This window comes from Odontesthes bonariensis, chromosome 16 (genome assembly GCF_027942865.1).
Source record: "Odontesthes bonariensis isolate fOdoBon6 chromosome 16, fOdoBon6.hap1, whole genome shotgun sequence".
NCBI classification, from domain to species: Eukaryota; Metazoa; Chordata; class Actinopteri; order Atheriniformes; family Atherinopsidae; genus Odontesthes; species Odontesthes bonariensis.
This window is the reverse complement of record NC_134521.1, coordinates 5,436,489-5,508,577: the sequence shown is the minus strand read 5'-3', so window position 1 is coordinate 5,508,577 and position 72,089 is coordinate 5,436,489. Positions and strand designations below refer to the sequence as shown.

Below are 72,089 nucleotides of genomic sequence, written 5' to 3'. Positions count from 1 at the left end.
TAAGGACAAGTAGACGCGTAAGCGCCTTTCCTGGTACAAATTGGTTATATTTTCCCTCTCAATATTCTCTATTGAGTTATCTGTCAGCACTAACGCGTGGAGGCTATACATGTCTAATCTCTCTAATGGTATAGACTTCAGCCCGTTTCCCGCCAATTCGAGTCTGTGGAGGTTGCGCAAATTTTCTGCGCTCAGCGCACCTGAGAGATGCGCGATGGCAGGGGGCAAAATAGAGTAATTTAAGTAAAGGGAGCGAAGCTCTGGTAATCCGTGGAAAGCCCTAGCTGAGATAAACTCCAACTGATTGTGGCTCAGATCCAGTAGGTGTAAACGGGGAAGTCCCAGGAAAGCATACGGTTCAATAACCTGTATGCCGTTATAGGACAGCGATAATGTCATCATTACCAACTTCGTGCCATTGATCGTGAGCGCACCGCGAGGTAAAGTTGAGATATTTCTCCCTTTAAGTATCAGAGTGGACGTCCACTCTGGCATGTCTCCTGGTAGCTCGGTTTCCTCCCCATCAGGTAGGCAGGTCACCGTCCCCGCGTCTCTGGCACAGATGCAAGACGACGGACAAGCGTCGTCCGAGCGCACGGGCGAAAGTAACAAACACACCCCTGCTGCGTAATACAGACACCACTGATGCCAAACGAGAAAAATGCCTTTCGAATGGTAGATATTGTAAAGAATCCGCATCTTTTCCCGACTTTTTTTGTTTCAAGGCAGGAGTATATTTATTGGCGTTTCGGAGGAAAAACGAGACGGACTTACAATCCTCTCAGGTAAAGTTAAATCAGTCCGGCACCGCTTAGGAGCAGAACAAAAAAGACGCTCTCTCCATTGTCACCTCGATCTCGGTTTGCCTTTCCTGGAGAAATGAAGTTTTGTCTCTGAGTTTTTTTTCTGCATCAGAACATTGGACATCAGCCCTGTGTGGCTGCATGGAAAGCTGCTGATCGGGTGCTCCCTTGGTGGTATTTTTGACGCCTGTCACCGAGAGAGAGGGAGAGGGAGTGAGAGAGAGAGCGAGAGCCAAAGAGAGAAATACACAAGTCTCCGCAAGGACCACCAAGTATTTCTGATTTTTGAATAATAATTTTTCAAAAACAATATTTGCAGAAAAAAGTAATTCAGAGTAATTCAGAGTAAAGTATTGTATTGTAATAAACTTTACCATTGACCAAATACCAATATACAAAGTTGAGTAATCAGTAAGCCCTATATGTAATTGTTGGGTGGTTGCTTTGTCATTTAAGTCAAAAGCTGATCTTTGTTATACTTCAACACCATCTATTATTAAAGCCTTAATATGTGGCCTGTTTTGTTATTTGCAAATTAGTTGGATTTATGAGTGGAACAGTGGAGTTTTAATGAGACCGTGGGCATTTACTTTCCATCAGTTTTCCAAAAGTAGGGATAAAATTCTCACTTGTGTAGAGTTGGTCATGCTCTACACGTCCACGATGGCAAATCAATTAATAAACTTAATTAAGTAAGCTGCATCCAAAACAGAGTTTTGCATTGATTTGTTGTTCTGGACCTCCCATGGGACTTATCTGTCACTTACTCTTATTACTCGGCCTAAAATAAGGAGATGAAATAACTTAGTTTAATATTTAAGCCTAGAATTAATCATGATGAAGTGATTTATGCTCTAATAAAGCAATTAGGTGGCTTGAAACTTTAGTATGAGGGTGCCGTGGTACAAAATTGTTGAAGTTCAACACATCCATGTCAAGTGGGAAAAGGAACATTTTGACTGTTCCTTTACCAGAGAATACAGTTTGTGCCAGACAAAATGGTTTGTAAATGATTTCTTTATAAATTAAAAGTATGAACCTAAAAGAAAAAGAAGAAAGTATTTCGGGAGCGAGCAAGAAGGAATGATTGAAAGAGCATCAATCTGTTTAATGAGAGTGGTTCAGCACCACTGACAGCTCCACATTTAGCAGCAGTGCTTAATTTTATGGAACCAGCCTTGTTCTCTGTTAAAAAATAAGAATAAAAATTAGATTTAAAAGATCTAAAGATCAAAAAAGGAAAGTAAGAAAATACCAAGGTATTTTAAATGATAAGAAATAAAGCATAAAGATCAAAAGACACAGTCATGGGAGTCAAAGATGACCCATGGCTCAGCACCACGGATAGCTCAGGATGGCAGAGAAGGTCTAATTGGGTAGCAGGTGGCTCCAATTAGAGAATGTACACATATAAAATATAAACATGTGGTTTGGTATCTGAAGTGAAATCTGTGTTTAAAGTAATACTATGTGACATTTCTACCTTAAAATAACAGCTTGAAAAAAATTGTGCAGCTAGAATGAGTTTTAATATTACGATTGGCCTGTCTCCTATGCCCTTCGGGGGTCTGAGTTGGAAAAACTGCGCTATGTAACTTTGAGGAGTTTACTTGGCATACAATATATAAACTAAGTTAAGTTGAAAGAAATAGATTTTTGGCCCAATAGATATGTGTTTTTTGTCTAATCAGGTTTCAAGTATCACTCTCTAGCTCCACCTTATTTACCAAATGTGGTAGCCACTGGTTCCCCAAGAAGAGATATCCTGTAGTTGCTTTTGCTCTACTCTTAATTTCTGCTTTCTCTTTAAATGTAGTATTTATTTATTAATTCGTTTTTATTTGAGGGCAAAAAGCATTAGATCACAGAGGGTTTCTGGCACATTTTGTCCCTCTGATGCAAAACATGTGTCTGCAATTTTGTAGTTATTAGGCCTTAACTCTTTTTAACCCTCTTCACAAAATTTTTGAACGTTAGCTGCATGGATTTTCAACACTTTAAAAACAGGAGCACAGGTGAGGGTGGGAACTGATCTAGGCAACTGAATCAGTTGTTCTCAGTAGAGTATTTTTGTATTTTCATTTTCGATAGATTGATTCTTTTTCAACAGACAGTACCCTCACAACTGACTGAATGTTACAGTAAAATTATAAGAGCAGGTGTGATGGCAGGATTTATTCTTTTCATCGAACTCATGGCATGTATATTTTTCAAAATCAAAATGCTCATAAAATACATTGCTGTTATTCTCAAAAGGAAATCAGGAAAAAAATGGAAATAAATGGTCATGGTTGGGATGTCAATATAGACACTGGATGAGGTGGAAAATGAGAAACCAAGACATAGAGACACAAGACTGAAAAAGACTGCAAATGATGGAAAGTGGCCTCCCGGCTGGTGCTCCAGATAAGCCCAAAGGACCAAATTAACATCACTATTTATTCCTGCAGACAAACAAGGACATCTGCTCAGTCATCCTCTTTCCCTCTTAGGACCCCTCTGTCTGCTCCATGGATGCCGGCTCTATCTTCCTACACAGAGAGCTGATTTAGTGGAGGCTGCTTTTCACAGGCTGCTGCTGATATTGTTATGGTGCCCTCCTCGGGGCCTTCAATTTGACAGTGAACCTCGTAATTGATTTACTCAAGGTTGCCCATCCCTATCTTCTGACTGCAGCGATAGTTAGTGTGTGTGTGTGTGTGTGTGTGTGTGTGTGTGTGAGAGAGAGAGAGTGTGTGTGTTGACTTAAATGTAGAGTCCAGTCATTTCCAGAAATGTTCAGATGACTCTGAAGTTGTGGGTTGTATCAATGATGGTGGCTGAGTAATGTACTGGCAACTAGTTCACAGCTTAGTTGTGGGATGAAGGAACAATCCCCTCATCTTAAAACTTTGTCTTATAGAAGGACCAGCATTGAGCCAAGCACTGGTTCTGTTCTGGCAGATGAGGTGGGGGACTACAGATGCCTGGGTGTTCACTGAACAGATTGGACTGGAGATTCCCAATGAGGCTGAAATGGGAAAGCAAACTCTACTTCTAAACAAAGCTTAAGTCATTCAGTGTTTGCAGTAATCTGTTGAATATCTTCTGTAAGTCTGAGGTAGAGAGTACAATCTGTTTTAGCAGCAGCATCAGAGTCAGTGACTCATACTTTAACTTGTGTTTAACGTTTAGGGTTTTTCAAACTAAGTTCACCAACTAAAACAAGCCTTTTAAAGCTTTTCCCACTGCGTTCCGAAAGCAGTTTTATTATCAGTGTTTTTAGGGCCAAGACTTACAACTCCAGAATACCTCTAACTCCCAGTAAACAAGCATGCCATGACAACAACATAAGGGATGGCATTGCACTGCATCCCTCAGGCTGTGCTGCTGATAATCACAACCCTGAAATAATGTGACTAGTCACTACTTTTGACTGGACAGCAGACGTAAGCACCACACAGGGACACAGAGAATAAGCTTTCAGCTATCTTAATGACTGATTTAAGAAATAGGAAAAAAGATTGATGTCATCTCTTCATTACGGCTCCTCTTAATTTCCTTTTTTCCTCAAATTTTCAGAATAAAGTCAACTCGTCAAGAAAAAAAGTTTTAAATTGAAACGTCAAGAAAAAACTTGACATTTAAAGATAAAAAATATTTTTGATTAAATTAAACCAACATATGTCATGGTCTCAGTTTTGGCTTTTTGGTTTTGACTTTATTTTTTGCTTTTCCTATGTTTCCACTGTTTTGTTACCTTGCATACTGATTTAATTTGAGGAGATGTCTCTCATGTGTACTCTAGTGCGTTTACTTCCTGTATTAATCCTGGTTGTGATTGCTTCATCTGTCACTTGTTTGATATCACCTCCCCAAGTATATATTCTCCAGGTTTCCCTTTTTTTCAGGGCGAGATCACCCTCAAAGCTTCCCCCTGTAAGTTAGCCTTGAATCTTGTTATTTTTCAGTTTAGAACCTTGCTATTTCTGATTTTGGAGTGTTTTTTAGTTTTGTTTTTTTCTACTTGCATGTGTTTAGCCTCCTGTAACTCATGTGTTTGGGTCCCCCTTTTTTGAATCATGAGAGCAAAGGTCATACTACCATAAGTCTACAAAATGCCCTGTGTAAATGAGCTGTTGATACTTAAGAATAGGTTGATAACAAGGAAATTATTTATTATTATTATTTATGTGTTTCCATCCATCCATCCATTTTCTATACCGGTGAATCCGTCGGTCAGGTCGCAGGGGGGCTGGAGCCTATCCCAGCGGTCATTGGGCGAGAGGCGGGGTACACACTGGACAGGCCGCCAGTCCATCACAGGGCCACACAGAGACAAACAGCCACACATGCACACGCACACGCTCACACTCACTCCTAAGGACAATTTTAGAGACACCAATTAACCTAACATGCATGTTTTTGGACAGTGGGAGGAAGCCGGAGTACCCGGGGAGAACCCACGCATATACGGGTAGAACATATAAACTCCACACAGAAAGGCCCCAGCTGGGAGTTGAACCTGCAACCCTCTCTATTTATTTGTTTATTACTATTATTTCTCTAGAAGACTTACAACTGCTAAACTGCAGCAAACTGCAGCGGTATTCACATTTCGGTTTTCCTTTACATCCCTGCAGCGTCACTTGCCAACCTTGTTTTACCAGCCAGCCCCATGTTTCTTTCATCCTCCTTCCAGCTCTTACACGACTGACAAAAGCTTGACTTACTCATTGTAGATCAACGGAACCCAGTATGTCCCAAGTTAAGGACAAAGGTACATATACACATACGACTGTCGAAGCAGTCCTGAAGGTTCAAAATGATAGATTGGTCCTTTCAGGTAAAGCACAGCAAGGGGGTTCCTGGTTTGAATCCTTCCTGGTGGCTTCCTCCCACTACCCAAAAATATGCATGTTACGTTAATTGGTGACTCTAAATCGACCCCCAGGAGTGAGTATGAGCGAGGCTGCTTGTCTCGTTTGTCTCTGTGTGGCGATATGCCAGTTCAGGGTGTACCCTGCCTCTCGCCCAATGACAGCTGGGATAAGCTCCAGCCTTGTGACCCTGAATTGGATTAAGCTGGTATAGAAAACGGATGGATGAGTGAATGACTTAAAGTTCAGAGCTAAAAAAGATCTTTAATTATTTGTACATGCTTGTCGATCTGTTAAATTAGATTAGATTAGATTATACTTTATTTATCCCACAACGGGGAAATTCACTTGTCACAGCAGCAACAATAGACATGAAACAAGAAATTAAAAAAGAGAAAAAACATTTTTCATTGTTTTTTTTTAAGAAAAAAAAGTACTAAGAAGTAAAAAAAAAAAAAAAATGAAGTATTAAAAGTAAAGTGATCTAGTATAAATAATATTGCACATTGGGAAGTTGAAATTAATAAAATATAAATAATACGGCTGAAGAAAAATCTCTGTATGGTTATCATGGGAAAGCAAAAACATGATCAGTGGGTGCATGTGTTGTAAAGTCTGACAGCAGCCGGGATGAAGGACCAGCGGAACCTCTCCTTCTTGCACCGTGGGTGTAACAGTCTGATGCTGAAGGAGCTGTACAGGAACCCCACAGTGTCATGGAGGGGGTGAGAGGAGTTGTCCATGATGGATGTCAGCTTAGCTAACATCCTCCTCTCACCCACATCCTCAATGGAGTCCAGGGGACAGTCCAGGACAGAGCTCGCTCTCCTGATCAGTTTGTTCAGTCTCCCTCTGTCTCTGTCCGTACTGCCCCCTCTCCAGCAGACCACAGCATAGAAAATTGCTGAAGCTACCACAGAAAGTCCTGGGGAGAGTCATGCACACACCGAAGGACCTCAGTCTCCTCAGCAGGTGGAGGCGACTCTGGCCCTTCTTGTAGAGGGCTTGTGTGTGGTCAGTCCAGTCCAGTTTATTGTTGAGGTGAACACCCAGGAATTTGTAGTTCTCCACCATCTCAATGTCCAATCCCTGGATGTTAATCTGTCAGCTTTGAAATGGACTCAATGGGCTCTGAACTCTTCTTGCTTGAAGTACACACTATTCCACTGCTGTGGTGCATAATGAGGTACACCAGGATGCTTATGAGCTATGGTAGTTTAATCTAAAATCTTCCTTGATCTTTGTCCTTGCACTGCCATGGATGTTTGATTGTGTCTGTCACTGAGATAAAAAGCTGTGGTACGAAGTTCAAGGACTCTGTCACAGCTGTGAATAAATGGCTTTAGCCATAATATGATCTTACCCAGCATAAAAGTCTGCTGAAAGTTGTCCGAGGTGTCTAAGCAGGTGGATATCAGGGTTTATCTATCTCCCCTCCAGGATAGGTAGTCACTCATCCCCCACCTTCCTGTCTGTCAATGTGTCCATCTTTTCCATCTGTCTATGCACAGACCGGCTCCTTAAACAGTACTCCACAGCCAGATGAATAAGAGATGAGTGGAGGGGGGGTGGGGATGATGGTAGCAGTGAAGAAGCGCAGTAGAGTGGATGGGGGTGTAAATGGATCTTGAGGAGCTGGTGTCACCTGTCTCTGGACCATTAATTAGTCATTTAGACTTGTAATGGAGTGAGCCGGAGCCAGACAGACACAACCGGCCAAACAACGGCAAATCACTCAGTCAGACGAGTTAGCTGTGGCTGCTGATCACTCTCTATGTCCCCAAAGTGGAAAGTTATGCTGATTTTTGTAAGATGAAATAGAATAGTACAATTCACATATTGACACACATAGATAAACATTATTATTGAAAAAAGATGGAGATATTTAGCATAGGATCTGTAAAACAGGAGAAAGGCATCAGAAGTCAGAAAAGAGGGCAAAGAATCATAAGAAAAAATAAAGGGATATAATGTGAAAGAGCTGCTATGTAGTGTATATAATTTAAGTTTTCCATCAAATGTATCATCATTTGACGTATAAAAATGACTAAATTATAATTGTAATAAACCATAAGAATGTCAAAATAACTGTTTTATCAAGCCTCTAAATACATTGTATGTTGTGAAATGCTGATAGTTCCCTTCGATGTTGTAGATAAAGAATGCTTTCAAAATCTCATTTGGATATATTTAATGTCATGCCCTTTTGTGTCCTTGAACTCTTTAAGATTTGGAGTCTGAATGCAACACAATCTGGATACTGATAGCACTGAAAACCCGACCATTTAGCTACCAATTAACAATCAATTAACTAAGATACTTGACCGCCCAGGAAGATATTAAGGTTGAATTACAAAGAGACACCCAAGAAACCCTCAGGGATAATATTTTCACATTCGGTCTAATGCTGCTTTAGCTAAACATTTTGTTTAGTCTTCTTGTTTATCTATTTAAAAACGTCTTAGGATCTGTGGGTCTGCATAAGAATGAGGAATTAAGTGCCCTTCCATATGCATTATCTTTAACCTCTGAAGACCCTTTAAACAGTTTTGCACAACAATGACTCCTCCCACAGCTCTTAGTATTAGTTTACCTCTCTGCGTTGCCAGTGATGAACATCTAACGATCACGTAACAAGCAAATGATATGGATCCTTGGACCGTTATGTCTTTGTTTATATTGAATTACAAAACGCTTGATATCTGATGTTCAGGTGACCGCTATGTGTCCTTCTGGCTGTCGGTAACCGACGATACCGAAGCCCCCATGGTAGTTAAGACACTCCTGTTAAAGGATGAAATGTATCAGTGACACCTTGGAAAGTGAATCAGCGGCCTGAGACGGGGCAAGGCAGTGGTCTGCCGCCAGTCTCAGGCGAAGAGGTTAATCAGTCAAAGTGTTTGCCGATTTCAGAACAAGATTTAAAAGTTTCTTGTGTTTTCTTGCCTTCTTTGTCGTAGCTTTGGTCACATTCTGTTTAGATAACCATTGTTGGTTCTCCACTTACACAACTTTACACCACATGGCCTCAGAAAAAAAGAAAAAAAAAGGTGCACTCTGGGGTAAGACTTAGACAGGTATTCAATGTCTAGTTTGACTTCATGAGTGTGGTCAGAAGTAACATGGGATCAGGGTTTGGATTTGGTTAAAGTCGAGAGTTTGAGTTTCCAGAGTTCGCAGAGGTCATCAGAAAAGCAAGAGACGATGTGTTGAGTTTATTTCTTTACTTGTCAACACTGGGTTGTTAGATAAAAGATAGTAAATAAGACGAATATGGTAAAAGTATTTAAAACTAGTTAGCTTGGAATCCCTCCCCTTCCTCAACGTGTCCTAGTACACCAGTTCCTTTCAGCCGGCTGTCCTTGAGGGGCAAAGGAAGAGAAGTTATTTATGCATGGCAGGGCTGGCCAGTCAGTCTCATAGTGCCCTCCATCCATCAGCAGCCAGAATGATCATCACTTCCACCCACAGTCAAGATGAACTTTCCAGGGCAGGTTTCTGCTCTGCACTAGAGGCAGCAGGACACTGCAGGATGGACAGGTAGAGACCAGAGTCCAGCACTCTCTCATTTATTCAATAATGAATGTTTGTGCAGCTGCTGAGGCATGTGATTTCAGATCTCTGTGTGGTCAAATAAGGTAGTTAGCAAAAGTTAGCGACAAAACAGTAGTGGATGTTAACAAAGTTCATATACTACACAGAAATAATCCACTGGTATTGCACTCACATATGTATTAATTTGGCAGCCAATTGATTCTACATCTGCAGAGAAACAAAAACAAAAATTAAATCTTGAATGTAACAGAAAGGCAAAAGTGCCAGGCTGAATGTAATTTATCGTTATGAGGCCTAGATTGTTTTTAATTTCTTCCAGGTGTATCATCCTCCCGGGTCATTATTCTGTCATATTTGTGGCCATTGCTGGCGAAACAAACAATGGAGCAATGTTGTTTCATACAAATTGAGGCCTTATTGAATGCTGCAGAGTTCTTCTCCTATCACTGCTTGGCCTAAATCTTTAGAAACTGAAGGATATCTTTTAATCAATTTTCAGTTCATCTTCAAGCCAAAAGGCCCCAAAAGCTCATCCTAGATGACAGCAGCTCACATCGTTTCCTTCCTCCATCATGCTGGTGCCTGACTGGAAAATGCTTCGTGTTCATTAGCAATCTGTCAGGAGCCCATCTATCAGAAGCCATTCTCATCTCATCTGCCAACAAAACCTTTGAAAAATCTGTCTCTGGGTAATTTTTGGTACAATCTTGATGCTGCAACTTATGAATTCTATTCAGTGGTGGTCATGTTTCAGACCTCTTTGCCCATGTGACTGAGTACTTGACAGCCTGCACAAGTTGAAGCTGTGGAATATGGCACGGAAAATAATTAGTTTCTCGTCACTTAATAAATCATTTTTCAAAAGTCTTCCACTTAACATTTTTTAGAGTGTTACATTCATTATTAAGGCATATTAGTAGATTTTTTTAGTAGAACAAAAATATATTTTTTGAAACTTCATCTGGATTTGTAATGATTGTAAGTATTTTAAATATAAAATATAATCTAATAATTTCTGCTACCTGATATTTAAAAAAAAAAAAAAACGTAAAACATTTCTCTAAGCATTATTGCTGCAGTGAAGAAAAATGCAATTGAATGAGACTAGTGCGTTTATGGTCGTAGTAAACTGTTCTGACTACTATACCTCCCAAAGTTAAGTGTCCTTGAACAAATCACCAAGTCCCTCTACAGCTGATGTTGCTCTCTCATTCTGAAAGGAGAGAGTGAAAAAGAAAATTTCTCTATGAGGAGCAATAAAGGCTCACATTACATTACAGGGCCGGGAAACTGATGAACAAAAAGCATGAGCAGTCAGTGGAGTAAATGGCTTCATCATCCATCCATGTTGCTCCACAGTGCTGAAAATACTCATGCCATTACAGCAGAGAACTGAATGGGACATTTGCACAGAAAAGGAGGCAAATAGACACAGAGGAGGAGATGATGTGAGTGGGGAAAATTAAAAAGGAGAGATCATTACTTATATCTGGAGAGAAGAGAGAAAGAAGAACCTATTATTAGCTTTTGCACTTTCGATAACATAGATCTGCAGTTTGACACTGCGAATAACAATTGTTTTTTCGGTCTTACAAAGGAAGGTAAACAATGTTTCCTTCATTTATCACTCTTGGTAAATCACATAGATGCTCTTATGAGGCAGTTGTATAAGAAAAGTGGAAAAATTTTTTAGGTCTCTTTATTTCTCAGTTTAAATATATTCACTGGTACCAGAGAATGTAATGACAGTATATCCTCTTTCCCCATGGGCCACCTCTTCCTCAATATTGATAATTTACTTTGGGGGTTTGAAGTAAGTCCCAAAGTAGGTTTATTGCTCCCAAAGTTGGGATGAATGTCAGCAATATCCAGCTTTCATATGTGGGGGGATTATAACAAGTGAGCAAATCATGGGATGAAGGAAAGCTTTGCTACTTAAATGGGCAATATCATCCATTACCCCTATAGATGTGGCCAGGAGGTTCCCTCACTTGGAAGTTTGGTCTAAGCAGGCATCATTTATTGTGATCCTTGATAAACAAAAAGCAGCCATGTATGTAAAATGCACACTATTGAAATCCAAAGCACATTTCTTAAACCATACCAAGTTGTGTTACATAAACCTTTGAACAAAGAGTGCAGAACTTCAACAACTACAATAAAAACTGAAAAAACTCCACAACAGTAAGGTGAGACTTAAAATCAAGAGATGTTTGCTTGCTTCTGTCTATCTTTTGCTAAAGAATAACTCGGGTAGGGGTTGGTCTTGGTGGAGGGGTACCTCTGGATAAAATAACGTAATGAAAGTTGTTTTTTTTAATTAAAGCTACGCCTATATAAAGCTGGGCTAAAATGGACTGTGTGTAAAAAAAACAGCTGTGCGATCAAATTTGACTTCTCACACACAAAAACACAGAAACGAGACTAAATATTTCTGTGATCACGGGCAGCTCTGTGAAGCTGTGCATCTACAGACAACTGACAAATTAAAGGCAAAGACAACATAAAGTATTTGAAACAGCACTGCTAAAACTATTCACTGTTCTTTTTTAAACATAGCCTACCTCCTCGATTGGAGTTTTGATGCCGTCTAATAAGTTGGCCCAATAGCATCTCCAATAGCATTTTAACAACTTGAAAAATCTCATAGATCAGGAAAAAAATGAGGAAAATTGTGACATAAAGGTGATCCCTCAATAACCTTGTCCCGATATCCAGTGATGCTTCTCACACAGACCAGTTTCCTTCAATGTTGGAGGGAAGTTTTCAGATTTTAATTCAATTCGTCATCCGTCTGTATGACCATATCATTCTCATTATAGCAGTAAGTGGATTACAGACGGACCACCACTGCTGCGGACTGAAATGCTGATCAAACAGTGACCTTGTGCATTTGGAGCTGCTTACTCATATGTGTGTGTCTGTGCTCCAACACACAAGGTGAACAGGCTGTTCAGCAGAGTGACTGCCAAGAGGTCCGCTGCCCAGTTTCCTCACCTTATCCGGTAGTGCGCACGCCGCACAACTTAGACCCCTCTCTACATCCGTCAAACACAGAGACTGGCATTCTCATTTGACCCTCGAGCCCTCTCTCTATTTATAATAATGATTTGTATGCTGTAACTGTGGCCCTTAAATGCAAGCAACAACTAATGTTTCTATTTTTTGCTCCGACAGAAATTGAGAGCTGTTCTAAAGGCACCATCATCATTGTACTGCACTTAACACTCCATCTCTATTCAGACCATGATTTACTGCCAGACATTTTGATAATACTTGGTAATAACTTTGTCTGTGTGAAAGAATAATGGAGATTTTATTTTTACATGAGCCCCAGGCACATTATCATCATCTGCATCACGTATTCGATTTCCGCTGCCGTTGAGAGAGCTGAAAGGAAGAGCATCGAGGGAAGAATTCACTTAAAGACAGATGGAAGCAGTGAAGAGCTTGAGGGGGTTGGGGCTCTTAGAGCGATGAGGGAGGGGTTCATCTAATTATCAGGGTGGGATCAAAGCAACAACAGGGGATATTTTTTCCCAATTTGCAGGAAATGAGACCTTTCGACAGGTTCAGTGTGTGAGAATTAAAACTACAGGCTGATTGATTAGGGTGTAAAGGGTTTATTGTAAAGCAAGTACCAACCAAGGTGAATTTTAACTTCTGTGTCTGTGTGACAGTCATTTTCAGGGTTCAGCGTAACTGACACATATAATTGAAAAACTATTGTAATCCGCTCAAATAGCTATGCAACATTTGTTTAGCGTCTGCAAAAGATTTGTGAAATCTGAAATAATCCCAGTGAGACAAGTGTGTTGGTGGACTTGAACCTGATGGGATTGCCATTGTTGGTGCAGTGGTTTTGACATAAAAAGCACAAACAAAATTAAACCCTTAACGTTTTTGTTGGTCCATTTTTAAAACATAAACACAAAATAAGATCTATAGGTGCTAAACAGTCCAAATATTTAGCTCTTTGTAATTTCGCAATTAATCACAAGACGGAAGATGAAATGGGTATGTTGGTCCACAGCACAGGAACACTTTTACATTAAAGCAAAATTGTACAATGATTGGCTCTTCCTTTACCATTTCCCTACTGAGACTCATCTTTTGTGTTGATATATGCAGAAGCTGGCACACTGACACTCTGAGGAGACGGCGGAATACATTTTCAAGTGATACATCGCAAATTCTAAGACTTGATATTCTTTACTTTCTAAATATTTAAAAAATAAACACAGTTAATGTTACAAAATTATAAACAGTTGCATCTTTGGGACATGTGAACAAGTTTTCTGATGATACTCATTTTTGCTGGAGCTTATGTTTTTGCTATGAAACTGGTTCAAAAGGCAATGTCACAAGACATTAGACAAAGAGCTCCATTAGGAGACATTGAAGAGATTACCTGATAGCAGTACATTCAATTGTTTTACCTTGAACATAAAATCTTATAAATCATGTTTGAGGGAAAAGTCTTCCTAGAAGTATATTATGTATTCAATTCACAAACCGTGCACCCCAAAGGTCCATTTTAACAGGAAGACTATGGTAACACCTACAAAATCAGCAAAGAGTACTCCTGCTGTAAAACATACAGGTAATATGTCATTTTGTTATAAAAGCAGGAGGTGATATTATGTTTGTTAATTAATTGATGACTGCAAACCTGCCAGGCGATGTCACTGAAGTCCTCCTGTGGGTCCTTTCCTCTCATAATCAGACACACCCCCTGACTGGAGGTCAGAGTTCATTGTTATGGTTACAGCTGAGTTTATAATTCATGTAGGAGGGTGTTTGAAATGACGTTAACCTGCTTTTTACAGTACATCAGATAAATTGCATAATTTAAATACATAATATAAAGGAAGACATCTGATAAGTCAGCGGAAATGGCCTTGAATGGCGCTGGACTGTCAAATAAGGGATCTGTGATCTGATACTGGTGCAGCAAAGCCATGTCTGCAGACTTATCCCTGCTGGTTGTGTTACTCTTTCTTATGCTCCTGTTCCCTCCTTATTAATGTTTGGTTCTTTTGAGCCTGAGCTCATATTTCTCCCGCAGCTTACGAGCTTACAAACTCAAGGGGGGGTATAATTCCTAAAAAACCTAGGAGGGAGAGCTGTAAAGAATTATCCAAAGGCTATAATGTACTGTATGTAAACACAAAGACAACAGTGACCAATGATCATGAATAGTCTTCACATCTTTCATTAGAATGAAACAGAGTAATGATGTTTACTTTACATTTATAAATGTTATGACTCGCTCAACAAAGAGAATGTCAAGCTGGATATCTCTCATTGTGTGTTGCATTAGTTTCTCTCTGTTAAAGCTACGTTGTCTCTGGCTCTACAGTTCTTTATGCTGCTATCAGTGAGGCTCCTGAGAAAACCATCTGATGCATCGAAGGATATTGTAGCAACAGATTGTCCATCAACACGACCCCCCCCACACACTTGAAAATCTAGCATTATCTTGTGTGTTTCATATAATTTCAACAGATATGTTTGACAAAACAATCACACAATTAATGACCATGGGATTTATATTCAAACAGGTTTAGGAATTATTCAGATTTTGATGTTTGCTGTATTTTTTACTGATACAATATTATGAATAACACAAAACAGATCATCTGCAGTCATAGAAAACTGACAGTTCTATGACCACGGTGCAGTTCTGATTTTCAGTGGGATGATAAGAGAAACATTGCGTTTTTTCTTGGTTAATGGCTGGTTTGTTGTGTGAAATCATTTGCTGTCGTCAGTAAAAACTGCAATGATCAGTCGGTTGATAAGTAATCTATATTGAATATATTGTACTATAGTTTGTGAGTTCTCAGTTTGATCAATGAATAGCAAAACATCTGATGTTCTAGAGAAACTAATGGGTTTGTCTTGCCCCTAGATCAATCAAAATATACTCTTTCACCAAAGCTGTGTGAAATATAAAATAAACACAGGATGTACAATTACAATTAATCAAATGTTAAAATGAACAGCTTTTGGGAAAATACTTTTGAATGAGATGCTAGCAGCACATTTCAATAAGTAGAGACTGGAGAATGAATGTAAGGCAAAGACGACTAATAACTTAAAATAATAACAATCATGAATAAATATGTAAGGTGAACCCCTCGTGAAACTATAAGGAATAGTTAAACAATAAAACAACCTCATTTATGTGAAAAATAAACATTTCATGGAGAGCTGTGGTGCAGTTGTGAACACTGTTGCCTCACAGCTACAGGGTTTCTTGTTCAAATCCTGGCAGGGGGATTCAAGTTTGCTGGAAGTTTGCATGTTCTGCAAGTTGGGTTCTCTCCATGTACTCCGGCTTCCTCCCGCTGTCCAAAAAACGGCACTGTGACAGAGTTTACATTGTTTACACAGCATCGCTTTCTCAGAATGCAGAGTCAAAGATCTATTCCGATTTGTTGACTCAGAGATGATCTTAATTAAGCTCCAGCTATTCGTGAATGGCTTCACCTTGTTTTGCTCCTTGTGACGACCGTGTTACCACTATAATCAGTTGGCATCTGCCCCATGGAGCCTTCTGAGTACAGGGTGAACTGCTCCTAAGCTTATCTCATGTACCGCCTCTCAATATTTTTCTTGACCTTGATTTCCACACGCGTCCACATCTGCCAGACTGGCTGCCCCCCAGATACCGATTATGTGAATGCCTCAGGATCAAGCTTTTCTTTAAATTTTCTCATCACGAGTACCCCACCCCCCCTCTATTTTAAAACCAACAAAACCTTACAGCAGAGCTTATGCTGATCTGACCCCTTTATCATTCATGCACAATGCTTTAATAGGACTGAATTATAAGGACTTTTAAGTTGAAGGTCCTGGGGGACATGGACCGTGTGTTCAACAGTCAGTGCTACATCTTGCTTTCCAGGCATTCAAGCATGAAATTGAATTACTTAGTGGATAACTGCTGCCATCTAAAGGTCAGAGGTCCACCTATATGAGTAGGTTTTTGCAGATTTTATGAATGAATTCACATGCTTCTCTGTTTATAGGCTTCTAAACAAAAACAACAATGCAAGACACATGTTTACTTTGTTTAATTTGCAGAGCTACGTGTAACCTGGAGGCAGCTGGTGGATGAGTTGTCTAGCAGTGCAAGACTAGCATTGAAGCATGAAATTGAAATTATTGATGGACACACACACGCACACGCACACACACACACACACACGCACACAGGTGCAAAGTGCAAACAAACAGGAAAATAATAATTTTTATACTGAAAGGCACACAGTCTGTAAATTTCATAGATTTTAATCAGCATCACTTAATACAAAACTAGATACATATTTCAAATGTGGTCAATATTTCCAGTAAGACTCCCCTTGTAGACATTCCTCCATGGCCTTCAGCTCCTGTAATTCAGGGCAGTGGGGACCACAGTGAAGGCAGAGTAGTCTCCTGACCTTGGGAATGACAGACAGGGCCGGACCTCTGGCACCGCTGGAGGAAGGAGGGGGAAAACACACAGACAGTTGGTATTTGTAATAATCATGCATGTCAAATCAATTAAATAGTAGAACTTGTGCGTTCAGTAACTGTTGCAGTTTTGGCAGGACTACATAATATACATCAGATGCTGAAAAACAACTATAAAACTTGCTCACCCATTGAAGTGCAACTGAGCTAATTTGAAGAGCTGTTGCCCCAGCTCAACGCTGTCGTCTCCATACTGGAAGCCAGTTGCTACAGCACTTCGCTCCAGATGGAAGGCTGCATTTTTCCAGTCACCTTCAGAAACAGTGGAAAAGAAACAAAGCCGTAAGAGTATGGCCATCTACTCTGATCATGACTTTGCAGAGCAGGGACACCCTGCTGAGCTTCCACCAATGTACACAACCACAATGAATCTGAAAGATTGTAACCAAGATGCCACTGAAGTGTAGACCTTCAGCTGTAATTCATAGGATCAAAACGCTTTTTTTTTTTTTAACACACCACCACCATTTTTCATATAGTCATACAGCTGTTGGTATTAACTGTTCCCTGTGTTTTTGGTTTCTTGGCGACATAGTTTTCAAATCACCACAACTTGTAGTCAATCATGATGTTAGATATTAGTACAGCCCACCTATCAAATTTAGTTTCTTCAACTGGTTTATTTCTTGTCTAAAAATACTGGTCCTTGATATTTTGCAAGAAAAAAAACTATGTTTACATTTTCTAAAGTCTGTACAAAGAATTATTAAGGTAATACGGGACATATTTTGGACATCATTCAGAATGAATTAAAATAGTTTAATGAAAATTAGTTGTGGATGAATTCAACTAAACTGAGCCAGTATGTTAAGCCATGATAATACTGAGCACTCAAGGTTTTGAAGATGAGATATTGAACGAGTTTACAAGGTCAAAAACGTATTCATTATACCATTAACTGTTTTATTTGTTCAGGTTTTCAAAAACATAGAAGGCTTATTAGGTATTCAAGATACTTTATTTTTGCTCTTGTCCTTAAAGAGAATGATTTAAAAACTGCTTTAATTTTACATGGAATCGATATGTTTGGCAGAAATGCTTTTATGTCGTCTTCCAATCTTTATGAAAGTAAAGCTTCCTGAAGATATGATGTAAATGTTCCTGAGTGGGTGATTTCACCACATGAAACGGCATTACCCACGCTGCATGCCATAACGCTCACCCATGGAAGCACAAGCTCTGGCTGTGGCGTCAGCCAACTCCCCCCGTAATGGGTGTGTCTCTGCAAGGATTATTCCAGACTGACTCTCAGTCCTTTTCAGCAGCTGCAGAGCCTCACCTGGGCGCGGCAGAGAAGAACAGTAGCATGACAGAGATTCGCGACTATATTTGCTGACTGTATGAACATTTGGGACATAGTTTGTCACAAGCACCTGGCATTTCGGTCTCCATGAGATCCACAGCCTTCTCCAGGGCAGCCTTAACCTCCTTGAGCTTGTGACTCACTTCCGCTGAAGACATACGATGACCACAGGTGGGCAGCGAACACGTAAATCCACTTCCTTTGTTTTCATAGCTTTTCTGAAAAATGATATAAAATGTCTCAAATTATTTGCACTGGTAGACCAAGAGCTAAATATTCAGACCTAATTCTAAATGATTCTTCAATAAATCCATAACATACAAATGATTGCATACTTCGAGAACTTCTTTGCACTTAAAACACAAGAATCCGGACTCATGTGGACCACCTCTGGCGCCTGGCTGCTGCCCTCTGCCTTCCTTCACCTCCTCCTGCAGGCTGCAGGCCTCACACTGACAAAGGAAATAGTACTGTTCGTGCAGGAGACGCTGGCGCTCTCGTCTCTTCATCCTACTGCTGTGCGGACCTGGAAAAAACCCCCAAAAAACATACAGATAATCGGCGATAGAGTCATAAGTTATAGGAAGATAGTGACAGGCATCAGGAATATCCACACTGCTAATCAAGCAATGAAATTAGTTCAGGAGACAGTGCTGAAATTCTGCATAATCCCTTGAGATCAATGAAATGATACTATTATTATGACAACAACTATTCATTTTTTAGAGTCAAACAGACAAAACATAATACAAACAGTTTGTTTGACTTGATAAGAACTTAAATAAGTGGTATCCTTTTTATTGTAAGACAAGATAATTCATTTAAAGTTACTTAACTATACACACAGTCTAATCTTACGTTACTGCGTAAATCTATATCAAAATGTAACTTTTAAAGGGTAAAGGAAATCATGATACCCCATCTCCCACCGACCAAAAACATATATGCGGTGATTCTAAATTGACCGTAGGAGCATCGTAGAGCGTGCATGTTTGTCTCATTTGTCCCAGTGTGGCTCTGTGATGGATTGGTGACCCATCAGGGGTGCACCCTGCCTTTTGCCCAGTGGCAGCTAGGATAAGCCCCAGCCCCATACCCCCGTGATCCTGAATTAGATAAAGTGGTTAAAAATTGAGATGAATGGAAATCATGATTGAGTGGCTAAAACTTTAAAATATGAAGATTCCGCATCTTGCTTTTTTTTGTTTGTCATTGTTCCAAAACCAGAGTGATTGTATTTATCATCTATCTATCAGTCGTTCACATACCTATCTGTCATGTCTCACCATAGCAGTGCAGGATTTCCTGTCCAGGAGTGATAACTTTGGCTGCTCTGACCGTCATGGTGACTCCACGAGCCTTGTGCTCATCCTCAGATAGACTTTCTCTGATTTCTTCGGGTTCATCTGAACCACAGGTATCGACAGCTGTTCCAGTGCTGAACACCAGGCTGGTATTGGGACAGCAGGAGTGATTGAGAAGACTAAGGGTTGGGAATATTGCCGTGGCAACACGAATTTCCTGCCTGGACTGCACTGGTGAGTTTTCTGGTCCTGTGAGATGCAAAAAAAACAAAACAACCAAAAACAGAAACTAAAGGGAATTAGTTACTGGTCTTTAGGAAGACTTTCCGACAGTATAACCAAAGTTAGAGTTGCATTTAGGCTGATTTAAGTGTAATTATTTTTAAGCAAAACTTTCCTCGTCATAAATTAGAGGCTGCCTTGTTTAGTCCCACATGGAGCAAAAGGAAAAAAAATACTTTCAACCTGTGGAATCATATTTACAATATTTCAAATTCACATACGTTTCCTTCTCCTGTTCCAGTGAGAGCACATTTACCTGTATCTTGCAGTGCGGTGATTGCCTGAGCGTTACATCTCAGTTGCAGCATGTGCCTCAGAGCTGCACTTCCCAGCAGCCATAGCTCTGAGCTCCCCTCTGCTTCCTCTCCCTCCTTGACAGGTCCGTCTGGTGATTGGCTGGTTGCTGAAGATGGCTTGCTAAAATTCCAAGAGACAGGAAGAGGTCCTGCTTTGCTGAGCTTCACATACAGCGTCGCTATGGTAACTGCACAGAGGAAACGCAGTCGAATGCTCTGGAAATTAATGTGGTGCAGTAAGTGAAAAACGCTCAGGTAAGAGTCACCGTGGTATGAAGAGCAAGGATTGGCTTGATCTGAATGACACAGAGAGGAATCACTGGAGGCACTGTTGGGACTGCTTGGTGTCGTCTTCTCGTGTCTTGCCATTTGGATGTTTTTTAAACCTGCCTTTAGGGTGACCCGCAGAGCGAGCTGTGATATCACACCCATCACCATCAGCTCTGCTCCCAGTGGACACTCCCAGCGGTGATGCTCTTCCCACGCTTCCTGCTGACAGCCGGTCGAACAGTATCTGCTGTAACTGCAGCTCTCACAAGGCACAGGACACAGAGTTTCATTCAAACATTGGTGACAGCGCCTGTGCTCAGTTCCAAATAACACTTCTCTTTGCTCTCCTCTTTCATTCCCCTTCACCTCGCCCATTCCTGGTATGAGGACACAACTGTATGGTTTGTCGATAAGGATCACATCCCCAGCTGCTATTCTCTCTGTAGCCACCAGGTGTCGACCTTTTTCTGCACTGTAGCCAACAAAAACTTGAGGACAAATCCCAGATGTGAGAGCCCCCACTGACGGTGACCTGACTTTTCCTTTACCTTCACCATTTTTTAGGTAAGGGCTTTCGTGGTCTTTTCTCGCTTTTTCTTGCACAAAGAGGTGCTTCAGGCACAGTGTGCGACGGTCCTGTAGCTTGTGTGAAAGGTGAGAAGGATAACCATTCTTCAAGGCTCTGTCGATATCGTCAAGGCACTCCTGAAGTAAACAGAAAAACTTGAGAGTGAGCCTCAGCAAATGACAAAATCACAGGAGATTACAAACTTTTAAGTGACTCGCACATTTTAGGTAAGCTAAACCCAAACCAATATATAATGACCCGAGGAGAAAAGATACTAAAAACAATGCTGTGAAGACAACCAACAGCACATACAGACAGCTAATGAGCTAATCTGGTGTTAAAGCTCATATTAGAGTTTTCGTTTATATTTAATTACAACTCACTTTTTAAAAATACTTTTAAAGCCAGGTGCATTGGAACTGTTCGTCTTAGAAATGAACAGTGAGACGAGATTCTGTTTTCTTGGCTTAACCGCACCTAGTGTGGCTTGACGAGTCGACTTCTTACGCCTGGTTCAGCTTGTGCTTTTAAATCTAAAAGGAGGTGAATAACCGATGAGTGAACATTGTTGGGTAAGCTTAACTTCAAACGTCCACTAAATAACTGATCATCCTGCACAATTAAGATTTAATTCAGAGAGCCACTGCCCCTTGCAAAACTTGCTGAAGTAGCATAAAGAATAAAGGAGTACATAATGAGATGTCAATTTTTTTTTTTTTAGTTTTACATCCGGCGGGGGGACGGGGGGTTACATTCTATCTGTCAAAATGAGTTTCCTCCATCAGGTGGTGGGGCTCAGTCTTAAAGGATAAGACCGGTTTTTTGACATTGGGCCCTTGATTTCACATTATAACATGATGTTCTACTCACCCCTGCTTGTTGTTTGTCATTTGGAGCTGTTCCGAAGATATTCGCGAGGCGTCTGGCTGCTCTCTTGAGATATTCGGCCATGAAACGGTTTCCTATGGGCAAGCTCATACAGGCACAAACTATGCTGTTTATAATTTATTAATTACTCTACACCAGCACTGATAACGTGGAGGTGCGTCGCTTACTTAAAAAAATCCGGGTTACTAATTTTGAATTTTAGCCGAATGAATAAATAGGCAGCAGGTCTGTGGGCTGCCTGTGGCAGTAGCACGACGATGACGTCAGTAACACCCACTTTACGACAAAAAAATCAAAATTACAATAACCCGGATTTTTTTAAGTAAGCGACGCACCTCCACGTTATCAGTGCTAGTGTAGAGTAATTAATAAATTATAAACAGCATAGTTTGTGCCTGTATGAGCTTGCCCATAGGAAACCGTTTCATGGCCGAATATCTCAAGAGAGCAGCCAGACGCCTCGCGAATATCTTCGGAACAGCTCCAAATGACAAACAACAAGCAGGGGTGAGTAGAACATCATGCTATAATGTGAAATCAAGGGCCCAATGTCAAAAAACCGGTCTTATCCTTTAAACATAGCTTAGAGATCTGTATGCCCAAAATACATGGGACCTGCAGTTTAATGTTAGGTTTACAAACGGCAGCTCTGCTTTTAAGCTGAAGTACGAGTAATGTGAGGAATTTTACTGTGAGATAAAAGAAACAAAGAGGGTGAAATAAGGTACTGGGTTTTTCAGCGAGTAAACTCAAAAGTTCTAGAAGGTCTGTCTTTGGGGTTTCGAAAGCTGCCCAGTACTTTAAAGGGACACTATGTAATAAATTAAGTCATTTATAAGCCCAAATCAACATATTCATTCATAAATTAGTCCTCATTGGTGTCAAAAATCTCACTTATCCTCCTGAGTGAAGAATAAGTTGTCTGTATCTACATAGAGCGGGCAAGCTCTATGGAGGCCGCCATGTCCTTCCGGTCTATGAAAAACGACGAAGTGCCGAGTGGGACATAAAGCACTTCGAATCGCGTTTTCCCCAACGCCACGCCTGCAAGCGGAAATGACGTCATTTTGACGTCACGTCCGCCGAATGGCTTATTACAGCCGCTAATGCTAAATAGATTTTATCTCGTAAATTATCCCACTAATAATGCATTGATTGTTACCAAACTTCTGCCGTAGTACACATAGGCTCTTAACTCACAAAACGAGGCATTAGAAAGTTTGTAAGTTTACCGGGAGTTTATTTAAAAGAACACTTTCCAGATAGCAACTACACACTGCTGCTAATGCTACCGCTGCGTCGACGTCACTTCCGGTAACTCCCGGAATATGACTAATTGCACACCAAAGGCTATGTCAACTTATGTTATCTGACATGTTATTTGTCATCTGTATTTATAGTGTTATTGTACGTGTGTTATGTAATCCTTTGTACTGTGTGTCTTGATGTATTTTTGTTTGTATGGACCTTGAGTCTGAAGCTATAGCTTCTTCAATCTTGACACATGCCGCCTGCCGTAGTTCAAGAAGTTGCAGCGCACATTTGAAAACGCGAGGCGCTAGAGAGCAAATTCATTCGACTTTGCAAAACAAAATTGCACCACTAGATGGGCGAAGAAATTACAAAGTGTCCCTTTAATTAGTGCCTTAAAACTGCAAGGGTCAGAGAAAGGACTCACCAAAACAGACACTTTAGACTCTGGAGAAAATAATGCTTCTGAAGCACATCTTCTAACATTGCATTGTGGAAGATGTGTCATCTCACCTGGTAGTTCTGCAGATGGTAGAGTGCAGCAGAGCGGTTGGCAAAGCACAGAGACAGCTGCTCTGAACTTTGGGGAGCAAAACATGTGCCCTGCCAAGACAGAGGGCAGATAGGTTGTGTGTTAATACATGTTAACTACAGGTGGGGGGCACGCCATGTCTACACTTCTGTTTTCAAAAAAAGAAATCACTGAATTGTGAGCAGATATCCATGTCAGCCACACACAGTTTTATCTGATAAACTCTGTAGAGCATCCTATTGTACTACATCAAAACGATCACAGGATTTGTATGTGAAATGTTAATATTTCCGGACTAATGCACAACAGTCTGATATTGTTTTCATTGCACCTGTGAATAGTGCAGAGTCGCTGCCATGTAGTCTCTGGCCTTGAAGCTGGAGTTGCCCATCTGCCTGCATTTGGCTGCCTGCTCTGTGTCCTTCACTGAGTATCCTGCAGAGACTGACTGCACGAAATCCAGATCATGTTGGCTGGAAAACACACACACACAAAAAAAAACACCTCTGTGTCTGTGATGACTTCAACCTAGTTCAAAACCGGAACTTGGGAGTTTAATGAATTACTGGAAACCAATCACGGGCATGCGAGTGTGCTTGAACCAGTCCACTAAGCAATAATGGTGCTATCCCCATGTGGTTACTTACATGGCCAGTTTTACATATATTCCTTGCTCCCCCTGCTTACAATAGGTTTATAAACTGTGGTAAACAGATTCAGCTGCTGTAAACAAACTACTCACGTTGTCAGACTTAAAGCACATCTGAAGACATCATCTATTTCAAGCATAGATGTGAATTTTTCCTTCAGCTCGGGATCGAGTCCAGCCCATTTCTGTGCAACGTGATCTTGCCACTGGATGCATGGAAGATCCATAACAAAACGCAACGACACGGCGGAGCTCTCTTTCCACAACAGCGGCTCCAGGGACCAGTTTTGGGTTTGTTTTGGGGACAGTTCGTCGCGCCAGCGTGTAGCAGTCGCACCACTATGATCAAGTAAGCGCACATTTGAATAGATGTTTCCGGTAAGGGGTTTTGGAATAAAATCCACCCTCATGTGTCAGAGTATTTTCCTTTGCAAGTGAACGCAGTGAAACATTGGATCGTTATTTATTGTCACAAATCTTACACCAAGGCAGTTTCTTTAGGCTTTAAAAAAAGATTAACATATCTAAGAGATGAAAGCTTTGCTATTGCTGTGAATATGTATGGACATTGTAATGCAGGATATGTTGTTTGTGCATTGCTGATTGATGTGTTTTTATGTTTTGTACTAAAATATGGTATCTTTATTCTATCATTACAATTATAATTCGATTTTGGCTTTTTGCTGATCTTTTTCACCAGTGCCATAGTATAAGCCAAATAGTAAAAGATTATAGATTTAAATATAGATAAATCAAAGAAAAAGTTAGTAAATTGTTGATCTTATTAACCGTTACTGAAATGTTGCGAGTTTGTGGAGACAATACATTTCAAATGCTCAGCTAAATATCTTTTATGTCTGATATTTAAGTGTGCATGATATTTTTCAATAATTGTTATTCCCTAATAAGATGTAAGTCTAAAGAATAACTTATTAAAGAATATTTTGAACAACTGCTATGGCTCTGCTTAATTTTAGTTTGACTCGACATGACTCGACACATATTTTTATTTTGAAGATCTTTAGTTATAATATCCGGTTCAGCTCGTATTGAGTGTTTCACGCTTGTTTTGAGCTCATTGCCAAAATATCGTTTGTTTCGCTTCTCTCGCGAGAATATCCATCCTTTGCTTGGAAATGCGAAAGACAAAAGCTAAAGTCTGGTGGCTTTGAGGATAACTTAACGAAGAGGACATGCCTTTTACACTGACACAGGGGGCGGTTGAGGTAAGTATATATATTTGTATGAACAAATAAATATATTGGAGTTATTTTTTGACCCCGCGTTTTGATGTTTGTAGTGCTACGTCCTGGAAACTGCTAGCATAGGGAGCTAATGAGATGTATAGTCACGCAGTTGCATAAACAGTAACCTTAGCAGAACTCAAATGTCTAAATATGTCACTCCAAACTTTTAAGAAAGTGGTGTAAAGTAAGTACCTGTGGTGATTAAAAAAAATGCAGGCTAAGTTCATTGAAGCACAACGTGATATTGTGATATTTGAGTGAAATCTTAGCATTTGGCCTGACGGCTTTAAATATTTTGCATCTTCAGTAACAGAACAGCAGGGTCTGATGTTGTCGCACACTGTTAATCCACGACTGTTTACCTCCGGGGGCAGAGAAAGATAAATGCCACCTCACTAATGTCCAGTTGATGACACATTATGTTGCCTTGTATGAGCATCATAACAATGTGATGGGACAGTTTGAGGGCATACTTAGCCATAGATACTAACAAAACCATGTTTGTTGTTGTTGTTCAGGCCCTTTACAAAGGCTCACAGGTGAACAACCCCGTCCTGCAATTGTTGGTAAGTGAATGTGAATGGGCCTACTCTACCAAAAATGTGTTTTACAACAGTAATATTGATGTTTAATGTGTTTTAACAAATAATAGTGAAAATATAAGTATGGATAAAGTATTAGATGGAAGTTTGTAGGTTTTTTTTTTTTACCCTAGTAAATTACTGACAGTTAATTTATGTATCTAGTTCAAAATCATGTAAAAGTCATATACTACTGACTTGTTAATATTAGGTGCAAGGAAAATATTAAAGAAGTTAACTATAAATGCAAACTAATGATAGATTTTTAAATTTTTTCACAGTGAATGTCGTAAAAGGCAGAATACATCATTTAAAATAAGCCTTGACATATGTATGTGTATAGTTAGTTTACTGTCCTGATTAGTAGATGAAAGAATTCTTTCTAAATCCTTTGTGCTTTTCAGAACATCCGTCAGATCAATAATGCCTCAGGCCCACCCAGGTTCCGACTTATGATGAGTGATGGTCAGCACTTTTTATCTTGTAAGTATCTTTTAGTAGCCCCAACGCTACCTGTAGTAGTTTGTAAAGGACCTGATGGCGTACAGGTGGACAGTTTTTGTGTGTTAACTGCAGTATAACTAAAAAGAACCCTGTTAAATCCAGAAGAGTGTTTGTGTATATTATTGAATGTTATCATAAAGATATAACAGTGTTGTGAGTGAAGATGACAATGAAGTGCCGATCATGTGTGGTACGTGAATATTTGTTTGGGTTATTTATTTGTGTGTGTAGCCTTCCTTCTGGCCACCCAGTTGAACAATCTACCAGAGGAGAACCTCCTGGCGCCCAACTGTGTGTGTATGTTGAAGAGGACCACCACCAATACGTTGTCAGATGGGAGGTATGTGTGCCTGTTTTTTGTTTTTTTTTTTGTCCAAACATCCTTTTTCGTGTTTGTTTGGTTCCTGTAAACCTTATTTCTATTCACTTCTCATGTTTCTCTAATTCTCCTCTGGCATACTTGTTGGTGTTTATGTACCACCATCAGATGACGTGGCAGTAGCATGTTATTTAATACACACCACTGCCTCTTAGCTACAATCTAGACAACTGGAGGCCCTCATATAAACTGGTGATTTCAACCATGCTAGTTTGGACTCTATAAAACAACAATAAAACACAGGACTTTCTGTCTGCCAATGTTAAAGATACAGAGCCACAGCTCTACCTCCACTTCGCCACTCATCACAAACTGGTTTATTAACACCTCAGCACTTTGAATAACTTTATGTACACTTTATTATGGTGTTAATTTGTATATACTATTGTTATATATTTGCATTGTTACTACTCTATCTATTCATCTGTCTATCTATTGGTAAATAAATTAAAGTCAACATTGGGTTTTGTCTTTAAAAATCAAGTCTGCTTTTCTTTTGAGGGGAACAAGTGGATGTGTTATTACTACTTTATCTCTGTTCTTTATTGTGGAGATGTGTAACTGTGTAAACTGGGATGCAGTCGACCAAGAATTACAAACCTTTAAACTTTCAGTGCTGAAGAAAAACATTGACACCCCCCTCCCCCCCGTTTCGACTGTTCTTTTTTTTCCTTTTGTATTCCAGACATGTGGTAGTTGTGGTGGACATGGAGATATTGCAGTCAGCAGAGGAAACTGGAGGGAAGATTGGAAACCCAACTCCATATAGCACAGATGGTACGGTTCTTTTAAAATGTGCACGGGTGAAGATAGAAATAGTAATCGGGGGCGTCTACAGGTGCCTTATGATGTGTGGTCAACTTGCAGGTAAGACGTCGTCGTCTCCTCAGAAGGTGTCATCAACCACCACTGAACCAGCATCCTCTTCGCCGGCAGGAGTCCCTGGACCCTCCCGTTGGAGCAACAGTGGTGAGTATCCATCAAAAGCATAACTTCTTCAAGAATGACGGATGATGCTTCGAGTATTGATGGAGAATGGGCGCCATGCTTTTTCGGTGGTTGTCAGCATGTTAGAAAAATGCATTTTATGATGAAAATGAGGCACAGAAATAAAAAAAAAATAAAAAAAAGTTCACCAACATGGGAGGGAAAATATAAGGGAGATAACACAAAGATAAAAGAATAAACATAAAATACGTTCAGAAATGATTTAATCAATAAATGGTGGAAATAATTAGATTAAATAAGTAGTTGTGTCTGTGGGTATTAACACAATGTCAAGTGTTTCCATTCAAAGTACAAAATCAAGGTAGAGATATCAATGTGTCTCATTTTTTACATCTACAAATGTCTGTTTAGTTCTTTGTTGGATTTATTGCCATCGAAACATTTATTTGTCTTTGTCAGAGACCTATGAGCTCTATATATAGACATTATATCTTGGATAGATTATTACACTTTGTTTCTTATTGCAGAATCACACACCTCTCTAATGTAAGGACAACCTTATTTAGCACTGATTATAAATTATTTCTTTCTAAATTCAGATGTGTCGACGAGACCACAGAATTTATTTACATATAGATTATTACAGCAATACAGAAAGACCTCATGAACGTAAGTATATGAAAAAAGAGCATATCGTGTCTCTGAATTAAAAATTAATTATATTGAATTAATAAGTCATCTAAAATCCTTTTTTATTTATTTTTTAAGATTTTCTTTGAGGAGTTTCAGCAGATAGATTTCAGCATGCTGAATGTCAGTTTTGTAAGAGGAGCTTTTATGTTCCATAATCTTGCCAACAGAGGGAGCCATGCTCCCTTTCAGTGAGAGCCCCTGACTTCAGGGTTCATCCTCACAGGATTTTCCCCTTAATACTGCTGTTCCCTCGCCACGATTCAGGAGCAACACACACTTTGCTTTGCATTTCCAACCTCATGCAGTAGACTGCTTTTTTTTTACCAGCAATATGGAGCATAAAGCAACTCCTCTGATGCTTGTAGCACTTCTGGGTTCAAAGGCTGCAGTCAGAGTGTGGGTGAAGAACCAGATGAAGCAGGAACTTAAGACGCACTTTTGAAGATAGCTAAAGAAAATAATAGATTAATGGAAGCTTGCAGTTGCTACATATCAAATGTCTCATAAATATGATTTAAATCACTTTTATCCTACGTATGGTTTTTGCTCCATGGCCACTGCAGAACACCATAAATCGCCTTTCCACTGTTTTACCCGCAGCCAGTACAGGACATCTCAATAATGTCTGGTCTCCAACCATAATGGCTGCTGCCTTGTACCATGTCTAAGGCCTCTTGTGTTGTGTTGGATCTTGCCCTATTAGGCCTACCTTTCACTCAGCTGTTTTATAGCATCAGACATTGTAATGTGGCAGAAATATACCCGGGAGTCCTCATTGGAAGATGTAGGCATGTGGGCGGATAATGAGTGCTTGGTATAATGTGTATTTTTGCATTTTGTTGTGTAGGTGTGTGTCTGTATGTGCATGTTGTGACTGAGGGAGCATGTGTGGGCCGATGGCTCCTCCAGTTCATGGCTTAATGAATATTATTTTGAGGTCTGATTCCCCCCCTTTAGCAATGCACAGATGGAGAGGGAGAAGGGGAGAGAGTTGACTATTTTGAGTGAGCAAAGATGAAGTTCCATATTAAGTAGTTTGTTAGACTCTCCCAGTTACCTACTTTAATCCATGTTTCCTCAGAGATCCCATTGGATAAATAGAACCTGCTGCGCTGTATAATTGTTCTGTTGGTTGAAATCTTCCCGCACTCGTCTTTTTTTTTTTTTTTTTTTTTACAAACCCAAGTGTTTCCAATGAGCTGTGGGCAATGTAATGACTAGGGAGACGGCAGGTTTACTTTAAGGGCCCGAGCTCCGGCTTCTGTGAAGACTGAACGGTCTTCATGTAACACAGTGAGTCCAATTTGGCTAACTTGGTTCATTGCCGCTTTCACTTATATCTCAATTTTGTATCGTAGCTCTTCCCAGCGAACATATGCTGATGAAATCCTTTCCCTAACTTTGCTGTAATGAGGTGTTTCCGTCCACACAAAGAGGGTGGGTTTGAGACGGGAGGACCATTCAACGGCTGCAATCTTTACGAGAGAAGTTGGCGCACACTGTAGATAATACCACCTACAAATGAGCAGGTTCGTTCATTACGTGAAAAATAGCAGAGAAGCGGGGCAGTTGATCCGTCCTGTTACAGTTTAGGCGGGAAATCTTCGCCAAATTACAACGGCAGAAACTGACATTTTTCCTGAATAAATCCAGATGCACAAATTGAATAAATCTGTTGTCCTGACCTCTGACATTCTTTCGAGTGGGACTGTGTTATCAGACGGGTTTTATCTTGATAAAGAATCATTTCAAAAGTTCTGTACATTAAATGTTGTCTAAGCTCGGTCAGTTACAGGTGACTGCCTGGGTCGTCAATCCATCAGCCGCAGTATTAATATTCTGAAAAACATTTTCTGCGGTAGATGGAGAGTCAGAGGTCATGGGACAGCTGTCGCTGACAGATCTGAATTCCCATTAAGATATTCATCAGCAGCTATCGCTTTCAATGGACCACCTTCAAACTGCCAATGATCAGCAGATGATATTTAAATTTCAAAAGGGAGATCTGCATTTGCGGTGTCATTAGAAAAAAAAAAATTCATTATTCCTCACTGTTACTCCTTTTCTATCTTTATCACGTAGTCCTTGTGTATGTTTCCTTACTTTTTCCCTCTTTGTCTAGTATCCCCACGTTGGAGCCAACTCCAACGCAAGATGTTTTTTTTGTTTTCTTTTGCCTGCACTTACTTTAATAATGAAAGAAAGAGGATCCCTGATCGAGCTTTATGCCCCTGTCTTGCCCCCACTCACCAACACTTATTATCTCATCGTCTCACCCTCTCTTCTTTTGCTACCAGCTCCCTCTCTTCACCACTCCACCCGCATAGCGTGTGTATGAATATTGATGCTTATTACCTCTCACGTGGAAAAAGCTGGTCAATCTGTTTTTTGTTTTTTTTCAGTTCAACCACCCGAACGCTGTTGCTCAATATGGCTGATCGTTCCTGCCAAAATAAGGCATTACATAAAAAGTCTTTTGATTGCAGCTAACTGTTTCCTGAATCATACTGATGGGGCTGATGCGACTTTACTGTGGGAGGTGAGATGGCGCCATATGAGTCTGTGGGCTGGACCGAACTGTCTTTTGGCATTTCATTCGTTGAGGGAAAGAGCTCAGTAGTTGTTTCAGAAACGGTGAGGTCTCACCTAAAAGGGAAGAAATAACAAGCTTGTCATCCCGTTCCAGCTGGCACGGCATATTTAATCCCTCCATAATGGAGCATGTCACACATTAGGCTTCCTCTGATTAAGCTGAAACATACGAAATATATGATAACTCTTTTCTAGTTCCTTTTTTTTTGTTAAATGAAGGTGTTGGACCAGTTTTTGACCTTCTCTAAAGCTTTCTCATTGGGTTTGTCAAAATGTTTTTGAAAAATCATGCTGCATAAATGTAACTCGGACTAGTTATTTTAATCGTTTGGCCGCAGGACTGTTATTCTGTTAGCAGTTCCACTTTGTTTATTCTCCTCTGACCTAAAAGTAGAGTCGTCATAAGATTAATAATTGATGAGCTGTCCCACTCGAGAGTTTTACTGTCTCGGGCATTTTATGATTTTGACAGTGCCTAATGCTTAGTAACAATATGCTTTGTAACTTGTAACTTTTTACCAATAAAATGAGCATGATTAATCCAGTGGTGCATATAATAGACATAGCCTTATGTTTACATTCAGACGAGCCCTGTCTACTGATAGGGCTGTACTCAATATCATTACTAGTTATTGATGTTTATCTTTTTTTTTTTTGTGCAATTTAACTTCAAATGTCCATCACAGTTTCCCTGAATATGAGTTGACGTTACATTACTCGTTGAACAGCCGTCCAAAGGAATTCGTGTAAAGATTTTCATGAATCACTCAACAGATTGGTTGCAATTCCACCAGATCTTTCCAGAATCTGTCAACAATTCATCACATTTTTTTTTTTTTTTTTTACCACAGTTGAATAGATGTCTCTTTCTTTTGTCTCTCAGCAGCCTTTCATTCTCCTCGAGGAAAAGGAAGAAATTTCACTGGAGCTTCACCCATGAAGGCTTCACCCATGAAGGCTTCACCCATGAAGGCTTCACCCATGAAAGCTTCACCCATGAAAGCTTCACCCATGAAAGCTTCACCCATGAAGGCTTCACCCATGAAGGGCGCCGGCAATTCTCCAGTTTCTTCAGCAAAAGTGATTCCCATCGCTATCCTCAACCCCTACCAAAGCAAGTAAGTTTAGGTGTGTAGGTCACTCCGTCCCTACTTTCATGGACTTTTTTTTGTGCCTGCAATTTAGATTCTGTAAGGTGGACAGTTAGAAAAAAGTATTGGATGTGACTTACACTTATTTTCTCCCACTTTCTAAACAAAATGTGTAAACTCGATCATTTCAGCTTTCAGACGCTTCCTCTCCTGCTCTGTCATCAGTTAAACTACATCCTCTGATGTTGTGACTCGGGTTCATTTTTGCTGCCATTTCTGGATAGCACTGAGGGGCATGTTTGAAAATGTGTGCTGGCGCATGCATGTGTAAGCGTTTTTTCTCTACGAATGTGTGTGGCTGTGTGGATTTGAGCGAGTGCATGTCAGTCTTCCCATTTGCATGGAAATGAAATTAAATGACCGATCTAGCCTCAGAAATGGCCAATTTTTTTTTTTTAAGGCAGGTACTGCTGGGTTTTTATGGTCTGCTGCTGAGGTTTTGATTCTGTTATTTGGCCCAGTGGGGATTTGGCCAGCCTCATTTTATTTTTATTTTTACCCCACTTCCTTCCTCCTTGCAGTTTTTTCCTCCAGGGTTCCTTTTTACTGCATTATTTTCCTCTCTCTTTTCTTATCATTTCGTTAGGCTTAAGTCTCTGTCTCTTACTTTAAAATTGACAAAAAAAAACAGAAAAAGAAAAAAACAAGCACAGAATAGCAAGACATATTTGACCAGATTAGAGTAAAGGTACATTGTCAACTCTCCAAGTTCGGGCTCTGATAGCATAGCTTTTGTTTGAAATCGCAAGCTGTAAAGATAATTGTGCCTCTAGGTGTTGTAATAAACTGATGACTATTTTAACTTTGAAGATGGGGGGTACCCACAGTGAGTAAAACCGACGACTTCAGCAACTGTGGCTCTTCTGCGAACGTCTGGGTGAAAACAGATGGGCAGTTCTGAACCCGTGCATCACTATGAGACAGTGTTATTTATTTATATATATATATATATATAGGGATGCTTTGTAGGGCTGTTTGCACAGCTTTACCGTCCCATTCTGATTGTGTTAAGTAACAACATCAAGAGCTGACTATAATTGGCTTTTGACGACCATAAACCATGGTGTAGCCGCAGTCTTATCCATATTGAGCAGGAAATGAGGATCACTCAGGGCCAGCGGCTGCTCTCGTGATAGAGGATTTAATTGCAGGCAGACTTATGCTATGAATATCCTCCATTGCACTATTATTAGTGCAGTAAAAAAAAAAAAGCTCCCTGCTGCATGAAGTTAAGTGCTTGCCTGGCTGTTGTTAAAAACAGAGGAAGTACATTTGATGCAAGCAGGAGTTTGGAGATTGTACAACACCTAGTTTCCCCCTTTTGAAGAGAAAGTTGTTGGGCACCTTTTTTTTTTTATTTTTTTTTTTTATGGAACTTCGAAGAAGAAAAAAAGTGAGACGACATAAATTCAGTTGTTTTCACGTTGGTGAGTGATGTGTGCTGAGTTGGGATGCTCATTATCAAAAATGGAATCATTTCAAAGCTCGTCTGTTCGTTCTGACCTTAAAACTGTTCTTAAAGGTGGGGTAGGGGATCTTTTTCTGGAGCATTTTTTTTACATATTGCTTGAAATACTCTTCACACCGTCTTCACATGCGTCTATCAAACTGCAATCTGCTCCTCCCTCCCCCTCCTTCCCCCTGTGCGCGTAACCTTCTTCGTAAACGAATTACGCGTCCAGAAGCTTGGCAGGAAGCTAAACTAGAGCCAGCTTGGCTAGCACCTAGCATTATTAAACGTATAGTTAGCATATACTAAATACTAAATAATGCAATGATCGATGCTTGCTGTCAGAACAGCGCTCGTGCAACTTTGTGCTCGTGAACAAGCATTTCGCGTTCATGTACTCTAGAGGTGTGGCTTCGGGGGGAATCTGAAGAAAAGGGTTTGGACTTTTGACCTGTGTATTTTCAAAATGCAGCTTCGCTGGACTCAAAATCCAGCATCTCCTACCCTACCTTTAAGTAAAGTTTAACTGCATTTGTCAAAGAAAACTTCAGCGTTATCATTGTTGAATTTTGAATAGTTTGTATATTTAATGTCCTGTCTGCATTTACTTGGTCTGTTGATGGGAGCTCAGGAAAACATGGTAGACATCATGAATTCTTGTATTTTTTAAAGCTCAGATTTCAGGGTGTCAGGATGGGGTTGGCAGGACACGGATGCGGTCTCCAGAGGTAGAAAAGCAAACTTGGTTTATTTATAGAAGCAGAGTCAACAAAAGGCTGAGCCGGATGACAAAACTAAACTGTGGGATCAAAAACATGAATATAACTGTGACAAGAAAAACAAATGACTAGACAAGACATGGCATGAGAGTACTTAATTAGACGTGATGTGGTGTAGCGAGACAAGGGATAGGTGAAATCGGGGAAAGAAATCACAAACTGAAAGGGGAGCCTGGAAACTAAATACTGAACTAAGAGTGATTGGTGAATGGGTGCAGCTGGGGACAATGAATACAGGTGACGTGAATGAAACTAATGAGCAGAACATGGGGACTGAGGGAAAAAGCAATGGCAAAACTAAAACATGGCAAAAGACATGACTAACACATGAAAAAACACAAAACTAAAAACATGGGGAAAACCCCATGAACGTGACACAGGGCAGTGAATGTTTTGGTATGTTTTCTGTGTTGGCAGTTTTTCTCTTTGACATATCGATTTTGATTCAATTATTTCAGGTTTTAAGATGTTTTTCTTCCAAAAATCAGTTATCCAAACCTGAACCCTAACCCTGACCCAAGCATACTTTGTGTTAACGTGTACCTTGACAGGTTTCATTCACCAAAACAAATATGTCTGAACTGTTTATCCCCCAGGTGGACTATCAGAGCCAGAGTCACCAACAAGTCCACTGTCCGTAACTGGAGTAACTCTAGAGGAGAGGGGAAGCTCTTCTCATTTGAGATAGTGGATGAGAGTGTGAGTAGGAGCGTCATAATATTGTGTGTGTGTGTGTGTTACATGGTAGCATAATGTGTGTCACACATGGCTGTTTTTTTCTTTTTTAACTTTATCCATGTAATGAAATGTTCTGGTCAACAGGGAGAAATCAAGATTACTGCTTTCAACAACGAAGTGGACAAGTTTTTCTCTCTAGTGGAGCAAGGCAAGGTGAGCAGATCCCACTCATCCGTATCCATCAATACTCAATGCGATAAGAGCCTCTGGGAAATTTGAGCAGAAAAATGATAACTTTTGAATGTGCTCCGTGTCGCCCCAGAGGGCTGAATAGTTAAGACAACTTTTTTTTTTTTTATTCGCATCGTTTGAAATCCAGTTCATGTCTGAACCTGTCTAAAAATCTAAGATCTGTGAAAAGTTCATCAACTACTTCCAAATTAAGCGCAAGTCCTGTGTATGCACATAGCTCCTCTAACAAATGCATCATTGGTGAAACCGTGCTTCATAAAATCCTTTTGAAAAATCATCTCATGTTTATGTTAATGTTTATGTTGATGTTTATGCATTTAACAGATGCTTTTATCCAAAGTGACTTACAAATGAAAATATAACATTACAGCTAACATCAAAGCTAACAATGAGAATAAGCGACATAGAAGGAAACCATAAGTCAGACAGAAATAGAGTGCAGGCATAGAGGGAAGTACAGAAAGTTAAAGGGATAGTTCGCCTCTTTCGACATGAAGCTGTATGACATCCCATATTAGCAATATCATTTAAATATATATTTGAACATTGACTTACCCCCCTCTGCGTCCTGTGAGCAGAGTTACAGCCTCGTTTTGGCGTTGACAAAGCTAGTCCGGCTAGTTGGCTGGGGCCACAAAAATAAAGCGTTTTGCTTCTCAAAACAATATGCGTTCAAAAGAGTAATACATTTGCATCACAAAATCGTCCCTCCAGAAAAAGTCAGCCCTCACATCGCTTGGCGCTATTTTCTCTCTACCTTGATATCAGTGCGTTCAGCCACCTAGCGATAGCCGCGCCTGTTACGGTGTTTACTGCTCGGAAGCAGGGGACTGCTCGGTCTGCTCTTCGGTCTGCACAGTTTACACAGCCCGCATTGATTCTGTTATGACGTGTGGTCGTCAGGTGGGAATGCCAGCAGGATTTTAGGCCAATGATTGGGTATTTAGTGGCAGAGATTTGTTAAGCGATTTATTTATTTATTTTTCCCCAATGTTATATACACTATATAAGTGTGACATTTGGTATTTATGTAGATGTGTATGACTGAAAAGGCCTCACTAACTGCAGCTTAAGAAAACTTTCAAAGTGTGACACTTTCGTATTGTTTGGCTGTTTTCGAAGTGTTCTGTTATCACTGTTGTGACAGAAATAGCTGCCAGTCTGTTTGTAATGAAGGATGCATGTACAACGTTTCATTTTTTTTGTGTTTCAGGCGAAAGGGCTCAAAGAGTTGGTTTGGTTTCTTTGAAGTTGGGATCACTGCCGTACCCATCCATAGTCGGTAGATCACAGTGGGCACCATGCAGACACAAGACGCAGGCGGGACTATGGGCTTAGGGACTTAGCAATGTGCTGCTGTGAACGGGCTCAGTAGCGAAACCTATTTTATAAAACCAAAACATCTATTTATGTTTAAATCTACACTATATTTGAAACATTTTCACAGCTTGACTGCTGTCATACAGCGCTTTCTGGTGGGAAACTGAAGCAAATGGAGAATACAATAGAAGAGGGTACCTGCCCTGCCCCCCATACGTTTTTATTTAATATGAGATGACTGAATAAATGTATTATTCCTACGTTAATAAGAACAAAACTGAAATCGTTTTTTTATTTTTAATCCAGTTTCTACCTCCAACTAACTCCTAATAGAACAGTGTTGGCCGAACTTCTCTCAGAACCTCCTGCAGCTCAAAAAACTCCATGCTGGGGAGGATTAGGTCTCATTAAAATAAAATAAAAAACATACAAGGTCGTTCAAAAAAATGTTTTGATGTGAATCTTCAGTCGAACTGAAAGGAGTTGCATTGGATACCTACAAGGTGCCCTCTACTTCTCTTGTAGTAAAACTGAGCACTTAAAGAGATAATTAGAACAATCTGCCATAACATGATAGTGAGAGTTCAGAGTAATTTATATTTGGCAGTACGGCTCTTTTGTGTGACATCTCTGCCCTTAGCCTGAGGCAGTGAAACCAGCAGCAACCCTCACCTCTGCTGTATACTATGTATTGTTTACCTCAGAGCCACCAGACTGCTTTGGCAGAAGCGGTGAATTTATTTTGCAGAACATTGTGTAGTGATGCCTAGACTTTTAGAAACGACCCCGAGCTAATGTTTTAAAACGCTAAATTTATCAGTAACTCTACCCAGTTGTGGTTTTACTCAAGTACGAACTCCCATGTTTTTGTCAAAGGCATCTGACGGTTCAAAGAGTGGATAAACGGATTATTTATTTTAGAGGGGGCCTTTTTAATGGACTAGAATGCATTGTTGGGCTGACCCCGCCCGCAGCAGTTGCTCAGTCCCTCCTGCCTTATTTTCTGAATGGAGGTTTGCTGTAATCCACTGATTACAGATGAGTACCTCATACCAGCCAACTTCAAAGCGACCACCTTTCATCCAGTGCAATCTAACACTGTGCAGCCTTTGGACTTGTGCATCAGTCCCTCTGAAAAGTTAAAAAGAAGTTCAGTTGCCTATATATCGCTAAGTATTACATGGTATTTAAAAATGTCACCTAAGCCAATGGTAACTCGGCTTAAAAAAAACCGCCTGTCACTACTACACAGAGTCTTTTAACCTCAAGTCTAATGAGGGGGAAATCATTACCGTTACCAGTAAAACTTCTTTACTGCCAAAGCAGTTGCTCTTGAAGAAACTTGGCTGCAACATTTGTCATCATCTGAGGATCATTTGTCAACCAGAAGGCATTGGTTTATGACCTTCTGTCGGCAAACGTCTGCTTTTGCTCTTGCTTTGTAAGGAATGCCATGCCTGCCAGCTCCAACTCCTGTTACATAACTAATGCTATCCCTTGAACTTACTTCTTAAAATCAAACAATATTTTGCACAAGAATGGAGTAATATACTTTAATACACTTAAATATAGAGTATAGAGATAGAGATATAGAGTATTCATGAATGTTTTAAAATGTTTTGTTACTACAAGGAAACAGGTGCTGCCCTCAAATGAAATGATTTTCTTTTCAGGTTTGTATGGGGCTTCTCCATTACATGCTGTAGCATGGATGAACCTGGCTCTACATGTTTTTTTTCTTTATCATTATTTATTTATTTTTTTAGTTTTTTGGAGCGTTAGCCCATTGCAACTGAGACAGTTTTAGCACTCTTTTAGCCAAGGTTCCAATATTATATGGGCATACAACAATGTCTGCAGCGGCGCTGATGTGCTGCACACATAATAATAGAAGATATCGACACCATTAAAGGCCCAGTACGTATGATTTAGTGGCATTTACTGACATAGATTGTAGATTGCAACCCAATGAATTCCCCCTGCCTCACCCTTACCTACAAAGCATGTCGGAAGACCTGAAGTGGTCATGGAAAACAGGAAGTGGCGTCTTTAGAGCCAGAAATTGGTATGTCCCTTATTGCCTACTGTAGTAGCATGTTGCTCCCAACTTAGCAGAAGACGAGGCTTGTGGCATCTAGTTTTAAGGTAATAAAAACATGACTAATCTTATTTTCATGCGATACTGCACTTCTCCATGTTTTCTTCTTAAAGAAAAATGTTTATTTAAACTTAATTGCTTTTCTTTCAATGCACTGTAAAAGGCAGGTAATAAAGTGTTTGATATGACACGCAGACGCATTATGACAAGATAGGAAAAGTAACTTGCAGCTAACACCAGCTGAAAAGTAACGAACAACAAACTTCTGATTAGAAGAAGGTCTGATAAGTGAGCGTCTGTCCTAAAATAAGTGGAGCTTAGTCTTAACACCCAGAACATGTTAATTGTATTTTGGTGTCTGCATGTGTGATTACAGGTAGGTAGATCTGTTAAAACTTAGTCTTGCCTAAAGTACTCTACTGTTAATAACTCAATTAATCCCGGCCCTTATTTTCATAGTCAGACTGGCTCAGGCTTCAGCCACCAGCAGTGATTCCCAACACAGATCCAGAACCAATTTGTGCCCTCTGCCTCCTAAGATAAATGAAGAAATGAATCCTTCTTCCCTTCATTATCTGAGTATTGACACAGCAGTTAGAGGGTGTGACTTGCTCTGAGCAGCCAGAATGCCTTACACAGAAGTTTCCGTCTCCGTGCGTGCCAAATCAAAAAAGTAGGAAGGAAGGAAGGAGGGACTGGAAAGATTCACACACACAAACCCAGCAGCAAAGAGAGTGAGAGAGGATGGCTTTTGGAGCCTTGGTAGAGTATATGAGGAAGTGTGCCTCACAGATTGAGTTTAAATTATGGTGTTAAAATGACTTGCTCTCAACTGCTGCTTATTTTCTGGTGAATTAGAGAAGTGATGGGCCTGATGGGACACCACGTCTAAGTCGGACCTGAAGGTTTTCCATTCTTGTTGAGACATTTTTCTTGAACAGTGTGTGTTTTGTAATGAAAATTTCTCTTTGCAGGATCAATACGATGGTCACCAATTCAATCTGTCATAGTTGCTTCAAATTCACAGGAAATTACTTCTTTGATTAGGTCTAATTTAATAACACCAGCACACTTTGCTCACCCCTTTGCTCTGTAGGTGTACTATATCTCAAAGGCTACACTGAAGGTGGCCAACAAGCAGTACACCACACTGAAGAACGACTACGAGATGACCCTCAACGCTTATTCGTCTATTGTACCTTGTGATGACAGTCGGGGCGTCCCCACTGTGCAGTGTGACTTTGTGCCCATTGGAGAGCTGGAAAACCGAGACAAAGATGACATCATTGGTAAGAGACAGAGTTTCTCCGTTCCAACCTTAATGTTTGCATTTTTTTTTTTTTTTTTTTTTACAATTTAACAGATAAGAAAACAACTAAACTGTAAATGAGCAGGTTAGAGCTTCACTGCCAAGGATAACTGGGGGAAAAGCTAAAGCTGGTGATGTGGCTGCTTGCATTTTTCAGTCCCCACAATCAACGTCACATCTGACAAGCTCGGTTTAGCAGAGAGCACTCATCCGGGTTGGAATGCAATCTGTAGTGCCCTGATGATGACACGACTTTGTGACCAACTACTATTGGGGAGAAAAAAAATGTTTAAAGATAGAAATTAAAGTGTGAGTCACCTGCATACTGCGTCGGGTACAAAGTTGTGCTTCAGTCCTTTGAGTCTCAGAAAAGATACACGTTAACATCCACCTGTCACAGAACTGTCAAGAAATTTCTTTGAATTGCAAGACCATTTTTTTTTTTCTTTTTCATCCAGAGTGTGATTTTCTTGTTTCCTTGCGTTCCCAGTATCGATTGAAAAAGCTTCTCTAACAGGACAACCTTTGTGAAACCCTTTTCTTTGTGAAGGATTTTATTTCGGTGTCCTGTTGAAACCCAAGTTCACATGATTGCAGCAATATAACAGTGATTTGACACATATGACAGGTGTAGACCACCTATGAAACAAAACATTGGTGAACGTCATAGAATCTCTTTAAAAGTCATACGTGCCACTTATGTAAGGACAAATTAAGGACAAAAAGAAGGTCTGGTGTGAGAGCCCTCTGTAGGACATTAGCTGCTGCCAGCATTTTAGTTTAATCAGGGTTATTGTCTGTGTAACTGTAGACTCAAATAGGATTGGGACTTAAAAAGGATGTTTGTTTTTATTCAATTTGATTCTTCATCTGAACGGTTTAGTATTGATTAATGAAATCCAGAAGTGATCTTTTGATACTTAAATGTTTCTGTGGTTGTGTGAAGCTTTAATCTCGTTTCTGTCATGTAGCGAAACGAGCTTTTGGTTCGCCTTTGTCAAATCCAAGTAGAATTGGTCTTGTAATGGAACAATTTAGCTGAACTGATAAAGAATAGAACCGAATAGAATTGGAAATTAAATCAAAACTGGATTTAAATGAGAATTGAGTATATCCAAGAAACCGGCAGTGCTGCTCGGCCCTTGACTCTAACGCAGGTTAAAGGCTATCGGTATGGATGTTCAAAGAAAAAGCCCATTCCTTGGAAAAATACATTACGAGAGGGTCAAAATGAAGATCAGTCCCAGTGTAGAGTATGGAAAGAGATAAAGAGGACAATACTCACTTCACTGTTTGCTCGCCGTGTCTGACAGGAAAGGCTTATGTCTCTGACAGGTGTATTTGGATGGTTCACATTAGGATTGGGATTAAAATGACTCAGCAGTGTGCTCAGTATTTTTGTCGAAACGATGACTGTTCTGGAAGCTTAGAGGGGTGACAACTTCACGTTCCATCTTATGATTGTCCAAGATTACATTTGTCCGTCATACTCCAAGAAATTGATGCAGTTTTTTTTTTTTTTCCTTTTTAAAATTTTTTTTTTAAACATTGATCCATTCTTTTCATTTGAAACAAAAAAGCAGTCGCAGTACTCGCAGTATGTCAGATGTACTCAGGAGCCTATTAGTTATTAGCCTCGTGTTTCACACAGCATCCTCTTTCCACTCTATGATTTGCATTTCTCAAAATCTCCTCAATGAGAAGCTCTGGTTTATGCCAGCCTGACTGAAAAAATCTCTAAAAAATGTGTTCACAACATTTATTATCTAATCAGAAACTGTGTGCTGTCATTCGGTAGTGGCATGTTAATCATGGCATGGCCGCAACCTAATGCTTTATCTTCTATCCCGCTCTAGATTCGACCATAACTCATCATAATTCTATTCAATAAGACAATAAACTATTGATTATGATAATGAACCTTTTTGAGTTCACAGTTCACAGAAGAATTATTTTACCATAGATGGACTGAATTATTTGGCCGTTAGATTGAAGGCAGGTTTCAGGCTCTTCTGTGTTGGCTTCACTATTTAAACTGGAGGTTTTCGTCCATCGTGTAGGTTTTTATTCTGAGCAATAACGTTGCATGATTATAATAATTCTAATTACATGCAACGCAAGCAGACACATTAGCACACTGTGCGTGCAGCTCAGAGATGCACTGAGCAGATCAGCTGATGAAATGTGTCTGTGTTGGTCACAGAGTGTTACATGTCCTGCGTGTCATCTGCCGACTCTCTGTCCCCACCCACCCCACACTCTACTCCTTTGTTAAATAGCGGATTATACCATGGTAATGAGAACTGCCGGGCCTGTTCCTGTGGTGATAATGGAGTTCATAGGTGGATGACATCGTCTCAATCATAATGGAATTAAGGAGGGCTGAGAGAGCACTGACAGCGCAGAGGAGGGATGGGGGATGGAGGGGAGAACTTAGAAAAAGGTTAACAGAGAGAGCAGACAGGAGGATGAAGTTGAGAAAATGACTGATTTGCAAAATTGGTTTTACGATTCTGTCCCGCCATTTTATTTAATGCTCGGATACCATGATATGACAGAAAATGAATATGACAGGAAATTAACCAGCACACATGTGTAAGGCCTGTAGAGATACTAAGAACCAATTATGCCAATGAGCTTTTTTTCTGGCAGCGGTAACATCCAGAGACTTAGGAATATGTAAACAAATACAGGGAAGAAGGTATCTTGTTCGTGTGACTGTGCACACATTGCAAGTATTATTTATAAATTGAACTTTGCAATTTATTTTGAGTAATAAAATTCATCCGGTAAAGAAACAAGTAACAAGAAAAGTCACACCAAATGTTCATGTGCCTATTTCTTTGCAATAACAGGTTACACGGCTTCCTTAATGTGGCTGCTTTTCTCTAGTTTCAAAGGAATAGAAACGAGTTGTTACTCTTTTGTTTTTTTAAAAGCACAATCAAGGTAATGATGCACATCACGCTGTGTTTGATTACTTGGTTTTCCCCGTAACCTTGTGACATCAATTTGACTTGTGGTGTGGTCTAATTCTGATAAAACGCTTTGAAGAGAAGGCTCACCACCTTCTTGGAGCTCAGTGGCAGCTGCTCTTCGGGAGAATTATCCAGTGTTAAGACCTTGAACACGACAGGCAACGTGAATGAGGAGTGAGTGGGCTTGTTGTGATTTGGAACAAGGGTCTGTGAGTTGGCCAGCCTTTTGAGACATTTATGTCAGTCCGCTGTGTCTTGGCAATATCAGAAGGGTGTCAGCTCTCTGCTGCGTTGGATCATTACTGCTTATAAGTATGATAACACTTGACATTATGTAGAGTGTAACCTGGGGACATGTTTACACTCGCACCGAGTTGAGAGATATCAAAAGGCTCTCCTCACATAATTCTCTTTATCATACCATAGTGTAGACATATTTGTTTGCTTGTATTCATGAGCTTTTGATGGAGACTTGGAATGATGTTTTCTTCTTGTAGATGTGATTGGAGTGTGCAAGAGTGCAGATGATGTATCCCGTATCACCACTAAGACCAGCAGAGAAGTCTCCAAGAGAGCCCTCAACCTCGTCGACACAACTGGCAGAGAGGTGACAGTCACACTGTGGGGAGAGGAGGTAAGAGCTTTTAATGTCCCTCTCTGACTGGATTCAACATTAAACACGGTTTAACATAGGAACGTGTCGAGCCGAGTGTGATTAATCCGGAATCTTTGAAGGTGCTCATGCGTGTGTGTGCATATGCATCCATGATACGTGGTGATGTTTCTGTGGGTGTTCTTGCATACAGAACGCTTTGATTGGGTTTTCTGGGCTGTAAAATTCGGATCGTTTAAATCACTCCTGTGACCTTCAGGACTGCTTTGGACTGGAGACTCTGATTTGAGACAGAAGGCTAAATATCTCTTGAATGTGCTTGAAATGGAACTATTCATCTCTAAGCTCATTCAATCTGAAAAAGCTAATCCGTCCTCTTTGCCAGGGCCTTAAAATGACTTTCATACAAACTTGCAGGTTGTCTAATTATTAAAGCAAACTATAGGGTTCATTACTTTCTAGTGTCTCCAAGCTACAGACACAGACGTAATGTATAAGAGACAACACCACGACTGCTTTTGCTCCCTTTCTCTTCCCTAATTTAACATCCTTTCCATTTTTCCTCCTCCAGGCGGAGAAGTTTGATGGCTCTGGGCAGCCGGTGGTTGCCATCAAAGGAGCTCGCTTGTCTGATTTTGGAGGCAGATCTCTCTCCGCTTTGTTCAGTTCAACAGTCATGATCAACCCAGACATACCAGAGGCCTTTAGACTGAGGGCCTGGTAAGTCACTCAGATGTGAAGCTATACACTAACAATCACACACTCACTGACAAGAAGATGCTAAATTTTCCACAACTTGTGCTCTTGTTGGCAATTCATCGCAGAATCTATGCAAGACATGGTATGTGATTGTTGTGGCTATATCGTCTACATATATGATACAAGATAAAAGAAAAGCTAAACATGGAACCTTCTCACATATGCACACATATGCTTATGAGCAAACCTAAGTGCAAAGGCCTGATTCTCACATGTTTGGAGACTGTTGGCATCCGAGCCCCGGCAGGACTCTGCACAGCGTTGGATGGAGAGAATAAAGAGAGCAGAATGCAGTCTATTTATTTCTGGATTCCAGTTCTGAACTTTATGTGCTCAAAAACATATTTTACTGCAGCAAGATTAGCACCTCCTGTGGAGGGATTTTTGAATTATGACTCATTCACTCATTAAGGCAGCTGGTAAAATTTAAATAGATTTTTTAGGGTGTCTTTTTTTTTGTGTGTGTGCGCGTGTGTGTTTATACTTAACAGTTCTTCAGTTTCAAAGAATCAAATAACGCATTCACAGTTTCTATCCATTTTCTGGACTCGGTACTCAAGGGTGGGGGGCGGGTGGAGCCTTTCCCAGCCGTCATTGGGCAAGGTCACCAGTGCATTACAGGGCCACATAGAGGAAATTAGGGAAACAACCAGCCACGCTCACACTCACGCCTAGGGTAAATTTAAAGTCACCAATTAACCTAAAATGCACGTTTTTGGGTGGTGGGAGTAGCTGAAGCCGGGTTTCCAAAGACAGCGTGTTTGTTGCTGCTTGTGGGCATTGTTGTGTCCACTCTTATCAGCCATTTACGTCGGGATTATTATCACTCACTAACTGCTTCATAAACAATAACGTTGGTCGTTTTTATGGGCTCATTGTATTGTAAAGAGCCGGGGGCTCCATTGTTCCAGCTTCTCATTAATCTCCATTCAATACACTCTCTCATCCGGATATTCAAAAGATTAAATAAGTCGAACAAAAAAAACGCAGCCTCCCTCTTTTCATCATTTCTTCCATTCTTGGCTTACTGACAGCATGAAGTCATTCAGGAGCAGATAAAGTGTCAACACTTCTTTTTACCATTTAGTGGTGTGCACTTACAAAGACAAAGAATGTCTGTATGACTCAAGCTCCTGTGGTGGCACGGGGCTCCGTTGGATTGTTCGGGCAGGACTTGTTTGCATAAATGAAGCAAACTGATGACTCTGGAAGATGCTTTGATTAGATTGCTCAGTGAGAATACAGAGCAATGCTTTTAGAGAGAATATTAAAACGCTAGATAAATGAATAGGAGTATATAGACAGAAAGGGAGATGGACAAGTTTTGTACTGAGTGGCAGTAATGTATGTAAATATAAAGAAGCCAATAGATTGTAGGAATGCATTTGATATGCGTACTTGTCAGATCAAATATGTTCCAGGATAATGATCTGATGGCTGCAAATCAGTTAGGGGAATAAGGGCGCTTTCAGTGATGACTGAGATGGGTTCTATAGATAATAATTGAGACAGTGCAGTGATTAATTCAGTGCAGTAGTTCCCTCACAAGAAAAGTTAAAGCCTGTGGAACACGCATTCAAACACATACGTATCCATACTCTTTGCCATACTTTACTTCACAGATGATAAATTTTTATGCTGCATCTTATGTAGTTTAATCACTTCAGTGCTCGGGGTTCATTAGTTGTGTTCTCGTGCACACTCAACAGATCCTCCTCTCTGACTGTAAATCATTTATATAACATTTCACTTGCATATGTGTTTGTTTTTGGTGTATGAGCGTGAATGCACACATTTAACTGCATGGTGTGTGTCATGTTGTTGTCATTATAGGTACGACCACGAAGGCTTTGCAGTTGACAGCCAGTCGCTGTCAGACACCAGGCCAACCAGCAGTGGATTAAGGATGAACTGGAAAATGCTGAGTGACATTAAGAATGAACACATGGGACATGGAGAGAAGGTGCATTGCACACGAACACACACACACACACACACACACACACACACACACACACACGAACACACACACACACACACAAGTCAGTGTTTGGTTTTCATCTTTTAGAGTGCAATTTTCTTCTTTATATTTTAATGATTCCTGTGAAAAAGAAGATTCAAAGGCCAGAAAAAAACCTTGTCTGCCCATATTGGTCAGCTCCTTCAGTTCGTGCAGGTCGTGCTCGCCATTCACAAGTCTGCCCGTTTAAATTTATAGTCTTGGGGAATAGAGATTAAAATTCAAACAAGCATTTATTTTAGAAGCGAAATTAGAATAATTCCCAATGCAGGATGAGTCACCAGTATTTTTTTTTTTTAAATAGTTTTTCTATGAATAAAATGAAAAAGCAGGATTTTGAACAACCATAAAACAGCCCATTTCATTTAAAATGTTGATGGACCTACCACTTAATTGTTTCTTTGGTAGTTTGTTTGGTTTTTATATAGATTTAGTCACTTGAATTATTGTACAATCAAGAACAAAGTGTGAGAGTCACTGTGTGAGTCATGGCCTCTCATGTTACTTGCCTAAAATGACCAACATAGTGGAACATAGGTGTTGATTTGTGTGATGTAGTTTGACTCGCTTGCATTTGAGTCACACAGTGAGGGATATACAGGTCGTCAGATGGAAATGAAACCATGAGGTGTGTTGCAGTTTCATTTTGAAATCTGATGCGGTTCTATATTTAAGCCTCGGTTGGAAGTGCATCGAGATGAGTCAGAAAATCCCTCTCTCTCGCTTGGGCTGTTTGCTGCTGTTTGTAGAGGAATGAAGGAGGGCAAGTGATGTAACATCTGCGAAGTTTCAACACAGCAGAGCGCAACAGAAAATCGTTTCGCTGTTGTAGGACATGCAAAGTAAACATCATTTCCACAGAATGAAGGGGTCAAAGCTTTACTGCAGTGCACCAGATTCTGTAGTCCCACAAGCATAAATAAACTTTGACATTAAGAGCGCAACACTTGTATTTTCTTGATGTCTTTTATTTGCGTGCTCTTAAAACCATTTGATAGAAGTCATTTTGTTTTCCTGAGCCACTTATGCAGTCTAACCACACACAGCTGAATTCATCTCAGTCTCCGTGTCATAGAGGATTGTTTTGTGGAAAAATTTTTAAGTGAAATCAAGCAAAAAGGACTTTCCTCAGTTTAGTCTCTCTTTTTTTATTCTCTATAACGGATGATCTTAAAGTCTTGTTTAGGCAAACTGCACCTGAATACGATCATGCCAACAAAGTAATTTCAATTGGACTGAACTGACTCAATACAACCCTGTTTACTACAAATTCATAATGTATTTGTTACACAACGATCGAAGGCCTCTTTTTGAAAACTATTAAAGGTTTCTTAGTAAAACACACATGTAATGATTTTTAAACCTTACTGCTGCTCAGTCTTATGTGATTTTAACCTATTAGACCAATCCAGTTCCATAGCCAGTCTTTCATTCGCTGTAAATGGAGCAGCGTAATGCTTAATATTTTTCCAGGCTATGGCTCTATGGATTAGAGCCATAGCCTCTCTTCTTTCTTCAGCTGTGGAAGGGGAACAGTCGCATAACAAAAGACAAACGTTGGTCAGATCAAAACCTGACTTTTAAAATACATGTAAAATTGTTAGTCTGACCAAAATTGTACGAAATAAAAGCTCCAAAAAAAAACGGACCAGCACACCTAGGCGCTTTGGGGTATCAATCACTCCTACTTTTTTTCCACTCAAATGGGCAGAATGGGCACTCTGCACATTCTCCCAAGTTCCACCTATTTGCCTTTTTATCTGTCATTCACAGATTTTTCCCTTTCGATTTTTCAGACAACTAAACGCGTCAGAAATTGCGAATGAAATCCGCCCGTTAAGACTTTCTGTCAACTCGCAGTCACTTCATGAAATTCCAGAGTGTTGCTCTTCTCCAATAAAATTCAGATTTTATAACCGCAGCGTCATCAGTCAAAAATGACCATTCAGGTAATTTCGAAGACGCCTGTGCGGTGTATTTGTCAATACATTCATGTGCGATGATCTCCCACAGAAAGAGTTAGAGGCAACAGGATGTCTTTAAGGTTTTCTCACACGGTCCACAGCACTGCATCGTCGGACGTACCTCAGTCGATAACTCGATACCGCTCCCCTGCACGTCTACTGGGAGCGAGACTGTGGTGTAGTTAAATGGCCAAATCGAGATGTAACTGAGTAAAGTACATCTGGGTGTAAAAAGGAACAGGTTTCTTTATTCTCTGTGTTACGTCTTTGGCATGTAAGTTGTCTAACCCTGTATGCAGTATTAAACGATATTCTCCACATAGGACGATTGTCTCCAGCCTCCCTTTGTGACTTTGCCTCTTGGTGCGACCTCAGAACATCTGCGCAGGGAAACCCTCCTAACACGCATTGACTTGCACTCCTGTATTGGCTTTATTGTGGAACGCTATTCAAGGAGCAAAAAGTCCAAACTGTAATTTTACGTAATTTTGAATGCACAGAATAATGCTCACAACCAGACATGGAGTGCGTGCCACTCCTTAACCTTTCCATGCGATGAGTTTAGTTTCCTTCATTCTGTGTATTTAATTGTAGCTTACAGACACCGTCATGTTCAATATTGTTTGAAAAATTTCTAATCATGCAGTGGAGGATGCCTATAAGGTGTTCTATTAACAGAAGGGAGGCAGCATGGACAGAAAATATAGGAGTTATACTCTATTATAAAACCCTGGAGCACTTAAACTTCCTGTCACTTATGAACCTGTGTTGATGGATGGGTTAAAGAGAGGGATGACGAGAGGTATTGTCAAAGGGTTCTGATGCGGGAAGAGCATTTTAGAGAAGACAAAGTCTTGCTTTTCCCCCTTCCCTCACCCTCTCTGTCTCGTCTTCTTGCCTCTTCTCTCTCTGCTCTTGTGTACCCCCAACTGTTTCTGTAAATAAAATGGAAAACGAAGGCTGTCTATCCCGTATTCTGAGGCTGCAGCTCCAGTTTCCAGTAATCAAATCCGAATCTTTATAATTGAAAGGAATCTAGTTCGACATTTTTGTGTGTGTGTGTGTGTGTGTGTGTGTGTGTGTGGGTGGGTGGGTCAGGGAGGGATGTAAGCATACAAGCCATTTGTAATTAATGAAGCAGTGAATGTGTGTTGGGTTTTGGAAACGGTTAAAGTTGGCATGTGCAGCAATGTCAATTATGTGAAGTGGATTTTCACTTGGTTGCCTTTTCCACATACAAATTTTAATTGCATTTAGGGGCCAGAAGGTGACACGGGGATTTGGTGTGATAAGAATGTTTTGTGCATGACTCTTCAGGTAAGTGTGCGCACATCATTTTGTGTGTTTGTGTGCGTTGTTAAGTCATGCTGCTCTAGTAGGTTCTCGTCAGTGTTCTTAAGATTGAGAATTTGCCCCAAGGCTTCTGTGTACATACTGGAATACAGAAGGACAGGGGGACAACAGCAGAGAGGGAGAGAAGATGTGGAAACGTAGTGGGATTTATTCAGCATGGTCTCGTTTTGATGGAATCACTCTGGTCCGGATCCCGCTGTCCTCTAATCTCATTTTAACTGTAGCATCTGCTGCCATCAGGAACACTAAACGAGCCCCCATTTCCAGCCACATCCAGCCTCCTATCGCCTTCCCCACCCATCACCTTCCCACCTCCCCAGCCTTCCAGCAATACAATCTGCTTCAGTCTGCAAAATGTGATGAGGCAGGCACATGGACTGAGACACGGTAGTGGAGCGTTGAGTGGGAGAGGGCTGTAGCTAATGGGAGAAATTCTCCTAATTAAAACCGAAGCTTCCCAGTAAGTGTTTGAGAAGGGTTCTTGCTGTGTGGCATGAATACTGGGTAGATGGATGGATGGGTGGACAAATTCTGAGGCTGTGACTCATTGTTAGCTAGCGGGGAAAAAAGTGTCAGAGGGCTCGAAGTCTGACTGACAGTGAGTGTAGAGGTCATGGGGAAACAACGCCAAATCTGATTCCTTACAAGGAAAGCGGTCAAACATGGTGGCCATTTTACATTCATTACTCTTGCTAAACACTTTACAGAAACTGTGAGACAGCTTTGCTTAGTCGACGGTGATTTTTGGCCAAGATTAGTACCGAGTCTGGTCCAGCTCTTGTTTGTAGTTGCTCTTTAGTGTGCATTTTGAATCATTTAATTTTAGCTTGTTGTTGTGGCTACAACATGCTGTTTAAGGCCAGTTCTCCTGGTTGAAGAAATATCCTCTGGTGAATGTAGGAAAAAGCTGTTATTTGTGGTTGTGCTTTCATATGCATGTAATATCATATTCATCACTTTGTGCTAAAATGTGTGTGTTTGCTTGTAGGCGCATCCATGTTTGCCTCTTCCAACGGGACATAGTTCATCTGCAATGTGCATTCATTCCATATATTTATATTTATGGAAATGGAATGCCATGCTTCTCCACAGGATGGCAGAACCCCCCCCCCCCCCCAAAAAAAAAAATTAGCATTTCTTTCCTTTTTAGCTGTTGATTTTACCAGTGTGGGATCTGCCGCCTTAGGTGCTAATATCTGTTTAAATTACAGCGGCGTTGCTGCATTTTAATTTGATTCCGTTTGACTGTGTACTTTTTTCCTCAAATCCCTAATGGAGGGAAGAAAAGCTCATTGTATTTGTATTGCACGTGTGAAGGTTGGGCTCTTTGCGTATCAGCATGCATGGTAGTCCTGTGTATATGTCAGTGTCTGTCTGTGCTTGTATGTCTGCATTAGCACAGTTTCTGCATTTGATGGGGAGAGCGTCGTCTCATCTGTTATGCAAAGAACATCAGACTCAGTTTTTTTTCTTTCTGTAAACTGTTCCAAGATTGTTTGGAAGTCAAATATAGATGTGTACACAGCATGGATCTACCAGTTGGACTGACTGGTCGGAAAAAGTGTTATAGACAATGCTGAGACTGCTTGTGTGTTTTAGTTTGGTGAGATTTGACATGTGATACAATGCAAAAAAAAAAAAGATCAATTAAAACTTTTTATTTTTCAGGATTGAATGGGATCAAAGACTCCTGTTATTTTTATTCACGTAAAGTGGTGATGAGTGTGTCTTTGCTCTGTTTGACTGCAGTGGGACTGATATAACAGAATTGTCATGACCTACCTGCGCGCTTCTTGTCTTGATTGTCCCACTTTAAGTATCCAGTATCCTGCCAAAGTTATGCGAACATTTACCTGTACACCTGTAACACCTGTACAGATGCATCTTTTACCGAGCCACAGCAGGAACGACGTTCACCGCACTGAATCTGGCGTCGTTCCCGTCTTAACTCTTTCATGATTTTTATCTTTTCAACTGTTGACAAGCGATTACTCACTGTGCTCGTGAGGCCTGTGCCACCTGGCATCTTTTTCAACTAGCAAGATGTTGCCTCCCACATAACAAACGCTTTGATAACGCATCATCTTCCGGTCCAGTCACTGAACACCTTTGTCATTCCTGCTTGGGAAAGGTTTGATTTAGTCTTTGCAATGCACCGTGTTTTGTTGTTGTTGTAGTTGCTTAGCCTGTTTTTACGTATTAACCTAACGACATCTGCAGATGGAAGCAGGTGCTACAATTTTTCTGCATTAACAGGAATTGTTTTTCCCTTTTTCCCCAGTTAGATAAAGATGCCTCTTAGATTTCAGGTTTCAGTTCAATGATCAAGAAAGGTGGAGCAACACCAGAGCTCAAGTGGGCAGAAGAAAGGCAAACTAAAATAAGACTGCGGAAGAAGTCGACTCGGTCCTTCCCAGTTGCCAGCAGTAGCGTATGCGCTTATTGCCCCCCGAGATCTCTATGATACTCACAGAACTAGAGTCGGGCTCAGGGGAGACCAGAGCTGAACATTTCTGATTAGTTGGAAGACTCGTAGCACCTTGTTTTTGTCTCAGGGATTTCACAGCCAGTCTCCAGATCTGTTAAGCGTACTTCTAATGTTGTTATTGTTTGTTAACCCAACACTCAAACATGACCATTTGTCATATCACTTTTGCACTCACAGTTGCCAAAGTTACAGATTTAACATTCTTAGAGCATGTGTGGATAGGATTTGACCAAGGTAGCATCACATTTGAATAAACTGGGGTGTTCCCTCTGCAGGAGCAGCAGGAGAAAAATTTAGATGTATTATGAAAATATATATATATTTTTTAGTGTTTAACCTTATTGGCAGGTTAGATTATTTTTCTGCACAAATATTGGGTGAGAGAAAATACCTGCAAGTTAACTGCTGTTTCCACTTTATTCTATTCCTCCAGTCATCATAATTAAAATTTTGTCTTCTTCAAATTTGCTTTCTCCTTTCAGGCGGAATATTTCAGCTGCGTGGCGACAGTGCTGTTCTTGCGTAAGGAGAATTGTCTGTACCAGGCCTGTCCATCTGCAGACTGCAAGAAGAAGGTCATCGACCAACAGAACGGCCTGTACCGCTGCGAAAAGTGTAACAGAGACTTCCCCGACTTCAAATATAGGTTCTTACTTTCTGTAAGTGCAGCGTGCACACAGTAGAGTGCTTATCGTTGATGCTTGCGATGAATGCAGCGATTTCCCCCTCAGCGATCACGTATACACATGGTCAGATTTACAGAAATAGCCTCTTGCCCCTCCATCATCTCTCTGTTTGAATCTCAGGCCAACTTAGCAGACTTCGGGGATAACCAGTGGGTGACATGCTTCCAGGAGACAGCCGAGGTCCTGTTGGGTCAGAGTGCAGCAACGCTGGGACGGCTCAGAGAAACAGTGAGAGTCACACACACAAGCAAAGATGCTTCCACACATAGTTCTCCTTGCCATACCAATGTCAACGGGAGGTCTAACAGTAAGAGACTACTTCCTGAGAAGTGCTTGCCCCTGACTTTGTCTTCACCTTGTGTTATTTGTGTGTGTGTGTGTGTGTGTGTGTTCCAAAGGATGAGGCAGCATTCGATGAAGTCTTCCAAAAAGCCAACTTCACAACTCACATCTTTAAAAATCGAGTCAAATTGGAGACGTATAATGTAAGTAGCTGTAAACAGAAGCACAGTATAAGTGAATACAAGGCACAGTACAGTCGTTTCCAAAGGAAGAGCATAATGTGTTACACAATTGAGCTCATTGTTGTCCTACAAGCTGTTTTCCTTGGTTTCAAGTGCACGTCGCAAACATCTGTCGTCTCTCTATTTTGAACAAAAACACCAGCAGGTGCTTTATTTCTTCCATACCCCACTGGTGGCTCTGGATAAAAAAGGCTTTCAAAATAATCAGGATTGCGAACAAGTAGCGTTGTCACAGAAATGGTCTTCTTTAGAGTTAGTTTTACAATCAGTACAATAAATAAGAAGCAGCTACAACACGTTGATCTGAACTGAGTTTGTGTGTTTTTAAGCTGCGTGTTTTATATGGCACAGCCCATATTACAGTAAGATTGCAACAAATTATTGCAGTAATTAGTATTAATCAAACACATGGCCACAGATGGTTCTGTTTCACATCCGAGTAGCTCTTACTTATTCTGTGATATGTTTTGTTTTTTTTCTCCTGTGGCACAACAGTATAACTTTTACAAGAGCATGCGATGGGGGAAAAATGAGCATTTTCAACAGCTTTACAGATTGAAAAATACATTTTGATCAGATGTAACCTTATGTTCGGTTTGGATGGTTAGTTTAAGGAAGCTTACCAAAGTGTCCGTAATGTGAATGTGTATAAGGAAGTTCATTTAGATAAGTCAGTAAAGTAAATTAATTATTGGTTTATGCCAGGCATGGCGCATTGTTTTATGCTGCTATGATCAATAAGCTGTATGCTTTCAATGAACTTGTAAAGCAAGACTTATTGTCAATTATTATCTTTTACTGACCTTTGGTCCCAAATGTGCAAGGCAACCGGACAAGAAAAACAAAAGCAGTATAATCACAGCACATCAGTCCCACAACATGAATCCAGAATCATTTCCATTAGTATCAGTGCAACATGGGAGTTGTTTAATAGCCAGTGCACTTTGGATGGCAGAAAACAAATACAGCTGTGGATTCATTTCTCTTAATTAGGCACTAATTAGCATTTAGCTATTGTCTGTCTAAGCCTGATTAGCTTAATTATTCAGAGGCTAATTTGCTACTGGGGTCTGAGAGGAATGATTGAGATGTAGTGTGAGGTGCCCTGACCTCAAGAAAAAATCTACAAGCAGCACCATGCAGAGTACTTAAGCCTTTCCTCAGTTTGGAAAATAATGTGAACCCATTTCAAGAAGGAACTGCACAGAGTCTCGGGGGGGGGGGTGCTATTAAAGTCTCTAAAGAATAAACATATCCCACCGCTGCAGTCTAATTTAAAAGGCAGTGATGTTCAATGCTGTGAAGCAAGATCATCACACAAAACATTTGTTTAGGCCCAAGCGTACAGTACACCACTACTACGCTTGCATTCTTAAAGAAAGTCATGCCAGAGATGCTGGAGGCTATACTTTTTGTTACCTCGCACAATACAGCAGCGTTGATCAGAGCAAACCGCATTCAGCGGTCATTTTTTTTATTTTTATTTTTTATTACAGTCATAACAGGGATGGAGCTCAAATTTCAGTCCTTAGGACTATATATTCCAGGAGGAGTCGTGGTCATTTGAATAAAAAAACACTATCATCCCGAGAGCATGGACGTTTTATTTGACGATCATCCCGAGAAATGAATATCCTCTGAAAATCATCAGAGGAAACCGAGAAACATCCCTGTCCAGAGTCCCTGCCTGGCAAAAATAGAAAGATATTGTGTTATTCCAGATATTTTTACTGAACAAACATGCTGTTTAACAGCATTATGTAAAATTAAACAAACATGAATACATTTTCAGAACATGAGCTACATCAGTTTAATGAAAAAGTTGATTCATGAGACGCGTAAAGCCGTTCATGCCTGTGCATGTTGATGCATTTGTTGTGTGCTTGTATTTAAGGAGGTGAGATTATTACATATGTTTAAAACATGTCTTTTGTAATCAACACCATTGATGGTAGAGTACTTCGAGCCAGTTCCTCATAAAAAGGCCACTTGACATTTCAAAGCATTTATGTCAAAACAACTAACACACATTTTTTCAAGGAAATCATTTAGTTTTTTTGTGTTACAGAAGAGGTAAAAAGCCAAAAGAACAATTAAAAGGCTAATTTCAGTATTTCACATAGTATGTAAAAGCTTCAAAGATATTGGAGTTCTAAATTGGGTATACCTTTGTACCCAGACTTTCTTTTCAGTGTATTTTTGCTGCTTTCTTTCATCCCAAAAACATAACAAAGAGTAAGCCTGTAATTCTCCATCCATCCATTATCTTCCGCTGGTCCGGGGATCGGGTCGCGAGGGCAGCAGCTTGAGCAAAGAGACCCAGACGTCCCTGTCCCCGGCCACTTCCTCCAGCTCTTCTGGGGGGACCCCGAGGCGTTCCCAGGCCAGCCGAGAGACATAGTCTCTCCAACGTGTCCTGGGTCTTCCCCGGGGCCTCCTCCCAGTGGGACGGGCCCGGAACACCTCACCGGGGAGGCGTCCAGGAGGCATTCTCACTAGATGCCCGAGCCACCTCATCTGACTCCTCTCGATGCGGAGGAGCAGCGGTTCTACTCCGAGCCCCTCCCGGATGACCGAGCTTCTCACCCTATCTCTAAGGGAGAGCCCAGACACCCTGCGGAGGAAACTCATTTCAGCCGCTTGTATTCGCGATCTCGTTCTTTCGGTCACTACCCACAGCTCGTGACCATAGGTGAGGGTAGGAACATAGATTGACCGGTAAATCGAGAGCTTCACCTTCTGGCTCAGCTCCTTCTTCACCACGACGGGCCGGTGCAGAGCCCGCATCACTGCAGACGCCGCACCGATCCGTCTGTCAATCTCCTGCTCCATTCGTCCCTCACTCGTGAACAAGACCCCGAGATACTTGAACTCCTCCACTTGGGGAAGGATCTCATTCCCAACCCGGAGAGGGCATTCCACCCTTTTCCGGCCGAAGACCATGGTCTCAGATTTGGAGGTGCTGATTCTCATCCCAGCCGCTTCACACTCGGCTGCGAACCGCTCCAGTGAGAGCTGAAGGTCACGGCCTGACGACGCCAACAGAACCGCATCGTCCGCAAAAAGCAGAGACCCGATTCTGAGGTCGCCAAACCGGACCCCCTCAACGCCCTGGCTGCGCCTAGAAATTCTGTCCATAAAAATTATGAACAGAATCGGTGACAAAGGGCAGCCCTGACGGAGTCCAACGCTCACAGGAAACATGTCCGACTTACTGCCGGCAATGCGGACCAAACTCTGACACCGGTCATTCAGAGACCGAACAGCCTGTATCAAGGAGTCCGGCACTCCATACTCTCGGAGCACCCCCCACAAGAGTCCCCGAGGGACACGGTCGAATGCCTTCTCCAAGTCCACAAAACACATGTAGACCGGTTGGGCGAACTCCCATGCACCCTCCAGGATCCTGCTGAGGGTATAGAGCTGGTCCACTGTTCTTTCATGGACTTTTGAGTCTGACACAAACCCAAAAGATTAGACATCTGCTGCAGTTTTTTTTTTCCATAAGAATAGAACAATGCGGTAATATGGCAAAGCTGAGTAAGATTAATGAAGTTACAGAATTGGTGCTTTGTCAGTTTTCGTATTCACAGAGAACAACTGTGTTTTGGTTCCTATTTAACAAGATGCTGTTTTAATTTTGCTCACATGTACACTCAGGCTTAGCTTTTTTTAGGACAGCGCTAAAATGACAAATTGCTGGTTTTCATACTTAAAAAGCACAAACCACTCAAACTGCCAGAAGTTCTTAACTTAGTCATTAGTCATTAACTAGCTAGCTGCTTGTAGCTGTATGCTACACCGCCAGTGATTCCAGCATTCAATCGTTCCTCCTTTATGGAGATGTTGGACGTGAATATAACAGTAATACCACATTTTTTCCCATCCTATTGTTGGTATTTTGACATCTGTGATCTGATTCCTCTTCCTTTTCTGTGCCTTAGAAACAGGACAGTGAGGTGCAGCTAAAGCAGAATACTCCTGCCTTGAACAGGCACTGTTAAAGGGAACAGAAAGAATACTTTTCATTTAGTATTCTTTTTATCCTAAACCTTGATCTCCCTTCTTTTGTTGCTCATAATGTTTGGCTCATCAGTGTATAAGTAACATACAGACTCAGTATTTCCAGAGATTCAAGATAGTAGCAAATATATGTATGAAATATATGGATAATAGCAAAAATATATGGATGAATGTGCACATTTTTTAGTCAATCCTTCCAGTTAATTTAAGTTAAGGGAGGAGTTAAGCTCACTTCCTACTTCTCTGTCCTTCACTCACCTGGCTTATTCCTACATGAAGCAGACTTGACTGTTGTCAGCTGCCGGAAGGTTGCAGAGGGATGGAGACTCAGATGATGTTTGACCATCCACGAGCACCTTCATTGGAATGAAGGCATCTTCTTCCACACTGGAAGAGCTTCCTTTGTCTCTTTAGTAACACTGTATTGAGAAAGAATCAGTAGCATCTTAACTGTGGCCCGGTTATCACAAATAGATCATCTCTGATCACAATCAGCAGAGCATTGATTGATTATTCAACCAGTTTGATAGCTTATGGTTTCACCACATTTATTCATAAAACAAATGAATGTACAAATAATCTGATGAGGATGAAAGGTAAAAGTCTGAACCCACTGACGAAAAATATGGAAATAAAAATGGAAATCTTTTTGCCAACTTCAGTGTAGGAGAGGCCTATCACCTCCCCTACAGATGGCGTTAACAGAGCTTTAAAGAGAACAAATGAGGGCGGTTTTAACATAATCCTCGAGAAACAGTCTGATGTCAAACAAGTCTGTTCATGTTGACTGGTTTTGGGACCTAAATCCATGAGACTGTGTCAGTAAAGTTTAAAGTGGTGTAAACTGATGTGTATGTGAACCTGTTGTCTTCTGGAGCACCCCAAGACATCTGTGTGTGTGTGTGTGTGTGTGAGAACATCTGTCTGTTTAAAGTGAATGAATTGATTTTACCTCATTGAATACATTAGTGTCAGAGGGGGCCGGCTTTTTCATGCTTCATTTTAACAGACAACCCACCGAGAGCCAAGCGCACACTTAACACTGTCACCTTTTATCATCAACAGCCTCTTTACAGGCCTCGTCAACATCTCGTTCAGCTCTTTTTGCTGCCCCACTCTGTAAGGAAAAGGGTTGAATGTTATTGACGTTCAATTTCTAAGTGTTTCAGTCTGACAGTAACCATTTAAAGCAGCGTTGGCGATAAAACTAACAAACTACTCAGCAGTAGTCTGCCTCACTGACTGAAACTTTAATGAAGGCTGACGCAAGGAACCCTGTGGTGCTGTGAAAATAGTGGTTGTGGTTGTGACATCGTGCTTGGCAAAATCACTCAAGTGAGCTTCACAGCGTCACCTCAAGAGAACTTTAGAATATGCAATATTAGATCCATATCATACATAATCATACATAGTATTGTAATACAAAGTAAAACAAACAGACACAATTTTAAAGGAACAGTTAAGTCTGTAGAATTCATCCTCTTTGGTCCATTAATGTCAGTTCAGCGTAGCAAACTGTGGTAAAGTGTATGCATGTAAAGCATCTCTTCTGTTCTATTTGAATTTGGGGCATCAGCTTAAGTGATTAGGCGAGGTGTTTGCTGCATCTGTGTGTAGCCATGCGTGGTTTGGTTCATGTTTTGTCATCGTGCTGGCTTCCGCAAGTTGTGTTGTTTATTTTCCTCAGGAAGGAAGCCAGCATCGGCACGGCCATGTTTTAGTGGAATTAGAGAACGGGGGCGAATGCGGGGCCACCGCGAATGCTTTTTTTTTCCAGTTGTGAGTGGAATATTAGTCAGTGCTCATTAACTCGACACAGCTTCTTTCTCACAGCCGCTCTGTCGTTTAGAAAAAAAACTTTCTTTTTCAAATAAATTGTCAGCTTGTGGAATGTTGGACCGGCAGTTTTCAGGTGGATGCCGATTGAAAATGTTAATAGAGGTGTGGAATTACATATGAGTGTAATGGGATGTTGGTTTTATTGCAGGCAGAATTGCTAATTGATTCATGAATTGTCTTTGGAATTTTTAATCTAATTGTGATTATAATGGAAATCAAGTGTTTGGCAATATGTCTCACAAGAGACAACTTCATTATTTGGTGGCATCTGTGAGCAGCTGAAATAGTGTTATTAATGCGGAGAACATTTTTCCCACTGTTTCGCTATTTCTAACAGACTGAACATCCTGAATTTGTTCACTTTTAGAGATGGAAAGTGTCACCATTCACGCTCGCTTCCCCCCACAAATTGTTTCATCATTGAGGTGTTCACAGTTCACAAGTTGGAGACCACCTTTGGCCCAAGTCGGGTCACATCCAAAATCTATATTTACTTTGCTCTGGTTGGCTAATAATCACACGTCTATTAAGATCCTGTCCTGATTGGTTTTGCTTAATGTTCTCATCACGTGGTACATTTGTGTGGCAGTCATTTCTCTCTCTGAGAAGACCTGTGTTTGTCAGTCTCCAATCACAGGCTAGATATTTGAAAGCCAGAACACCCAAGTGATGGCACAGAAATGTAGTCTCCTCCGTTTACTTCAATTACAACAAGCTGGAAGGTAATTAAGGATTCTTTTTTTTTTTTTTTTTTCCAATGACTTCTTCTTCCCTAAACCCAGAGTTATCTGAAGTGATTGCCAAAGTGGGTGCTTTGATCAAGAGCAAAGGGAGGTCCAAGTTTTTTAAAAATTTCATTATTAATAGTGCTTTTCCGACATAATACATCATTAAGAGGGCAACACTGCCATTAGCAGCATTTATGTTACGTTTTCAGATATATCAGAAGTGTGAACCAATGCAAATCTAAATCAAAACATTGAATTTCCTACTAATTGTGCCGTTCCATTTGAGCTAACATCATAATGGAACTGATATGTGACTGCACAGTGAAATCTACGGGGTTTATACCTTTTCTCTCGAACCGCGGCTGTTGTTAGGATGTGCTTACTTGTAAAAATGAACAAAATAAAGGTTTGCTTGAGCTTCTCTCACCTATTAAGTTTGTTTAACATGTGAACTCACATCTGTTTGTTTTAGATTGATACAGCAGTCATCGTTGATTTATGCCGATCGTAAACGTAAGAGATGTCTCTTTGTGGGACCCGGCTGAACTGAAGACTTTTCTTTCCTCCACAGGACGAGAGTCGAGTAAAAGCAACTGTGATGGAAGTCCTTCCTGTGGACCACAGGGAATACAGCAGGAGACTCCTCAATAACATCCACAAACTGGCTTACTGAACTGCGTTCCAATCATCCCAACGGCTGCCTGTTCATTTCGTCTGACTACTTCATGGATGTTTTTTTTGTTTTTTGTTTTCCCCAGCTTCAAGATCAAACATTTGAGCGATGCATAGAAGAGCTGCCATCTGAACAAAGACTGATATGCAACCGTTCACCTCATTCACCTGTCTCAGAGTGTTACATAGTAACACACAATGGAACCCTCTAAATGATGCCATTTAACATTTAGACTTTTTAAGTAAGTATTAATGTTTAATTTATGCTCTTTTTCCTCTTTTCAGCATCATGTGTATGTTAAGGTGACATTATTTTTCTCTGTCTTTATAAAAGTATAAAAGTAAAAAATCTCTCCAGGTTTAAATCTGCATGCGATGTTTGGTTTTTGTTCAGTTTGACATTGGTGGGTCTCTTTATTGTTGATATTTAATTTTCCGAATTTCATTGTAAAGTTAAAAAAAAGTGCATGGTAGTGCCTGTTTAATTAGATGTTTTGTTACATTTTTTAAATTTTTTTTTATGCTTTAGAAAATGGAGAAAAAGTGATTAAAATCACATTAAGCTCTAAACTGTGTCTCTTTTCTTTATCTATTTTGGTTTTAACAGGTCACCTGCAGTTCCAATTTTTCTCAAAAGAATACAAAGTTAAAAATCTTGAAGATATTCGAATCTCTTTGCACAACAGTTTGCACAGTCGAGCGATGAACAGGTGAAACACTTTTATCACACGTGGAACATTGGAACATTTTATTACTATTTAAACATGTTATTCCGCTTTCAGCTTCAACCCCATTGAGTGCCTGGTTTATTAATCTTGCATCAGATTTCTTTAACCAGCTCGTGAACCCTGAAGGCGATCCTCTTTGTGGAGTTTCAGTCACAGTAAACACTGCCACTGTGGCTGGGATTGAGAGAGCTTATTAGTATTTCTCAAGACTTGCGCAACACCTAAATAAATTAGATGACTTAGTCCATCCAGCCATTTTCTCCTGCGGATTCTGCTCCATGTTACATAAATCATTCGTATGATTTGGAAATATTCTTACACAGTGCATGGATGGAATGTACCGAATGCTTTGTGATATTACAGGTAACAATTATATGTTGGACCTTCTGCTTTCATTTTGTTATTTTATTCATATGGTCACAATTCAACTGTTATAACCACAAGATTGGTCGCAAAATGTATTCCGAGTGGTTTTTCTCTATGAATATAAGTTCGACATGTCACAGATTTATTGTGATATGGTAAGTATAAGCCTGGACAAACTTGTATGTTCAAGATGAGATTTGGGAGTTGCCCCTCAGTCGCAAGGTCTAAATTGACATTTATAATTCGTTGTGGATTTTAGTCAACATCAACAGCAGTCAAAAACAGTGTTTTACCTGCCGTGGAAAGCAGTAATGATGCAGGAATTCTGGAAGCTTATTTTTGTGGACCACTGCCTAGCGATAAAAGTGTAACTTTTTTTTCCCCCTCTAAACCTCATAGAAGCCCGTTTGGAAATCCCCCACCCACACACATCACAGGGATTCACTGCTCTTGACCACGACATGCATTGCTGATGTTTACAGCTAGGAAGGCACTTTCACATAAAAGATTGCTACAACATTGAAAATTGCCTCCTCTTCACTGTGAACATATATCAGACACGAAAGAAGGGGCAGTAACACGCCTCTACTGCAGTGTGGCTAATGGGCATGACCCCGATTTACAATGGCAATAAGCCTCCTGCTCTTTGACGCCAGAGACCATCCATACACTATCAGCACCACCTCCTTCCTCCCACGCTGTGTGTAGAGGTTTGGAAGATGAAACATTTGCATACTGGACGTTTTAACCCAGCCACCTATCTTATTCCATTATCTCTGTGTTACTTTTGTTCAGTGTTTGAGGGCTGTAGTCCAGGGATACCCGCATGCTCAAGGGCCGCTGTACTGCAGGTTTTAGATGTTTCCCTGCTTCAACACACCCGATTCAGATCAATGCATCATTAGCAGGCTTGTGCAGAACTTAACAATCTTTTGAAGAGATCCATTTCATCTGAATCGGGTGTGTCGGAGCAGGGAAACATCTGAAACCTGCAGGACAGCGGCCCTCGAGCACCTGATGCAGGTATCCCCTGCAGTTTTCTCAGTAAAATTTGACTATGTATTGGATACAATTTTATAAAACCAAAGTGTGAAACTGATTAAATAAATGATTAGAGATTGCTTTTGATTAGTTTGTCATTTAATGAGAAAAATGGACCCAAACAATTCAAATTACTTACTGAGACTATAAAGTGACAACCGCTTCGAAGGTTCAATTTTCTCTAATAGACTAAATTAAACCACTACATTTTTTTTTGTTTGTTTTTAAGCTTGCTGGAATAAGTAGACACAGTGAGTGTAAATCTAAAAAGTAGTCCGTAAGATCAGAAATTCATTTCGAACCTAAAGCCTTGCTGGTGATTGAGACTTAAGATGGAGACACGTCAGTCTGCAGCTTTAGGCAGCCCGGAGGCACTGCGGGACATTGGAGGACAGCGATAGAGATTAGGGGATTTTTTTTTTTTCTCTTAAATGATTATCGTTGGTGAACTTTATCTGAAAGTAATGTGGAAAGCGGTAGTGAACTGAGTTGCTGGCAAGGTTAGCATATCTTCTTTTCTGAGAATGTGGGAGCTTCAGCCTGGTGATTATGCAGTGTGTCTCTATCTGCAGAGTGATGTGAGGCTACAAGGACAGTACATGGAAATGAGCTGCTGTTATCGCTGAGGTCACAGTCCTGATCACACTCTGTATCTGTCCACGGTCCTATCTTGAAAAAAATGCTGTGGTCAAATCAAGCCCTCTGTGTCTGTGTGCGGTGGCGACAGTTGGCTGTTATTGTGGAAAAAAAAACCCACAATGCACTGTTCCTGATTTCTGAGAAACTGCATGAAACGCCTACATAAGCTCTGATGTGTGCGTGCTTGAACTTTTAGAGGTGTAGCAATGCAGTAACGGCTTTCATTGAGGTATTGTACATATAGCATTTAGATAGTCCTTGCTCACACAATGTAAGAGGTGCATGGGATGGATTTTTAGTTTGTTGCATTGGCCTCATTTACACTTGTAATTTCAATGTGCATCTGAGGGGAGTTTGTTACACGTAATAGTTTTCAAAGCCAAACCCCAATTTTTTTTTTTTTGTGTGTGTGTAGCCTATGTGAAGTTTAAATTCGGAATTGGCTGGTATTTTATTGAATCTATTCTTTCTTCCCTAAGTGAACTCTTCCCCGTGCCACTTGCTGCTGTCAGGGTGGGGTGGATGGAGGACACGGATGCGGACTTTTGCGAAAGGAAAACTGGATTTATAGAACAAAAACAAAGTAACAACACTAGGCGCGGCTAAGCCTGATTCAAAAACGTAACTATGAAAAACAAACAAAAAGACTTGGCATGGCAAGGAATAAATAAATACTTAGCTTCGTGAAAATGACAAGGAACATGGGAATCAGGTCAGGCAGGTCAGGAATCAATGGCATGAATGACAGACAAAGATCCGGCAAACTGAGAGGGGAGACTGGAAACTAAATAGGGAGTGAGAGTGATTGGGGAGTGAGTGCAGCTGAGGGAAAAAACACAGGTGAAGTGAGTGAAACTAATGAACTGGTAAGTGACGTGAGGGGAAAAAGCAATGGCAAAAACTAAAAACCAAGACATGAACACAAAAACGTAACCTAAAACATAAAACTAAAAACGAGAGTCCATGGGCGTGACAGCTGCAGCACAAGCCCAAAGCATGATCGATCCGCTGCCATGCTTCATAGTTGGGGAGGGGTTGTGTCCTCTTTTTCTCCAAATATACTTTTGCTAATTGCATCAAACCCTCTTTTACTGTTTCCATCAGGCCAAAAAATGTTATTCTAAAATACATTGGGCTCGTGTAAGTTTTAATTTTCAAACTTCTAAATTGTTGACCAGAGTCAGCCTTGTTCCAGGTTCACTGAGATGGACAGATTAATGAACTGCCTGTGGCAAGGTAAAAAGTCTCACTTTCAGTTTAGGCTATTTATTTTGGACTGAGACTGACAGCTCTTTTTTTTCAGGTCTTATTTTGCACCTTTAAAAGTTAATTGAATTTTTTCTCTCCCCTCCTGCTCTACACATGTGCAAAGTGAATTTCAACAGAAAGTTCAGTAATCACCTCTTTGATAACATCCACAAAAACCGAAGGAAATGTAAGCCTCTTAAAAGAGTTTATGGCAGAGATGTAACATTGGATTGGGTGTGATGTAAAAGGTGTACCTAATAAAGTATTCTGTTAGTGTAAGTACCTCACAGAGACTGAAAAGATTCAAATTTGAATCAAATATAGTTCATAAAAGACGCCGTTGTTACGGGAGCACGAACTAATTTCTGTCTGAGCCCTGCGCATGCACATCTATACGCAACTTCATTTTGATGCTTTAGAGGCTTATAAAATACCCTTTTAGTGAATGAACTTTTAGAAAATGTCAAGAGACAAGGTGGTGTGATGTTACAGGACCTAACAACAATAAGAATAGCGCAGACACAATAAGATGGGTTGGAAGCCAAAGTTCTGCTGTGCTGTACTCCAGGGCAATTTGAAGCCACAACATATGCATAAAAAAGGCTGGTGTACTTCGAAATTTGCCAGAAGCACATAGTTTTACAGTTCATAAAGTTCTCCAGTGCTGTTTAACACAATTTTTTCACATGAAAAGGGAGGGTTAGGGGAGGTGTATGGAATGACTGCAATACATCAACTGAGGGTAGTGCTTTGAAATGCATTTCCAGCTGTGCTCTCCGAAAGCTATGGAACCATGGTTTTCAGAGAATTTCGTATTTTATTTTGTATCTTGTTTCTTTTTCTGCTGCAAATCAGCTGCCTTTGGCTAAAGACGATTCACATTGTCACTTGTTATGAAATGTTGATTTCAGCTGCTTTAGAAATAATCAATACATGCAATTCTAGACTGAAATTCTACAAAAGTTCGATTGGACTGGGCAGTCTATAATAAGATCCCTAAAAAAAAGTGGTTGGAAGTATGATGCCTTAAAAGCAAAACAGTTAAATGAGGATTGTTTCTTTAAGCCCAAAAGAAAGGTTGCAGACTCTCTACCTTCTACATGTTGTTTTCTTATCAGAAAAGACCAACAGGGGGTCAGATTTGTGTTTAATATTGTTAAAAACAAACAATTGCCAGTTAAGGCCATCCCATCAAGACCTCCTTGTTGCGCTTTGATGTGTACGTCTTCAAAAAAATCTCACTTAATCCGCAACATGCGTCCACTGACAGGAAGCAGGAAGAGGACTGTGCTTGATGACTTGCCAACTTAGTCTCTGCGGATCTCGCAGAACTCTTTAATAGACAGTTTGACTGCCTGTTTCTGCTCAAGGATTTCACTGTGTTATCAAGGACACTTCATCATCACAGGCGTATTTATAGGCACTATTTTCTCGCCCTGTGTTGGTGCTCGAATGTATTTAAGATGCAAGTTATACCAGTAAAAATACAAGCTCTGGTGGTAGCAGTGCAGATGCTCTGCAGTATTCTCTTTCTCTTTTCATGTTATAGATTTTGTAGGAGGAGATTTCTCAGAAACTCTCTTTATGTTGTAGGAGGTCATTCTCTCTTTTGTGCAGCTCTCCCTTTTCTGCCTGCTTCCACTCTTTACATAAATTACCCAATCACTCTTTGACGCCCTACTCATTCCAATATTCTCCTCATTTCTCGGGCCTGTCCACATACAGTATATTTAGTTTTTCATACGGTTTCCATAGAATTATCATAATTTCTTTCTGAGCTCTTCATTGATTTCCTATGCTGCTCTGATCTTTTACTCTCCTTGTTTCTCGTCTACCCACCGCTAGTTAAATAAACCTCTCCTGTTGCCTTCTCTTTCTCTCTCTCTCCCTCTCCATCATGAGTATATTCGCCCCTAGGCATACATGCTTTTTTTTTTTTTTTTTCTGCTACTGTTGGACAGCCAGAGGCCATGTCGACACCAAGGCTGGACTGCACTGTGCATGCTATGAGATGGAACTTATGCATGTTAAACTCTTCAAAGACAGGATTTCCAGTGTGAGCCAGTTTATAACAAAGTAAGCAACACAATGCAAGATCTGTGATGGATTGTAACATAATATACTTCACGCAGTCATGACATAAAAATGCAGGTGGTCGTATGTGGTTGATCCCAGTAGGTATGGCGGATTGAAGTGACAATGGCATGTTTGTATGGCCTGCATACTTAATAAGTCAAGGATTAAGTTATAGAACTCTCTCGTGGCTATGAGTGACATCAGCAGTGAACTAAATTAATAATAAAATCTTGCACTGCACAATCCTACGTTTTAGGATGCCAGAATCATCTGAGCAGCAGAAGAGAGGGCAAATCAAAAGGGAAAGGAAAGACTAGCTACTAAATGAGAATAGTTGGGGAAGAAAAGAATGAAGGCAAACAGATAGCATTTCCGTCGAGCTGGATCTCTCGCTGTTGTGTCGCTATCGCGAAAAAGGTAACTTCAGTCAGAAAAACTGTGGACTGAGAGGCCGGAGTTTGCACGAGTATACAAACGCAATGTTTGCAGTGACGGAGATGACAAATAACAATGATAGACAAAAGACCAACTAGCTAAATCACAACTGCAGACATGTTTTCAAGCAGAGGTGACTTCCTGCCGTGTGATGTAAGACGATACGTTGCGGGGACAATAAGCGTTTTTAAGTGCACTTCTCAGTAGGCCAACTCTTTTTCAGAACTTCTGTCTGAAAATATGCATCGAATAGATTAATAACTTTTCAAGCGCACACTTTCACATAACTTAACAAATCTATATATATGAGGAGGAAATTAGATTCTGTTTTTTGAGAATAACAAACATCCTCTCCACAGCATCCTGGCAGGACAGAGGAGCAGCTGCAGTGAGAGGCTGCAGGACTGAGAGGTTCAGGAGGTCCTTTGTTCCCACAGCCAGAAGGCTTTTTAACAGTCACTGCTGAGTTCTTATTAAATTTATTGATTTAGTCATTTAGTATTTTATTATTATTATTGTTGTTGTTGTTGTTAATATACAATCATTGTAAATATTTACATTTTTGAGCTACTTGGTTAATTTGAATTTCCCCCATTGAAGATGAATAAAGTATTTTTCTATTTTATTTTCTATTCTATATATATGAAATACTTTGTGAATATCAGTTAACATACCAGTGAAGTACCACTTGCACTTCAGTTATTGCGTACATGAGGAATTCTTGCATATTTCTAACCCATTTATTCAACATGTTGTAAATGCATCATAAACTGCGTGTTGATCATATTTATAGATCTATATGGTTTCATTTATGGAAGTTTGTCTGTGCCATCAGAGTTTGAATACGAAGTTCTAATATTGAATTTTTACAGCATCAAAATCAGACTTTGAATTTGAAAAACCAACAGTGTAAAAAAAAAATCAATTACTAAAAACAAAAATTCAGTGGAAAAGGCAAACAGGGAGAAGCAATCGATCCCTGTCTCAATTCATCCAACAGCAGCCAATCAATACGCTCCATTGGACAGATCAGCCATGTCCACCAACAGGTGATGCTGCTTCGCTGAGTGAGTTTACTTTATTTGCCATTTGTGTGAATAAAATTGAGTAATAGATATTATTACTAATATCTATTGAGCTGATCTGGTGAATTGAGACAGGGATCGATTGCTGCTCCCTGTTTGCCGGATGTTAAGTCTGGTTCTTTTTCCACTGAATTTTTAGATGTTGAATTTTTTTACACTGATTTTTTTGTTTTTAGAAATTGATTTTTTTTTTACACTGTTGGTGTCTGATTTTGATGCTGTAACAATTCAATATTAGAAATTCGTATTCAAACTCTGATGGCACAGAAAAACTTCCATATTCATTGCTTGGATGTATATAATTGATCATATTATTCTCTGAAATAAGTCCTGTTGTTTCAGTAATTCTTCTGAGGTTTTAGATAATACAGTTTCCGTTAGCCATTTAATCTTTTTTGAGACAGACTGTACAGAAACATGTAGCGACGGACTTCATTAAAGCCTCCTATATATTTCAGCCTTCCTTTAAGGCTGGCTTGTAGCACGGTGATAAATATATCTTTATGGGCACAAGAAAGTAGAAGGTAAAGGGACTTCTGCTCAAAGCCTGTTCAACACCTTCTGATAACAGATGTTACATCACACCGACCCCAGCTGACCCTCACAGACCCACAGATGCTGAAAGTACAACACGTGTCACTCTGGAGGACATTTTGTACAGATTTTGCACAATTGCACTCAGTGTCACAGTCACATTAGTACATGATGAAAAATAAAAATTGATTCTGTACCAAGTAATTGCCAGAAGGTTTCACGATATTAGAGTACAGAGTATTTCATAGAGTAATTGTGTTTGGACACGTTTGAGACGAGATTCTTTTTGTTTGTTGATTTCGTAAAATTTAAACATCCCTCTGAGACGGGGTAAGAACTTGTTGCATTTGTGATGTCAAGAGGAACAGTGGTAGCATCAATTGAGGGGGCGAATCAATTCAACGGAATGAGAAAAATGTGTGAATAGCTGGCATTACTCAAAACAGCGTGGGGCATTTTGCTGTTTGGTGACTGCTATCAATTGACAAATTGGTGTGTCTGGGCTCCGTTCCTGAAGAGTCAGTGTTGCAGAGTGCTGCATTCACGCTGTGGCAGCTGACTTTTGGATATTTCATTGCTGCAGGCTCGAGGCGTCATTGTTGGAAACAAGATGCTATTATGAGAAATATATTATCAGGACGGGGCAGCGGCTCACGTCAGTTATCATCAATCAGTCGTGCTGTTTCCCCCCTTTTGTTTCTAAAGGGATTGTTCTCTGCTTCAGTTCAGTCAGTGATACAGAGATCAGTGGATTTACAGCAAAAGCGTCTCTAAAGAGGAAATTGAGGTGCATGTGTGAAAGGTGAGAGAGTTTGCATCCCCTTAAAATAAATAGATTTTCATAGTCTATAGTCCAATGAGGTCAGAACCAGAGCAAAGACTTTAAGAACATGAACTGACCACAGTCCATTTTTAACAAGTTCACCGGCTCACTTTGTAATTTTATCAGGTTACCTGAAATAGTTCCAGCCCCAGAGGTGATGGTAAGACGCTGGGAGTTTTCTGTTCTCGTATCTGTGTTTACATACGTGGCACATATGTCCTCTCTTTGAGAAAGCTTGTGGGAGGTTTTGCTCGGGGGCTGGAGCCTCTCCCAGCTGTCAGTGACCCGAAAGAGATAGTGACAAAGCAGCCATGACACCACTCCCTGAGCAGTTTCACACAAACTTTCACACCTTGAATCATGCGGCCAAAACATTTCAGATGTTGGTCATGCAGGTAAACAACCCGAGACCGGCAGGATGGTCGGGCTGGTCAGTGACACGTATGTGACCTCAACAAATCTCAAGGTGTGATGATGGCATAGATGCTTTTATACACGGAACTCTCAAACAGCCAGAACTGAAGAAGCCATCTGTTCTTTACCCATTTAATTCAATTCTGGGTCAATTTAGGATCACCAGTGGCCTAACATGTATGGTTTTAACGGTGGAAGAAAGCCAGAGATGAGGAGAACATGCAAACTCCAGACAGAAAGGCTCAGCCTGAGATTTGAACCATCATGTGAGGCAACAGTGCTAACCAACACACCACCGTGCAGCACTCTGTATGCTGCCATTCTCACCTTTTTTTTCCCCCAAGTAAGGCTAATCTTAATGTGTTTTGAAGTAGATGAGTTTGGGTGTTAACTAGTCTCCAGACCCATCATTCTGAGCATGTCTTTGTTAGTCTTTCCTAAAATCCTGTCTGAACTGTCGTCTGTCTGTGTACATCATTTGCATGCTGTATCGTAGTGTGCCTGGAATAAGTGACAGTGGCTGACATAATACCTGTAATACACAGCATCCAAATTGCACTGTCTCTCATGATTTCTGCTTCCACGACGGATCATCCATTTTTTCTTGCTGCATTCAAGTTCAAAGTGATGCTTCAAAATGTCAGTGGGTGGGAAAACCACCTGCACAACTAAAGAATATGTCACTTTGATGGCAGAAAGCATATAATGTCTTTTTTTTGACTGATTTACCTAAATGTTCGATATATACATGAGGAAGGTACAGCGTAGGTTGTTCTTCTTCTTGTTTTGAAGAACTGAAGAACAGAACTGTATTTTGTCTGTCTTTGTTTGTCAGCAAAATTACATGAAACTTGGTGGAGAGGTAGACCGTGGCAAAGAAATAATATTTTTCTCATCTTATTTTATTAAGATTCAATGGCCACAACCTATGCTAACTAACACACACAAAGTTGCAAGAAACTTTTTTTCCTTCTTGCTGTTTAGTGTGGTTCGGGCGTGAGAATGACCTAGTTAGCTTAAGGAAAATATGGTTTGTTATAAAAATAAAGCCTTTCAAAATTCGCTTGGTCCTCACAAAGGGTTAGTGTTGTATGTTACATGGTGGAAGTGTGACAGGGCTGAGAACAAAATTAAATTTGTTAATGTTCAATGAGGCGATAGAAGTACAGCTAATACAGCTAATGTTGTGTGGTGGGTTCAGTCATGGGTTAGCCCAGCACCGTTAGATCAATAGTCAAGACAAGACAAGTAAAGTCAATTTTATTCGTATAGCACATTTCATGTACAAAACAATTGTGCTTTACATCAAATAAAAGCATTGCAGTGAGGAAGAAGCATTAAAAATACATAAAAGACTATAAAGAGAAACAAATAAAATAATTAAAATGATTAAAACAAGCAACAGTCCAGATAAGTTCAAAGATATCGGGCAGATTTCATGCATAGACACATGGGAACAGAAATGTCTTTAACCTGGATTTAAAAATGTCTCCATTTGGTGAAAGTTTAATCTCCACTGGCAGTTTGTTCCACTTGTTTGCAGCATTACAGCTAAATGCTGCTTCTCCATGTTTAGTCTGGACTCTGGAGTGGACCAGCTGACCTGAGTCCTTGGATCAAAGAGCTCTGCTGGGTTTGTATTGTCTGAACATATCACAGATTGTAAACCATCAGCAGGCTTTTAAAATCTATTCTGTGACTGACTGGAGTAAAGATTTTAAAGCTGCTGTGATGTGTTCAGATCTCTTAGTCCGGGTTAAAACTCCAGCAGCAGCGTTCTGGATGAGCTGCAGATGTTTAATGCTCTTTTTTCAACACTCAAAGGTTACGAACTTGGTCAGTGATTGTAAGGTCCCGAGTCTCAAGATATTTACCAACGCTGACCCTCTTCTCTTTGCTACCAAACAGAATGATCTCAGTTTTGTCTTCATTTAATTGTAGAAAATTCTCTCTCATCCAGGTGTTTACTTCCTCCAGACACTGACACA

General features: G+C 40.4%; 3 protein-coding genes across 4 annotated transcripts in view; 1 reads left to right on the top strand and 2 right to left on the bottom strand.

The window, feature by feature from the left end:
- Window positions 1–699, bottom strand: part of tpbgl (trophoblast glycoprotein like) — a 1,065-nt gene extending 366 nt beyond the window's left edge. The window contains exon 1 of the mRNA XM_075487358.1: window positions 1–699. This exon is cut by the window's left edge and continues 366 nt beyond it. Coding sequence (XP_075343473.1) covers window positions 1–699 — 699 coding nt within the window.
- Window positions 700–16,500: 15,801 nt separating this feature from the next.
- smyd4 (SET and MYND domain containing 4) lies at window positions 16,501–24,418 on the bottom strand. Its single transcript, XM_075487106.1, has 10 exons — window positions 24,178–24,418; window positions 23,767–23,908; window positions 23,417–23,506; window positions 19,887–20,901; window positions 19,331–19,597; window positions 18,380–18,570; window positions 18,115–18,262; window positions 17,904–18,020; window positions 16,870–16,993; window positions 16,501–16,705 (listed from the first exon to the last, which is right to left on the bottom strand). The coding sequence occupies exons 1-10, from the start codon at window positions 24,309–24,311 to the stop codon at window positions 16,564–16,566; spliced, it is 2,370 nt and encodes a 789-aa protein (XP_075343221.1). The 5' UTR covers window positions 24,312–24,418; the 3' UTR covers window positions 16,501–16,563.
- Window positions 24,419–25,185: 767 nt separating this feature from the next.
- On the top strand, window positions 25,186–61,267 carry LOC142402043 (replication protein A 70 kDa DNA-binding subunit-like). Of its 2 annotated transcripts, none has more exons than XM_075487492.1 (17): window positions 25,186–25,310; window positions 25,850–25,897; window positions 26,317–26,395; window positions 26,648–26,756; window positions 27,481–27,572; window positions 27,663–27,764; window positions 31,915–32,146; window positions 35,005–35,107; window positions 35,231–35,299; window positions 39,853–40,045; window positions 43,541–43,677; window positions 44,228–44,376; window positions 46,249–46,378; window positions 52,723–52,899; window positions 53,047–53,154; window positions 53,325–53,411; window positions 60,612–61,267. In XM_075487492.1, exons 1-17 carry the CDS (start codon window positions 25,278–25,280, stop codon window positions 60,711–60,713), a joined length of 1,950 nt encoding a protein of 649 aa, XP_075343607.1. In that variant the 5' UTR covers window positions 25,186–25,277; the 3' UTR covers window positions 60,714–61,267. The 2 variants fall into 2 exon arrangements, with proteins under 2 accessions (XP_075343607.1, XP_075343606.1); XM_075487491.1 differs by having other exon boundaries at window positions 31,912–32,146; window positions 60,612–61,266.
- The last annotated feature ends 10,822 nt before the right edge of the window (window positions 61,268–72,089 follow it).

Bases quoted from the DNA above. Each gene is read 5' to 3' on its own strand.
- LOC142402043 (XM_075487491.1), top strand. From the start codon at position 25,278: ATGCCTTTTACACTGACACAGGGGGCGGTTGAG. The intron at 27,765-31,911 runs GTGAGTATCCAT...TTTGTCTCTCAG, and splicing joins CTCCCGTTGGAGCAACAGTG to CAGCCTTTCATTCTCCTCGA. The intron at 43,678-44,227 runs GTAAGAGCTTTT...TTCCTCCTCCAG, and splicing joins TCACACTGTGGGGAGAGGAG to GCGGAGAAGTTTGATGGCTC.
- smyd4 (XM_075487106.1), bottom strand. From the start codon at position 24,311: ATGGATCTTCCATGCATCCAGTGGCAAGATCACGTTGCACAGAAATGG. The intron at 19,598-19,886 runs GTAAATGTGCTC...TGCATCTCACAG, and splicing joins CACCGCACTGCAAGATACAG to GACCAGAAAACTCACCAGTG. The intron at 18,021-18,114 runs GTGCTTGTGACA...TGCCGCGCCCAG, and splicing joins CATGGAGACCGAAATGCCAG to GTGAGGCTCTGCAGCTGCTG.